Consider the following 71927-nt stretch of genomic DNA (forward strand, 5'->3'; position numbering starts at 1 on the left):
TATGGTCATAAAAAAGGAATAAATGTTTCTTAGACTTGCGAACAGATTATGGAGGAAAGCTGATATAGTTCAAAACACTGATCAATCTACAATTGAGGGGTGAGAACAGATCACACCTTGATTCCATACCTGTATGGTTCATTAGAATAAATAGTTACATAATTTTATTTTCTATCCTGCATTTAGGACAGAAAATAAAAAATTCTATGGGGCACCTGCGTGGCTCAGTCAGTTAAGTGTCTGCCTTTGGCTCAGGTCATGTTCTCAGGGTCCTGGAATTGGGTCCTGGGATTGAGCCCCGGGTCGGGCTCCCTGTTCAGCAGGGAGTCTGCTTCTCCCTCACCCTTTGCCCCACCCCCTGCTTGTGCTCTCTCTCTTTCTCTCTCTTTCAAATAAATAAATAAAATCTTTAAAAAAAAATTCTGATACCTAGAGACTTTGCTGGTGTTTTTCTTCAGATGAAAGTAGTTGATTAGATCATCTAGAGCTCTGGTGTCTAATTTCGTAACTACCAGCCACAGGTGGCTGTCTACATTAAAAGTAATTAAAATGAGTTAAAATTAAATAAAATTACAATGTCAGTTCCTCTATCACATTAGCCATATTTCAAGTGTTCAAGAACTACTCTGTGGCTAGTGGCTGCCATATTGAACAGTACAGATATGGAACATTCCCATCATTGCAGGAAGTTTTATTGAACGGTACTGCTCTAGAATGATTAAAATCACTGGCTGTAAATTTGGATGGTGCCTAGAACTTTACAAAGCACCAAGATCATTCTAAGGTGGTAGAGTTGAAGGAAGTCATTTGTCCAGCTATCAATGTAAATGCATACTTTTGTAATTCCTCTTGCAGATGTCGTGCCACAAATAATTCTGTCTGGACAGCTGAGAATAGTTTCTCATTCCAAAAACAATGCTATGTTACCAGTGTCTCTATGAAGAATAGGTTTAATTTTTTTTAATCTACATAACAGTTCTATGGGATCGGTATCATTTTCAAAATGCAGGTATGAAGCTAAGAGTGACTAATTGACTTTTCCCAAATGATTTGGCTGGTAAGGGGAAAATAAGAATTCAAGCCCTGTGCTTAGCCACTTTGGATGCTTGAGCCAGATTCTCACACTTAGTAGCTGTGTGACCTTGAGCAAACAACTTAACCTCTTTATGCCTCAGTTTCTTCATCTGTGAAGGGACAGTGAAAATAACAGTAGCCAGCTCTAGGGGCTGTGGAAATCAGGTAGGCACATATGAAGTATTTGTAACAGTGCCTGGCACGTGGTAAGCTCAATAGACGTTTGCCACTATTATCTAATGCGGTGTTTTTAAAAAAGAGATTGAGAAAAAGGTTTTAATAGTTTCAATTGCTAATTATTTATAACAAGGTTGAAAAACTCTTTTTAATGGTATCTGTTTTTCAGGTTCTCCAACAAAGAGATTGTATGGCCAGGATTTCCCTCATGTCCACCCTGAAAAGGTGGGCTGTCTTCAGCCAATATACTGAGGTATCACAAAAAAGGGAACCTTCTCCAAAAAGCCTGAGCATAATAGCAGAAAATCCTTAAAGCTCAGGAGTTTAACCAAAACCTAGACAGAGTCTATTTTCATTTAACCTTATTTTTGGAGAATGCAAGAAAGGGACACAGGATTGGGAACTTTGGGTGGAAAGAATATTGTCAGGGCACCTGGGTGGCCCAGTCAGTTAAGCATCTGCCTTCAACTCAGTTCATGATCCCAGGGTCCTGGGATCAAGCCCTGTGTCGGGCTTCCTGCTTAGCGGGGAGTCTGCTTCTCTCTATGCCTCTCCCCCCACTTGTGTTCTCTCTCTCCCTCTCTCAAAGTAATAAATAAAATCTTAAAGAAAGAAAGAAAGAAAGAAAGAAAGAAGGAAAGAAAAAAAGAAAGAAGAAAGAATATTGTCAGGTAAGGGACCATGTGAGTACTGCGGTCAAATGCAAAGCTTACTTAAGGTATTAATTTTGCAGTTTTGAATCTCAGAAGATTCTAGGAGAGCTTTTCTCATTGGCTCCTGATAGGTAGGATTCAGAATTCATAAACATAGGGAACCTGATGGGTTTTAGGGGCAATATTTTTCATAAACTGGGGCAGAAAAACAGAATGTCAGTGCTGAGCACCCCTTTACCACTCAGGACAGAAGACTGCGTTTTATGCCTGCCTAGAAGATTGAACAAACTATGGCCTCACCGTTCTAACGGCGGTGGACACACACACACACACACACACACACACACACAGAGGCAATAGCAATAGCCCAAGTCTCAGGGAAGAGGGAACAAATGAAGTTCCGATAGCAGGAAAACGACCTCTCCCAAAATCCAAAACACACCCACCAAAATAAATATCCGGGCCTCCTCCTTTTCTTTTCCTTAGAAGTACTGTAGCTGTGACCTTCTGGAGTCAATTATATGGTTCAACTCTTAGAGTAATTCTAGGGATGGGGGATGGTGGTAGATTTCAGTCAGGCTCAGCAAAATAGAATAGCCTCTTGCCATAGACTGGTGGAGGAGACAGAGAATGTCACGAGTGGAAATCTTTCGGCAAATCTAAAGCAGCATTTCATTTTCGTGTAGGGCCAGTCCTCATCATACTGTCCCTTCTGCAGACCTAGGTATTGCAGGCAAGAGGACAGGAACACAGGATCAAAAGCACTGGCCATTAGCAAAGAAACCATTTATTATTAAACAGCTTCATTTAATTTAAGTCAGAATTTAGGAACAAAATCCAAATTGTGTTTTCTCCTTATTGTCTTTCCAGTTTTCTCTAAAACTCCTATCACTTTTTAAAATTAAGATTATTTCTGCTTTTTCTCTAAATTGACCTGTGTTTTGTTTATAAAACAATGATAAGCTTCTAAATGTTTGATATGTGCACACCACTTAAGCAGGATTTCGTTTCATCTTCACAGCCCTTGAGCAGGATTGCTAGTAAGTGGTGGAACCAGGATTACAAACGCACATTTCTCCCCCCTTTAAACAGGTGCTGCATTGGTATACTATTCTGCGTTGTGTATAGTGGGTAATCCTAGCAAAGAGCACATCGGCCCCCCCACCCCTGATTACGAGCCACGCTGAGGCCCTCAACTATAAAGAATGGAAAAGTTTGCTTTTGAGGTTTTTCTTTTGAACTCTTTGTCGGCATGGGGTCACTCCCTATCATTTTCAGTTCAAACAGGACTCACACCATCTGGACACACACACACACACACACACACACACACACACTTTGATCTTGGTCTCCACCTAAAATTCCTCGATAGGGTACAGCTGCCTCTGCACAACCGGCTGCAGAAAGATGAATAGGGGGTGGGAATCACATTTTCTATTGTCTTGGCTTTATTTCTTCCCTACATTCCATTGCAGCCTGTCGAGTTTCTCAGGTTTTACTTAAAGTTGGGGTTATGACAGGAAATTATAGGAGTCAAGAGAAAATAATTTTAAACTGTATGCTAAGTAAAACTGTTCCCATAGTCTAGACCAGAGGTTGGAGAACTTTTTCCATAAATGGCCATATAGTAAATAGTTGAGGCTTTGAACAGTTTGTCTCTTTTGCAACAATTCAACCCTGCTATTGCAGGGAAAACAACCATGAATGTTATGCAAACAGACTTGGCGGTGTTCCAATAAAACTTTATTTACAAAAATAGGGTTTGGGCTAGGTTTGGCCTGGGAGCTAAAATTTGCTGATCCATGGTGTAGTGCCGTACTGCCCAAGAGAAATGCAGTGCAAACCACAACCGTGATTTTAAAGTTCTCAGTAGTGACATTTTAAAAAGCAAAAAGAAACAGGTGAAATTAATTTTAATGATACATTTTATTCAACCCAATATAGCCCAAACATGATCATTTCAACATGTAATTAACATTCAAAAATATTAATGAAGTATCTTCAATTCTTTCTTCATTGCCGTCTTTGGAATCTGATGTGTATTTTCACATTTACAGCACATCTTAATTGAGCCTAGCCGCATTCTGGTGCTCAATAGCTGCATGCAGGTAGTAGCTGCTGCATTGGATGGGGCAGCTCAAGACTCTGTAGGTATCTCTAGTTCCTCACCTGGTTTCCCTTTTCTTAGGTTTGTCTATCTACATACTCTTTCTTTATCCACACAGCCTGCCCCAGCATCCTTAATCTGTCCCCTGAGTTTGACTTCTTTATGATAGAGTAGCATTCAGGCATTGCCTCCGGGCTGCCCATAGTAACCTTTGTCACTCCAAGTCCCACAGAACTGTGTGTATGTCTGTGGGGTGGGGTCGGTGTCTGTCTTAGTCTGGCTAGGCTGCTACAACAAAAATACCATAGACCATGTGGCTTAAACAACCATTTCTTGCAGTTCTGGAGACTGAGAAGTCCAAGAGAGGGTGCCACCAGATTCGGTGTCTGATGAGAACTAGCTTGCTGGTTCATAGACGGCCATCTTATTTCTGTGTCCTCACATGGCCAAGGGGATGAGGGATCTCTCTGGAGTTTCTTTCGTAAGGGCATTAATCTCATTCATGAGAGCTCCACCCTCATGACCTAATCACCTCCCAAAGGCCCCCACATCCAAACACCATCACATTAGGGGTTAGGTTTCAACATATAAATTTCAAAGGGATGCAAACATTCAGCCTATAGTTGTGTCCCCAGAGAATCACCCAGCGACCCAAGTTCTGAAGGACAGCCAGGATATGTGTGCATGCTCTGAAGCTATTACCTTGTGAGGTTTCCCATCAGAATGAATTCTAGATCCTCCTCTTTACTTTTTTGTCCAATTATCCAGAAAGTAATTATTGGATCTGGAGTCTCTCTGTCTCTCTCTCCTCTTTCTCTGTGTATCTCTTTCTCTCTCTCTCTCTGTCTTGGTCTTACTGTGTCTCTTACTATGTCTCGTCTTGTGCAGAAGGCTAAGGAATTTAGTCTAGGAGGGCAGCCATGTACCTAGAAAGGAAAGGAGAATGAATTTTAGTGGGTAAATAATAGTCTCCACCAAGAGATATTTTCCTTCCCAGACTGACTGGCCTGTGAGTGTAGGGATCATTCTTCTAATTCCAACTTCATTATCTTATATAATGATTTCAACAGTCCTGTGGAATCAAAAATTGTTATTTCCATTTTACAGATGAGAGAATTAATGCATTAGGTTATGCAGCTTTCATAGATTATTGTTCCTTGTTGTAGTATGTTCTTCCTTTTATTATGTTTATTTGGGCTCTATCCCTAACTAGATCATAATTCCCAACATTACAAAATCCAACATCTAGACATAGCAGTTGCATAATAAAGCTTTGCTAATTGAGTAACTGAATTAATGATGAATGTATATTTATGTGCTGACATTAGAAACTAATAGAAGCAGACTTCTTGCTACACAAGTAAATTATTTTGATAAGCACTAATATTTTAAAATTCAAATACTTAAGAAAACTACTTAGGAGTATCAAGGATGGCTGCTAATTTCTTCTACAATGCTGAGTCATGGAATCATGTTTATTTAATTAGCCCATCCATCCAATATTAAAAAAAAACTACTCAAAAGGTGAATTTTTTAACGGTTCAAATGATTTATACACATAAAATTCACTTGATTAAAAAGTAAAGTGTGTTGTAGGTAAGGTCGATCTTTAGATTAGAACAAGAAAAAAGGAAGAAAACTAACACTTATCGAATGAATTATGTGATCGGCCCTTTATATAATCCTCACAAAACCCTATTAAGTAAAAAGGATATAAGCATTCATATATGTAGACAGAGAGGAAAAACTTTTGTCCAGGAGGAAAAACTTTCCCTCTACTCTCTTAGGTTCAGCATGCGGTGGCCTGTGAATTAAACTAACAAAAGACAGATTAACAGGTGAAAATGCAGACAATTTTTATTAATATTTACATGCACAGGAGTTTACAGCAAAACTCAAAGAAGAAGCTATACTTGAGAACTTTTTTTTTTTTTAAGAGTTTGGATTGCAACCAAATCTTTCTTTCTTTTTTTTTTTTTTAAAGATTTTATTTATTTATGTGACAGAGAGACAGCCAGCGAGAGAGGGAACACAGCAGGGGGAGTGGGAGAGGAAGAAGCAGGCTCCCAGCGGAGGAGCCTGATGTGGGGCTCGATCCCGGTACGCCGGGATCACGCCCTGAGCCGAAGGCAGACGCTTAACGACTGAGCCACCCAGGCGCCCCTATACTTGAGAACTTTTATACCCTTCTTAACTAAGGAAAGAGAATTTGGGCTTCAAAGGGTGATAAATTGTGGGGAAATACGTAAGGAAAATAATGGAAGATAAGGGCTATTTCAGTAAGGTCTGTTTATGCAAACCCATCTTGGTATTGGCTCTCCATCTTTGATGATAGGAGCCGTTCTTCTCTCATTGATACGGGAGGGGCACTGTCCTCAAAGGGAAATTTATATCCTGGATTTTAGGCAATGAGGAAGGGCAGAGAACTCTTCCTGCATCTGTTGGCTTTCAATTGCCTTTGGCTCAAAATAATCCTTATATCAAAGTGAAATATTTGGGGGTAGCATATTCTGATCCCCATCCAGATTCAGAAAGATTAAATTACTTGTCCAGGTTTACTCAGTTAGTGTGTGGAGGACTCTGGAATTTAAATCTACCTCTGCTTGCCTCTACAGCATCTGCTTTTCAAATGTAAACGTTCAGAAAAACAGTCTGGTTTTCCTATTCTATTTAATATTATTGAAATAATAACGTCACCCCAAGTAACTACGATATCTTTTAACATAGCATGATGCTTGTTCAAAGTATTTTTATGAGATACCTTATTTGATCCTCTAGGTTGGTAGAAAGGCAGGACTTGCTAAACTGGTTTTACAGACAAAGAATCTAAGCTTATAAAGAATGTAGTGACTTGACCATGGCCAAGCAACCTGTTGGTAACATTGTTGTAACCATATTTGAGGTCTTCTGAATCCCCACACAGTGCCTTTTTGGGGGCTATTTCATTATTGTCTCTTCCCTAGCTTCCCACCCAATGAATTTAAATGGGATCGTTCCTTTTAACCACAGACCTCTGAGGCATAGCCTCCCAGGATAAATGAAGGTCGCTGTTCTGAGATCATATGATCTGGGTCTGAGTCCAGGTTTAGTCATTTGCTAGCTGTGTGAGGATAATAGGAGACGCGTTGTAGGATGAACTTGAAAGGAGGTAAGGCAGTAGGGTGTATTAGGAGTGGTTTCCATTTCTCTGGCCTCAGGCTTCAGTGTGGAAAAACCTTCACCAGAAAAACCTGCTTTGCTCTTTCCTCTGGATTGTTTATCCCCAGGGCAGAAGGAGTTATGTATCTGACTGGGGAGTTTGGGAGAAAAACTGGGTAAGAGAAGCCCAGTCTCCTTTTGGGCTCCATTTTCTGTAGAACTTATCCATCCAGGTCTGCATTCTGCCTTGCTAAAGATATGGAAGGGCCTGTGCCTGCTGGGGAGGCCTGTGTTAGTCAGAGGTGAAGTATGAGCAGAGCCAATCTGCTGTAGATATAAAACTATGTTCTCCAGCCTACCTTCTCTGTAAGAAGGGAACTATTTTGATGTCCACTTGCTCACCTCTTCCGTCTCCCTTTCAATTGGTTCTAACTCAGGCAGGGAAAATGACTCCCTGGAAACCCAAGTAGATAGGTTCCTTTACCTTCCGTGTTCGTAGACAAAGGGGTCCCAAATTCACTGTAAGATTATGTCTGAGCAAAGTTATAAATAATATGTGATGTGTGAACCAAGTTTTAACTTGTAGGTGTGGAAAATGCTTTTATGTAATTGTTAAATCTAAATGGCTATTGGTTTCCCACAAAATCACAATTTTTGTTATGGGTGGTTCTGCTGAAATCTGGCATTTCAGAAATTTCAAAATGTCTTAAGAGCATACCAGACACAAAGAATACCCAAAGAAACAGAACTATAATTATTGCGCTAATAATATTACAGAAATTGGAAAAAGTGGAAGTAAAATACATCTGCCTTTTAAATTAGAGCCATCGAAGTGGTCAGCAGTAGGAAAGTGCTGGGATGTTCCTCTAGTGCTTTTTGATGCAAGAAAGCCATAGCCCACTTGGGCCTTAAGAAAATTTTTCTTTGAACTTAGTAATAATATTTCTTCTTACTGATGTCAGAGATACCTTCTACCCAAGGAAATCAGTACACTGACTCTTCACAAGATTAGACTGATAGATATTATCTGATTCCCCTTCCTCCTTTGGCATCTCCTCTGCCTTTCCTTCTATTACAGGTCTTTCTTGCTGACTCTTTATCTTCTGCCAACTTTCTAAATGCTGGAGTTCCTGGTCCTCTTATTTTTTTCTTACCTTTTCCATGGCCCTCCTCATCTGTACCCCTTGTGTTGAAGATTTCTAAATCCATACTTGCCTCCCACATGATTCTCCGGAACTGCCCATTCGAATTTCTACCTGCAGGAGGCCTCAGAGCCAGTTCAAACACAGCGTGTCCAGAAGTAAACTCAGTTTATGCACTCCTCCTCCCGAATTGGCAGATTTCATATGAAAGTCAGTTTCTCTGGACAAATTGGAAAATTTGATAATACCGAAGCCATGGGGCAACAACTGGCTGGAACCGAGGAGTAGCTGCCTGCTCTGCATGAGGCCTGTGGGCTCCCGTTAGCACCGTTCGCTCCGCTCCTTGCTGTCCTGCACCTGCCCGACTGCACAGAATCCATCCCTGGCCTGGCAACGGTGGATGTTCGAGTTTGTGACCACAGATCTGGTCAGACTAGACCATTTGTTATCTTAAGAAATGAATTCAAGAACCAAATAGCATCCTTCCCATCTCTATTCAGGTGGGAATTACCTGATTTTATTGAATCCTGGCTCCACCAGTTACAAAACTAATTGCAACTTTGCATTAATTTACTCAACCTCTCTATAGCTCAGTGACCTCATCTGTAAAATAGTGGTAATAAGTAGCGACCTCACAGAGCTGCTGGGAGAGGTAAATGAGCTAAAACACGAAGGCGACTGAGAACAATGACCAACACATAGGAAGCCATAGTGTTTGCTGCCTCAGCCCCGACTGTTTGTCACTCTCTCTTGGATTTTTGTGACCTCTTTTTCAAAATTGCTTTTAAAAGAGATTGTGTTCTAAGATTTTGGAAAATAGATTTAATCTGGTTCGTGACCTGTAAAGAATACAACCTTCATGGCGTGAGACTATGTAAAGGCACCTTCTTCATTACCAAGAAGTCACATTTCTGGAGTTCGATAGCGGTTCAGTTTGATAGCTGAAGTATGTAAGCGTGATAGGCCCAAACTGAATTGACAAATACTTGGTACCAACACATTACATGACTTGGCTAGAGTTTTTCTGTATATGAAATCCATGCTCAAAGGTGGAAGTCGTTGTTTGAGTGATTTGTATTCCGTACTGTATTTCTCACATGACCTTGAACAACTAGACCAAAACTTCTTCTATATGGCTGTTCTCTTGCCAGAAATACTGCCCTGCTCTTATCACACAGCAGATTCTTCCCTCCCCTTCAAGATTTGGTTTCAGATGTCACTTCTGGGACGTCTTCTCTGGTGCCTACTTCAATATTATTAGCACTTATAATTGAATTGTAGCTGCTTGGTTACATGTCTGTTTCTTTCAGAGTCAATTCCTTGAATTCTGGGACATCTTATGCATTTAACTAGAAAAGACGTGGTTACAACCTCGGACTCTTGTGCCAGGCTCTGCAGATGTAGATCCAGACCCTGCCACCTATGGGCTCTGTGGCCTAGAGACAGATCCTGGATGTCTCTGGACCTCAGTTTCCTCATCTAGAACAGAAGGCTAATTATAGTAGTATCTCATAGGGTTGTTGTGAGGATTAAATGAGCTAATATTTGTAAAACGTTGTAGAGCAGTGTCTGGCACATGGAAGGCATTTAATAAATGTTAGCGATTACTATAATTGTTACTGTTGACTTGATTTTTCTTCAATTTATTTCCATATTTTATCTCTAGTGTCCTGCAGTTGCTCAAACTTACTCTGCTACAACTGATGACAAATCTAATTTTACTGCTTTTTGCTTCTTCTAGCTTCAAGAACTAACTTTTCAAAATATGAATCACAATTTGATTCTGCAGAGATAGAATATTGAGGAATGAAAAATATTGAATGTCTAGTATGGGCAAAAGATGCATAGCCACATTCCACTTTTTTTTTTTTTTTGGTCTGTCTTTCTTTTTAAAACTTGTAACTCCTCTTAACTCCCAGATAAGACCTTTCTAGATCAATAAATTGATTCCCTGTTACTTCTATACTTCATTCTCATTCCCTTCTACCTCCCAAGCCCATTACAATGTGTTTAATATTAATCTGTTTAATACTAATTCTTGCTTCATCCTATCAGGGAGTACTTGATATTAACATGACTTCTAACAGATGATGTTAACCGTGATCATTTTAGTTAAAGTGATGTTTGTCAGATTTCTCTACTATAAAGTTAATATTTTTTCCTTTCCTTACTCTTCTTTGGAGGTGAATCATTATATCCAGTCCTCAACCAGAGGGAATTAATCTTCACTGCCTGGAGTGGGGAGTATCTACATATATTCTTTGGATTCTTCTATAAGGAGAATTTGTCCCTTCTCCACTATTTATTTGGCATTCAGTAATTTTTTTTGAGGGGAGGGAGTGGCAGAGAGGGAGGGAGAGAGAGAATCTTAAGCAGGCTCCACAACCAGCACAGAGCCCCATGTGGGGCTTGATCTCAAGACCCTGAGATCACGACCTCAGCTGAAACCAAGAGTCAGATGCTTAACCCGATAAGCCACCCAGGCACTCCCACATTCAATAATTTTATGTCATTATGAACTCATGGATATTTATTTTATTCTTTGGATTATATTCCAATACTATCATTATTTTGTTACTGAATTATTCCAGCTTTGGCCATTGGAGGCCATTGGCAGCTCTTTCAGATTGACTTCTGTGTCCTTTCAATATGCCCCCATCACTTTTATTTTATATTTATTCAAACTTATAGTAACATAAAGACGTTCTAGACTTATCTTGTATTTTCCCCAGTCCTAGAATCAGCTATCTCTCCTTCCCTTGGAAAAATGGTAATTAGAAATAAAAATCTGGGTGATGGGCAAGCTTATTGCTACTAGAATGTCACTACTTCTAGGCCCTCTCAATGGCTAGGGAATATATGTATATATACTAAACCTATATATGCCCACGTCTGTCTGTCTATCTATCTATCTATCTATCTATCTATCTATCTATCTATCATCTATGTATCTATCTATCAACATGAATTCATTCTGATATTTCTAGCCCCAATCCAGCATCACAGGGCTCATTTTAGCCTTCTCTCCTTGCTTATTTGTGATTTTTTTTCTCCAATAATGAGAGACCTGGCTCCCATTATCTACAATTATTTACTTATTTGTTGGACCCTGGTACTGCAGGTTGAATTGTGTCCTCCCAAAGTTCATATGTTGAAGTCCTAGCCCCTAGTACCTCATAATGTGACTGTATTTGGAGATAGTCTTTACAGAGGTAAGAGGAAAGCAAGATAAAATGAGGTCATTAGAATGAACCCTCATCCAATGTGACTGGTGTCCTTATAAAAAGGGGGAATTTGGACACAAATACATGCATAGAGGGAAGAGAGTATGAGGATCCTGTTAGAAGAAAGCCATCGTCAAGCCAAAGACAAAGGCCTGGAACAGATCCTCATAGCACTCAGAAGGGACCAACTCTACCAAAACCTTGATTTCAGACTTCTAGTCTCCCAAACGGTGAGACAATGAATTTCTGTTGCTTAAGCCACCCAGTTTGGTACTTTGTTTTGTCAGCCCTGGCAAATGAATACAAATACCTAGTATACAGATAGATTCATTTTAGAACTTCTAATACTTACCTCTATGAGAAACAAATTTACCAAATAGAATACACGGTTTCTGTACCGCTGTTTTTGCCTTTAGCCTGATAGTATTTAGTCAAAATACTATTTTCTAAAGTAAGTTCCTTTTTTACTTCTACCTTTAATGAGTTATATTATAGATTTGTAATGCAATTAGATTAATTTGTCAGACTGAATTCCATCCTAGGATCCCACGACATCCTGAATGACTTTTTAAAATGTGAATACAATAAATTATTTTGAGAAATGTATAAAGTCTATAAGTATTCACTACTGATATAGAACAGTTCTATTACCCTAAAAAATCCCTACAGCACCTTTGGAGTCAACTCTTCACCCCTCCTGAGCCCCCGGCAAGCACTGGTATGTTTTCTATCCCTATAATGTTGCCTCTCCCCTATGTCATATAAATGAAATTTTATAATATATAGCCTTTTGATTATGACTTCTTTCACTTGGCAAAAGTTATTTGAGATTCATCCATGTCGTTGAGTATATTAGTAGCTTGTTCCTTCTTATTTCTGAGTAGTATCCCATTGTGCACTGTTTATTCACCTGTGGACAATATCTTCATTGCTTCCTGTTTTTGGCAATTAGGAATAAAGTTGTCATAAATGTTCACCTCTACGAGTGTGTGTGTGTGAACATAAGTTTCCAGTTCACTTGGGTAAACAGCCAGGAGTGAGACTCCTGGGTCATACGGTAAGTGTATATTTAACTTTATAAGGAACTGCCAAACTATCTTCCAAGATGACTGTACCATTTTGTATTCATATTAGCAATGAATGAGAATTCTTGCTGTTCTACATCTTTACTAGCATTTTGTACCATCAGCCAGGTGTTTTGTTTTGTTTCAATTTGAGCAGTTCTAATAGGTGTGTAATAATATCTAATCGTGGTTTTATTTTGCAAGCACTGCATTTTGCAGGTCTATCCCTGTTGCCATATTACATTTGATATTCTGCTGCATAATATTCTATGATATGCATCCACCACATTTCACTATTCTCCTAATAATGGACACTGCAATTATCTCCAAATAATACCATATAACTTATTTTCTTTATTTCTTACGATCTCAGATTTCAGTATTTATTTTTACCAGCGAATTGCTTCATAGATGAGGAAAAATAATATCCAAATATCCAAACAATATCTAAACCATAGCCAAAAATCTTCTTGCACTGAGTAGATTGTCAAATTTTCTCATATAGACAAATGTAGAATTGATGCAATTGTCTTCAAAAACGGATCACTTAATAAAGTATTATGACTTCCAGTTTGTTTTCAATGACTTTTTTATGTCCTTTCTCCCTTTCTCACTTGCTTACTTTTTTGCTTCTTTCCTTTTACTTCATTCTGTCAAACAAATATTTATTGAATGCTAGCCATTATCCAAGCCAGGAGAATACAAAAACAAGGACACTGCCCTGTAGTAACTAATAATCTAGTGTAGTGTGTGTTTGGGAAGAAGGAAACATGGGAACACACATGTATACATAAAAAGTTGTTGGAAAACAGACAAGAGTATGCAACCAGATCTGCCTTGGTGACTTAGGGAAGATTCCCCAGGAAAGATAAAAACTTGGGCTTGATTTTGAAAGAAAAGTTGAAGGGGGGAGCAGAAGGTGTAAAAATACTTGGTGTGTTGAGGGTTTGGTGAGTAGTTCAAAGTCATAATGTATGGGGTTCATGACAGTGGATAGTGGGAGGTATGGCCAGAAAAACAGGATGGATTCAGATTCAGATGGACTTTGTAGGCATTATTTTGTCATGTAGACATCAAAGAGCCATTGCAGGTTTTATGACCAAGTAGATTTGATTGGACTTGTATTTATTTATTATTTTTAAAAAAGATTTTATTTATTTATTTGTCAGAGAGAGAGAGCGAGAGCACAAGCATGGGGAGCAGCCAGCAGAGCGAGAAGCGGGCTCATCGCTGAGCAAGGAACCCTATTGCGGAACTCGATTCCAGGACTCTGGGACCATGCCCCGAGCTGAAGGCAGACGCTTAACAACCCAGCCACCGAGGCGCCCCATGATAAGCCCTTTAAATAAGGGAGTGAGGTTGAAGCATCAGAAATTAGGAGCCTAAGGCCAGTTACTCAAATTGATGAGGCTTTCTGGAGCGGGATAGAAATCATCATGAAGGCTAACTTCTCAATTTGATCTCAGAAGTTCTACAACCACAAAGATTTAAAGAAAGGAGGTGAAAGTAATTTAGGTCATTTCTAGTGTGCTAATTAACTTGCATTGTGCATAGCTTTGATTAGAATAAAATAATCTTGAGGCTTCCATTGAAATTAGTGTCAAGTGTATGTACATTTTGGGCACTGGTCTACCTAGTTTATGTATTGTGGATTCTTCACGAGGAGTCATTACTGATATTATTATAATTACTTGTTAACCTCACATCATTGTCGAATACAGACAGAAGGTTAAAAAAAACAAAATCACATTTGAAGAACCAAAATGAATGGGTAAACTGAGGCATCTGTAGCATAGAGTGGAAAAGGCAACAGTTTAATGAGATTGGGGATGCCAGAAGAAAATCTATATCCTTTAAAATGGAATATAGTTGTTCAACGTGAGCATTACAATAGATGACTCCAGGCAGTTTGAAATTTAAAGGAATGAGAATTTAGAGAAGAGGTTCTCTAACTTTTTGGTCTCAGGACCCTTTTACACTCTAAAACTTAGGGACGCCAGAGAACTATCCTGTGCATTCTAGATACTGATATTTATTATATCGGAAATTAAGAAATTAAAAAAGTATTCATTATTTCATCTAAAGACAATAAATCAATTAAATATTAACATAAAAGAATCTTTTATATGAAAAGTAACTACTTTCCAAAGCAAAAAAAATTAAGTAGAGTGGCATTGTCTTATGTTTTTGCAAATGTCCTTAATGTCTGGTTTAACTGCAGATGACTGGATTTTATTATCTGTTTCCTTTTTCAGTGTTTCCGTATCACATGTCATGTAGTCTCCGGAAAACTCCACTCTACACTTGTGAGAGAATGAGAATGCAAAAGGCAAATGACGTTTTAGTATTATTATGGAAATACTTTCGACTTCCCCCTTGAAAGGGTCTGGGGACCACACTTTGAGAACCACTGTTTTAAGAGTTAACATTAGTCAATCCACCATCAGTTGAAAAATAGCCATGATGTTTCCACAGGCCTGAGGATTTAAACAAGATATATTTTTTCACCAAGATGAAACAACAGGGTCTTCATTATAAAGCATCCAGAGAATAAACAAACATTGTCTTTTCATCCATAAAAAGAACTGAAGTAGAAATGAGGGATCGCACGTTAGGTAAAAGGATGGAGGGGTAGGGATGAGGAGGCAGCCCCGGAAGCCACTGAGACCCACCGAGTTAGGAGACGCAAAATCGGCAGAAGACGCCGCCAAGGTGGTCAGGAGGAAAGAACTGTTGTTCTTTGGGGAAAATATGGGCGGCGAGGGAAAATGATTACCGGGGACCGGGGAGTTGCAGGAATTAGGCCGGGATAGGGACGAGCTGCAGCGGTCCCCCCTCCCCACCGCCCTCACGCCTCCCTACACCAGGCCGAGGAGAACAAGGTGGGCCAGGGGCGAGGCGAGCGGGTCAGGGACCCTCCCGGGAACCAAAGGGTTGTGATTTCTTTTCCCGTACTGCGGGGAGAATAGAGATGGCGCGGCGCGTAGCAGGAGGCGGAGGCGGGAACCCAAGGACCCCAAGCACCGCGCGGAGGGTGTGGAGGTCTTCGGGGAAGAAGGACAGTTCTGTTGCTAGGCAACGCGTCCTGGACCCGCCTCCTGCTCGCGTTGCTAGGGGACGGCGAGGCCTGGGGGGGCGGTGGAGCGGGCCCTACGTGCTGACGCTAATTGTATATGAGCGCGAGCGGCGGGCTCTCGGGTCTTTTTTAGCGCCATCTGCTCTCGGCGCCGCCTCCTGCTCCTCCCGCCGCCGCCCTGAGTCATTGCCTGCGCAGCTCCGACCGCCTGGCTCCCCGTGCTAGCCACCGGTAACGGATGGGGGTCTGAAAGGGAGAGGGGAACGTAACGTAGAGTCGGTCAGGCGGCCTGCGCGGAGGGAAGGGACGGGGAGATGAGGCCCGGGGCCGCTGGCCTCCGGGGCCTCCCGGGTCGTCCAGTGAGGCCGGAGCCTGAGCCGTCCGCCGAGTTTCGTCCCCGTAGGCTGAGAAGGCCTCCGGGATTGGCTGGCGCTTTACTCGGGAACGGCTGAGGAGACGCGGGGGGTCGGTGAGGCCTGCGAGGCCCGAGGGCCGTGCTGATGTGCGCCGAGGTTCCCTGAACCCCACCGGCTTCTGCGCGCGGGCCCGAGCGAGGCCACGGTCTCGCCTCCCGGTCCCCAGCCGCACGGCCGCTGGCTTCTCAGGGCGCCCGGGGTGCGGGCCGGGTTCGAGTGCGTAGCCCACCGCTTCCTCGACGCCCCCGCTTCCTCAAAAATAATCCTCGGAGGGAGGCCGCTGGGGGATGGAGAGAACGGCAGAGGCTGCGAATTCCGAGGGGAGGGAGGGGATGTGAAGGGACGAGGCCCGGAGGGGGCGGGGAGGCTGCGAGGCTCCTGGGCTCTCCGCCCACTGGAGGCGGCGACGGTGCTGGGAGGGGAAATCCCGGCGGTTTCCCTAGACACGTGGCCGCCGCCTGGGCTCGACTGGAGACCGGGGTCTGGGTTGTCCTCACTTTACTGAGAGTTGTAGGGGGTGGTGGGATGGAAATTAATAGTTAATAAGTCCAGCCTTTGGCTTTCAAACTCCTACCTGCTTCTCTCTGGTCTTAATCTTTTTATTGGTACCAGAGGAAAGTATGGATGTTAGGAGATGGGTGATGAAGCAGGGCCTCCACTGCTAGGATTGTAAAGAATTGACGCTTGTAAAGGGGTCGTGTTAGCTGTTATTAACCCATGATTTTTTTTTTTTTGTGCACTTCCGGTACAGTTAGACTTTAGATGGGTGTCTTAACCAGGATTTCATTATTTGGGGAGAATTGATCCGAATTAATATAATCCTGTAAACGGTTCTAAGATGAAAATAAACGATTTGGCCTGCAATGTCTTTAATTCTGTTAGGAGTTCTTTCACATTCTTACAAATTAGTTCCTTTATTGAAGTTCCCAGAACAGGTTACTTAACTAGTTGTTTTGTTTTTAAGATGAATGGGGGCTGAGTGGAGGAAGTATGGGTGGAAATGAGGCATAAATGTAAACTTAATGGGCCAGGTTTGTTGCCTGCTGTCTTGTTGGTGCCCCTACTAATAAAAGGAGGCAGTGAAGGGAGTCGGGGAATGTGGCCCTACTTAGGAGGGCTAGGCTTTCAGAGTACAAAAAGAATGAACCCGGCACGCAATGTCCTCAAGGAGCCCCTATTTTAGATCATCACTCTCTGATAAATGATTAGTAATTAGTTCTGTAAGGACTGCACTTTAAAATCTCATAACACTGTTTGCCTGATTTCAGAAGAGCTGTAAAACGGAATTTGCTGTTTTTGAAAATAGGTAGCATCAAAATATCTTTTAAAATTAATATTTAAGTCCTATTTTCTTGTTAACCTACATTAACACTCCTGTACTTACTTTACTTAGGAAGTAATACACATTACCTTTGGATAAGGGGAAAATCTTCTGTATAGACTAACTTATTTTAAATTGTTTGGGTAAATAAGGTTTACAGTGATCTTCTGGGACTAAGTCTCATGCTTGTCGGAAGTTGTTCAAATTAAATGAAAATTTAAAAAAATTAAGAGTTCAAATTAATGGTCCAAATCTAAAATGTGCAATTTACTTCTAAGAAGACTGGTCCTGTGGAGAATAGATGGAATTAAACATTGGTCATGAAACCTTGACTTCATAGATTATCATATCTGGTCAACGTTATGTTAATTTGATAAATGCAGCTTTAAAAGAATTCATCATACCACTTTGAAAAAATGTAAGTTTTATCTGTTGCAAAGTACCTATTTTTGATATTGGGCCTGTTGACAAAATATGAAGCTAATGCTAAATGTGGCACATGACTGTTCTTGTCCTCTAGAGACTTAAAAATCAACCAAACCCAACACTTGTACCAAAATTAATTTAATCCAAAATGCTGTTTGCTCATTTTATTATTCAGTTTGCCCACATTGTCTCCAGGTGACTGACTGGATTCTAAACCCCCCAAATTATATTAAAAACACCCCTTTTGTAGGAAAAGGGGCTAAACGAGGCAAAATCTGTTTGACTTCAAGGGATGAAGAAGATGTCAAAATCAAATACTACATCTTCGCTCATTTTTTTGATTAGTCGTAAATTTGAAATGTTAATGAAAATAAGATTAGGATGATTCCTGATCAGTTTTGAAAACTGATGATCGGTCCATTCAGATCTTCAAGTCTAATCAAACCTGTAATTATTTGTATTTTTATTTGATTCTTTGAGTAAATATTTTAGCATCAATATTTGGACATCTTAAAACATGAGCAAAGCAAGTGTATTGGTTATCTAGATACAAAATGTTAAGTTGTGGTGAATGCTATAAAGAAAAAGTGGGGGACAGAGTAGTATTTATAACATTCTTTACATGAAGGACTTGTTTAATAGTGATTTTAAGTGCCATTTCTGTACTAATTTCATCTGAATAAGAAGTTCTCCTTGTTGGGCAGAGTAGGGTTTAGAAGGTGAGCGTTGTTGCTTTCCAAAGCCCATTCTAAATTGTTTAGTACATTGGTATCAGACCAGTAGATCACATTGCTGTACTTGCCTTCCAAAGTGGCCTTTGTACTTTTGGTTACCAACTCTGCCTTTTACACTACATGGTTTGATACATTTTTGTTTGTTCAGAAATTTTGTACCTTTTATTTTTTTTTTATTTTATGTATTTTTTTTTTAAAGATTTTATTTATTTATTTGACAGAGACAGCCAGCGAGAGAGGGAACACAAGCAGGGGGAGTGGGAGAGGAAGAAGCAGGCTCTTAGGGGAGGAGCCTGATGTGGGGCTCGATTCCAGAATGCCGGGATCACGCTCTGAGCCGAAGGCAGACGCTTAATGACTGAGCCACCCAGGCGCCCCAGAAATTTTGTACCTTTTAATTTTTACTGGGAAAGGGGGCTGTAATGTTGAGGAGCCTATTAATTACATTTAATTAATTACACTTAATTATTTTCTAGGGTAAAGAGGGTACAGAAGAACACAACAGGGATAAATAATGTAAGAGCACAAATTACTGCGTATTATTAACTAATTTAATGCTCCTAGAAGTAGGTAGTATCAACATTTTAATGCGGAAACTGAAGTACAGAGCAGTTAAAGGACTTCTCCAGGGTTACATAACCGAGGAACGACGACTTAACGATGAGGCTTTTGTATTGGTTTTTAAAGGGAGTTCCCTTGATTTAAACTGTATGCTATACATCAGCTTGGAATTCAGAAGCACACTTGCTTGGGTTCCACGGTGCTCCAAGGAAAAGCAACAGTATTTATGGTCAGGGTGTCTTCCAACATGGAATTTGTTTACATACAGTTGAGTGATGGCTCCTAAGCTTTTTGTCTGCTGTGTGCGTGTGTGTGTATAATTCTCCTCCCCGCCATGTGATTAAATTGGTTTTGTTATTGCTGGGTGCATTTTCACCAGATTTTCAGTCCAACCCAGGTATGTTTCTATGCTGTTGGATAAGATGATAATCTAGATAATGAGCTCCCTTGGACAAGAAGATACGTAGTGTTCTAAAATGGGAGTCCGTTTTGCTTGCGCCTCTTAAGACAGAGGTCAGTTCCAAGTTGGCTATTGACACTGGAGAATTGAAAAAGTGATCCTAAAGAATAGGATATTCTAACTGTGAGGCTGTGTTGGAGCCAAATAAAGTATTGAGCCCCTCGGCCACTGAGAACGTTACTAATAGAACAGCGGTGTCTTAAATATAGATTTGCTTAAAGTGCATTTGGAGGGATATGTGAGGTCTCAGGTAAAGGGAAATCTTATCTTTGGGTTATTACTGGTTCCTTTGAACTCTTGCTTTAAAACATTTGTAATTCTTAATGATTGGTTGTGTCCCCATGAAGTAGTCATTTTACGTAAAGGAATATCAACTAGTGCATTACTGTATAATCTTTGTTAACAGTAGGCTGATAGAGCAGGTACTTTGGTTTTTGGAATAGTGGACTCCGCATGGGTTTTGGAAGTCAGATTTTAATTACTAGGTTCTTACCCTTCATGTGTTGCTGAGTAAGTTGCTTTTATCTGCAGATAGGAGGAAAGCGTATAATAGTCCCTTACTGTGAGGAGGCTTCATAAATGTTAGCTTTCTTTACTCCTCATTGAAAGGAGAACTCATTCAGAGTCAGGTTTTCTGGAGTGGTGAGAGATTATTTGATAACACATGTCTGGACATCTAACTACTACAGGACCACAAATTATAATCAGTTTGTGGTTTAATTCGGTGGCTTATTTCCCCCCTTCAGTGAAAGGTTTTTTTTGTGTACAAGTTCTCAGGTTAAGATTTGCCTTCAGTCACATTATTATGAACCATGCCTTTGAATTGAGATCTGCACATTCCATATATTGAGTAGTGAATTCAATCTTTTATTGTAGAGTGACCTTTTTATTTCTGGTAATGCTTTTCTTAAACTTTATTTTTTGATGTTAATACAGGGATACCAGCTTTCTTTTGGTTAGGTTTATATTTTACTTGGAAACTATATCTTTATCTTATAGATTATGTTTACCTTCACCACTGACTTAATGTTGTGGTAATTTTAATTTTTAATACACTACACAGTAGTGATACTTAAAAATGTTTATTTAGATATATGTATGCAGTTATCCTTTTTGCCCCTTCATTTCTTCTTGGAAATTAGTTCTTCGATTTGGGTTCACTTTCCTTCGGCCTGAAGAATATACTTATTATACTATACTTATTAGAGTGCTGGAGGCATTTTTTCCAGAAAATACATACCTGTTTCACATTCATTCTTTTTTTTTTAAGATTTTATTTATTCATTCGACAGAGATAGAGACAGCCAGCGAGAGAGGGAACACAAGCAGGGGGAGTGGGAGAGGAAGAAGCAGGCCCATAGCAGAGGAGCCTGATGTGGGGCTCGATCCCACAACGCCGGGATCACGCCCTGAGCCGAAGGCAGACGCTTAACCGCTGTGCCACCCAGGTGCCCCTCACATTCATTCTTAGAAGGTGTTTTAGTTGGGTATAATATTCTAAGATCCTTGGCTATTTTCAGTACACTGAGGACTCTGTTGTCTTTTGGTGTCTATTGAAGAAAAGATAGCTGTGACTTTTATGGCTTTAATCTGAGTCTTTCTCTGTGTTTTTGAGATGACGTCTTTGTCTTTAATGTTTTGCCTTTTCATTGATAAATCTAAGTGTAGGTTTCCTCTTTATTTATCCTTTTTTTTTTTTTAAGATTTTATTTATTTATTTGACAGAGAGCCAGTGAGAGAAGGAACACAAGCAGGGGGAGTGGGAGAAGAAGAAGCAGGCTCCCAGAGGAGGAGCCTGATGTGGGGCTCGATCCCACACCCTGAGCTGAAGGCAGATGCTTAATGACTGAGCCACCCAGGCGCCTCTCTTCTTTATTTATCGTGATTGGGATTCGTAGGGCTAACTTCCATCAGTTCTGGTGGGATTTGTAGGGCTATCTTCTATCAGTTCTGGAAAACTCTCAGCTTTTGGTTTTTTTCAAATATTTTCTGCATTCTTTTCTCTTAACGCTTAGAACTTGTATTAAATCTTCGTTAGACTCTATTGTATCCTCAAATATCTTTTAACATCGGTGTTTTCTATCCTTTAGTCTCTGCCATATTTTGGAAGATTTCTTCTAAGCTTGCATCCCTCAATTATCTTTCTAGCTGTGTTTAGTCTACTGGTAAACCTGCCCATTTGGTTTGATTTCCATTATTTTTATTTCTCAAAGTTCTATTTAGTTCTTTGCCAAATTTGCTGTATCACCTTTAATTGGCTGTTCTTTGCAGATACTTCTGCAGACATTGTAGTTTCAAACTCAGTAAGCATGGTTGTCATTTGTCTTTGTTTATAAGTTTATAATCCTTTTGACAATATTTAAGTCTTTGGGACAGGTTTCTGTTGTATTCCTTTCTGTTGCCCTTATTGCTCTTGAAAACTACTTGTATAAATTATTTGAGGTCTAGGATGAAGTTGCCTTTCACATTTGGATATGTAGGTGCTTAGGAACACTATCAGGCAGACCACTTTAAGCTCATGGCTTGAGGTTTTGGGACAACACTGATAAGTGATTCTAGTTTATTTGTCCAAGAGAACTGGTTTATCATCCCTGAGAGTGTTGCACTTTGGGGTTCCTGCTTAATGTGGAGGGTCGCTATAAAGATTTCCCACCTTGGATAGGTCTGGGGCTTTTGATTTTACCTCTCAGTAGTTAAAACCTTGCTTTTACGATTTTAGCAAATATTTATTCTGGACTTGAAGTTATTTTATGCAGAGTTGATCTGTATAATTTATTTAGCTTGTCACTACCAGAAATGGAAATTCTTCATATCTCTTAGAAAGCAATTTCATGTCTGATAAATAAAAAATTCTCATTGATTTTATTTAATGTTGAGTGCAGTTAAGAAAAAAAAAAACAACTAATGGAGGTATATTAACTGAAACCTGTGTTTTCTCAGTGTGATCTGATTGTCGGAGAACCACCTGCCTCAGAGGCTGGGTTTCTTGTTTAGAATGGAGATTTTTGGGTCCGCTCTCTCAGACCTCTTGGTTCAGAATCTGGGCATGGGAATTAATCTCTTTCTCTTTTAAATGAACTTATTTATAATTTTAGATTTATAGAAAAGTTGTAGAGGTATTCCTAGAGAGTTCCTATATGCCCCTTACCCAGTTTTCCTTAGTGTTAACATCTTAATGTCACCATGGCACGTTTACTGGTTAGTCTGTACATTTTAACAATCATCTCAACTAATTATTTTGAGAAATATTGATCCTGTGCTAAGATAATTTAAAATGGACAGAATTAAAAAACTTGCGTTTATCGAATGTTCAGTAGTTATCAAACACAAGTTAAGTCTTTTATGACAAGTAAATGGCATCCTGTTCTGTCTTGAATCATCTTTAATAAAAAATCAAAAGAATTTCATTTCAAGAGTTTGATCTAAATGTGACCCCCATGAAATGGACAGGGAAGGTAGCAGTATAGCCATTTTTCTGAGTACATGTTAAAATGTTATAAAAATCTGAAATTAGAAGTTTGGGGGGGGTGTTTTATGTTTTTGATAATTGCTGGACTTACCAGGCTGTATATTCAACCCAGCAAGTTCCAAAATATTAGTGAAATGTATTTGTATGTGGGAAAGCCAAATAATGCAGAATGAAATGTAAGTTCTCATTTTTTCCCAGTCTTTTCTTACAGGTGACTACTATTAGGTTTCTGGTATATGTTTACAGAAATGTTTTATTCATAAAGTATGTGCATGAGTATGCATGTTCATATATATATATATTATTACATATATGTATTATTATATATATTACATATGTAATTACATATTAAGTGTGGCATTAGCCATTTTCCTGCCTGAATATGTAATTACATATTACATATGTAATATATAGTAATATATATGTTTTCCTGTCCAGATTTTGCCACATGCCCTGTGCTCTTTCCATATCTGCTTCATTTTTGACTGCAAAGCATTTCATTGTATGCACATTCCGTGCTAATACTAAGTTTATTTTTGGTGAGGTAAGTAATTGTAGCTGCTTTCTATATAAGCTTTATGTATTACTACTCTTAAGGGTGCAATGCAGCGATTGGCAAAAGCACATATAATCCCTATAATATGAGTCCTGTGCTCTCATTACTTGAGAAAGATAGATCTTAGTCAAATAATCGCACTACTTTGTAATTACAAACTTGAGACGTCTTATGATGGAAAGAAATAGGGCTTTATAGGAGTGTGTACAACCAAGAAATCTTATTCAGCCAGAATGTACAGGTTGGAGAAGCCTCTCTGAAAAAGTAAAACTTTGAGCTAAGAGCCAGAGTTGTGTTAACTGAATTTTGGAAGAACCTTCTACGCAAACATGAAAAGCTCAGGCCTTTAATATTTTTTTCATGTTAGAGTCTCACAAGTGAATAACTAAAGCTGGAGATAGACATATTTAAGGTTTTTGATATTACTGTGGCCAAATTATTCTCCAGAAAGAAAATAGTTCATAGGAACACAAGCCATATTTAAGAATGCATGTTCACCACCATTTTCCCTGCATTTAGAGAAGAGCCTTGCTGATTTGATAGACAAACTAGAATCCCACTTGTATTTCTTTGATGACTAAGATTCAATATTTTTCTTATTTTTGAATTAATATTCATAATTGTTTGCTAAGTATTTTGTTAATGTTGGCTTATTACCCAGCATCACTAGAGAAATTTATCAATACTTTTAGAAATTATTTAAAGCAAAAAATACTTAGAGTAGGCTACATTATTAGGAAGAAATATTTTCTTCACAATTTCAAAGGATGGATGTTGGATCAGTAATAATACTCCACATACTAGCACTTGACTGCTAAAATCAGTAACTCTTCTTAACTCTTTAAGTAATAATCATATAAAACATGTTGATATGAGGTGTCACATCTTGTAGCATTCTGAGAGTTAAAAGGCTGTGGTTTTAATTACTAAAAGATGAAAAGTTGACTTTAATGTGGGATCCTAAGCTTGATTTAGATTATTTTTTTTTGGTAGTCTCTGTATTCATTAAGTGTGGCATTAGCCATTTTCCTGCCTGAATATAACCTTTAGGTTTCTTTTTACCTTCAGTTTTCTTTTTCTAAAAGCAATATTCTCTAAGTTAATACAAATCTATAGTGGGAAAGGATTTAGGGTGTTCTCCGATCAGTTCTAACAGTTTTGATGTCAGGTAACCAAGAGTTTGTTGACAATATACCAGCATATCCAGGGTAGCCTGGGGGCGTGGTCTTTATCATGATAAGACATGAGGTACATCTGAAGAGTTGGGGAAGGTTTACTTGATATAGGTTGGGACCCAGAGCTTTAAAACTGTTGTTGTTTGAAGGGCTGACATTTGATACGAGGATTATTAAACTTTTTAGAAAGATCTCTGTGGGCATAATGGTGGTAGATTTTGGCTTTTTAACATGAATTTGATAAGAATTAATACTATTAAAAATGAAGTGGATTCTGTGAGGTACAAAGTAGTCTAAAAATTTAAGCAAAAATTGACCATTTGTAGTTGTTAAAGGAGTTTGAGTAAAGACCTCTTGTATTGTTCCTTTTCTGTGATATTAGCATACATCACATTCTTTACCAGCAGTGCTATTACGAAAATGTCCTTACATGGTAGATTCTAAAAGCCTAGTAATAACTAGCTTATTTTTAGCAGTATCCTCTTCATAAATACTTGGGGGGGCTAGTATGAAAGTCCATATATATGTGCTGTGATTTTTCTTCTTCACATTGTTGTGTTTTTAATGGCAGTATACATTCCTCCTCAGGATAGTTCTCAGTGTGGTACTGACTGAAAGGGTTTGGGCATCAAATGTTTTTAATGGTTTTAAATACATTATATAGATATATATATTTTTTGTTAACATTGACATTTCTCTCCATAGATAATTTGGAGTTCTTACAACATGGCAGACATTGACAAGTAAGTGCCAGATAGTTGGTTTTTTTGTTTTTTTTTTTTCTTTTCCCAGAGATTTGGCTTTACTTTGTACTGTGATGTAATTAATAGCAGTAATAATAACATATTATAAAAATGTATGGTGAAGACTGATGCTTAGTACCTGCTGTTATAATAGTTGGGTACAGTGTATCCAAGACAAAATATAGTATATATAATCATAGTCTTAAATACAATAAACCGTTTGCTAGTGTTTATTCTTAGGAATGTGCTGAGCACAGTAATGAATTAGAAATATTTTCAAAATTCATTTTTATCGTACATGTATTTCCCAAAGACTTGACTTTTTCCATTTTAGCGCATTATACATACAAGATAAAAAGCGTGTGAAATGTATATGTAGAGTTTAAAGAGCAATAGGATAAGTAAAAATTACTATTAGAAGCCCAGTATCCCTCTTCTCAATTGCACCCTCCACCTTTCCTCTCCAGATGTGTAAGCACTGTCTTGGCACTTGTCTAAATCATTTCTTTCTTTTTCTTTTCATTTCTTCTTCTTTTTTTTTTTTTTTTTTTTTTTTTTTTAGTTTTAACCTACACATTGTTAATCGATGTTTAATTTTGAAAATCTGAATAGCAGTCACAAACTTAGCTGTGTTTAAAAAGAAAAGCAATATTACCACTATCAGTTGAAGTCTCCAAGGGAGGAAAATGAAAAACAGAATGAGATTATCTGGGTCATAGTCCAGCTTCAACTTTCCTGAAGAATTCATTGGGCAAGGTCATGCACTCTAGAAACATCAGTTTAATGAAGTTGGCTTCTGGCAGAGTTCTAGTGTGGATGGATGTCTTGCAGAAATATGGTAAGGGAGAATGAGTGAGCTGCACTATTTGTTGCTTGTGATGTCACACAACCTAGGAGTAGGATAAAACAACACTTGGACACGGATGGGGATGTGATATGACTATCCAGAAGTTGACAGGCTGCAGAGCATGGAGGTGGGAAAATTTAGCACAAGGGCATCACATTCAAGTACATATAAGAATCTGGCCAATCCTTCCATGCTTAAAAAGAATGGCAGCAGGTACTTTAGTGATAATGGCTTTCAAAGTGATTGCCCTCCTGTATTCTACTGCTCCAATCTGGATTGCTTAACCTTGGTGATCTAGCCATCATTGTGGATCTATTCTATTATCTTCCTGGGGTTTCCTTCTGTTTCTTCTCTTGGGTTTGCTCTTTGCTGTATCCCATGTTGTTTTCTTTTTTGCTTCTTTAATACTTTATTGGAAGAGTACAGGGAAATAAATTATTTTGAGATAAATGACTGAAAATGATGATTCTATCCTTAAGTTTGATAGTTTGAGTGTAGAATTCTCATTTGGGAATCCTCTTTCTTCAGAATTTTGAAGGCATTGCTCCATTATCACTTGGCTTCCAATATTGCTGTGTTGAAGTTCAAAGTCATTATAATTCTTGATCATTCATTGTGACATTTTATTTTAAACATATATATTTCTGGAAGCACTCTGGCTTCAGAGTTCTGAAATTTTCACATTGGTATATGTATTTTTTAAATTTCTTGTGTGAGGCATTCAGTGGTGGGCCTTTCAATCTGCAACTTGATGGCTTTCAGTTCTGGAGAATATTCTTGACTTACTTTGTTGATTGTCTTATTTCCGTTTTCTCTTTCTGGACCTCCTATTATGTTATATGTTGAACTTGTTCTTCTAATTATCTTTTGTCTTATTTTCCATCTTTATCTCTTCGTTCTTCTTTCTGGGCAAAGCTGAAGAAATTTTATCTTTCAGCTCTTGTATTGAGTTTCTAAATTTCTGTTGTGTAGTTTTCAGGAGTGTCTTTATTCTCTGTTCCTGTTTTTTATAGCATCTTGTTCCTATTTCATTGATTGTAATATCTTTTCTCTGGATTGTAATATCTTTTCTCTGGATGTTTTTTCCCTGTATAGTATGTTTGCTCTTAAATTTTTCTTTCCCCTATTTGTTTTCATCTCCGTGTAAAAGCATTTTCTCAAATAGGAGGTAATACTTGGTTGTCTGCTCACTAAGATCGGGGTGGGGGTGCAGTTGAGAGATGTTTTTTAAAAAAGTTGGCTAGAAATTTTGAGTGTTGTGGGGTGGAGGGAGGCTTTTAATTTAGATTGTAATGTAAGTCATCAGGGTGGTTGTTTATTGTGAGAATCCCTATTGTCAGAATGATGTTTTTTTCCTGGGCTGGTCAGATACCCCCAAGGAAGATTATCTGGGTAAAGATCTGGGTTTCGGTGTTGTGTGGAATCCAAATTGGGAAAAGGTGGCAAATTGGGAAAAGGTGGCTAGGGAAGGGTCTCTACATTGAACATTCTAGTGTGATACAGTCCTGTATCTGAGAGACTCTTAGCTCTATCTGTGGTCTTACAGTCTGAGCTCTAAGTTTAACCCTTTCCAAAGAAGAAACTGCTGTGCTTCTGCTAGGTTGAGGGAGAGAATCTGGGAATTTAACTGCTTTATCAGTTTTTGTTTAGTCCTCCCTATTTTCTCCAATTTCATTCCCCCAGCCCTAGTTCCAGAAACATCCTTTTTGATTCTGTGTTTGGTCTAGTTTTCAGCTTTTCCCACTGTTAAGTTAGATTTCAGTTCTCTGTAAAGTTGCTGTTGCTGCTCTCGTCTTCCTGTCCTTCAATGTTTGTCTGTTTAAAAAACCCTTTTATCATAATTTTGGTAGAGATTTTGGAAGGATTAAGATCAGAGGAGTATGTGCAATCTGCTATCTTAACCTTGCAACCTCATTTTGTTTTAAAATTTAAAGAAAAAGAATAAATTGGTTGTGACAGCCTGATTCCTCACCATCCTCTTATTTAATTTTAGATGGCTGTGAGCCCTAGGAGGGTGGAAGGGAGGATTCTTGTTCTTTAAAGCAGGAGCCAGCAAATGTTTTGTATAAATGACCTAATTATAAATATTTTGGGCATTTTGGGCCATATGGTCTCTGTTGCATTACTCACCTCTGCTGTTGTAGTGTGAACGCAGCCATAGACAGTACGTAAACAAACTTCAGTGGCTGTGTTCTAGTAAAGTTTTATTTACAAAAATAGTGGGCTGTATTTGACCTTGTGACATAGTCTCTGGACCCGTTTTAAAGCCATAAGATGTAGATGTTCAATAAATGATTAAAATCATACTGGAGGAATAACTGTGCTATGTGATCTTTAGTTAATGGCCCTTAAATCTAAGTATGTTTAAGTTTATACTAAATCAAACATAATTTCAGAAATCTATTGTTTCTGATGGGATGGCTGACTTTTTTCTCAGTTTGAAGGGACATACATTTTGCTGTCAGAACACAGTTGACCTTTTCTGTATTTGTTTTTATATGAAAATTAGATCGTATTTGTCTCTGTATGAAAGTTAATATTTCAAATGCTGTTTCTAAACATGAATGTGACTAAATCTGTAAACCAAATATTAAAATGTAAAATCACAGAAGGAATTATAGGAAGACCTACATGTTGACTTAGATAACCTTATTTCCCTTTTTAATTCTCATTGTAATTTCATGTTCAAAAACTAGATTTTTAAGATGAAGTGGGGAGAATGTTATTACTTTTTTCCTTTTCTTTCAATGGTGCCATCTTCCTGGCTTTGCTCTAAGTATGAAGTAGACTCAGGTCTTCTTAACTTTTTGCCCATCTCCACTATGAAGGAAAGAAAAAGGAGGAAAGTCCAAAGATACAGTACAGGCCAATGTGATTGCCCCATAGCCATCAGGGATCCAGGATCCTTGTTTTTTCAAACTCCTTCATTCTGTTGACTTTCATTCTCTAGGATGCCTTATGGTCTAGCAGGGCTGTTGGAATTCTAGTCAGCACATCCCTGTTCTATGAAGGGAGCAAGATCAAAAAGGCCTCCCAGCTGTCTACTGTCCTATAAAGGAGGCTTACTCAAAATTCTATACATTTTGTTTTTTTAACTCATTGCCCGGAGTTACATAACCACACCTAAATAAAAGGTAGGCTGGGAAATATAGATTTTTAAAAACTTGGTGTATTGCTATCTCATATAAAATCAGGGTGCTGTTACTAAGAAGAGTGAAATCAGTGGATATTGGGTAAAGAACACATACTTCCTGACCTCACGTTCCTGGAACCAACCCTATCAAACCACATTTTTAAAGCTTGGAGTAGAGGGGCCCCTGCTGGCTCAGTCGGTGGAGCATGCAACTCTTGATCTCTGGGTTGTTAGTTCGAGCCCCACATTGTGTGTAGAGATTACTTAAAAATAAAATCTTGGGGGGGGAAGAAAAAGCTTAAACTATAAATTTTATATTCGATCATGTGCTTTTAAATGAAATTTTATGTACTTCCAGTTTGTGCTTGTTTATATATGAAGTTAGAAAGAAAACTGAATTACCTTCTGAATTTCCTATTTCATATTTTTGAAAGAGGCATATTAACCTAGAAAATGAAATGAAGTTTTCTATAATTTTTTTATTTATTTTTGGTAATTGGTACATTTGAACCTTGGTGTGATACTATGATATTGTAGCAAAGAACAGTCTGAACTTGATCAAGATTTGGATGATGTTGAAGAAGTAGAAGAGGAAGAAACTGGTGAAGAAACAAAAATCAAAGGTATTATTTTAAATTACTTCAGGAGCCAGTGATTGCTGGCACACGTCTTCTAGAGGGTAGTAACAAATACTGTTCACTTTTGGATCCTTGTCTGCTTTACCCATTGGCCCATACCTCTAGTTGAGTAACAGTTCGTGTGTATGTTCCCGGTGGGGGGAAGAACGGAGGGGAAGAGGGAGATGGAGATAGAGTGGTAATAAGGGAGGAAGGTATGAATATAGTTAGTGACCCATCAGAAGTTACTCTGTGTGCCCTCTGCTGCTGGAGTGACACGGCATCGTTGTGTCAAACAGCTGCCCGTGAGGTTTTTTTTTGAATTCAGAAATGTTACATGTGTTGGTGGGAGTTGTTTTTGGTGGTAGTTCTAAACAACACTAGCTTAGAGTTACTGGAAATGTTCAGTTATTTCATATGTAGAAAACATAAAGTTGTATATTTCAACCTTTTTTTTAATCCTTTCCAGCCAAACGACGAAAAAGACATTTATTAAATGTAAACAAAAATCACACAGTTTTCTTTAGCAAATATTATAAAGGGAGGAGATAGTGATGGTAGTGGGGAATTGTACTGCTTTAGGTTATGCCCTATAGGTATGGGCCAAGAATATTAAAGTACTAGGTGACTCAACTTTTCATTGTTGAGCCAGATGGAGGTTAATTGTGAAAAGACTACTGAACTTCAGCTTCAGCTTTCATCCTGCAGCATTGTCTTAAAAGATACGTAGATCGGTATCCTTAGTGGCCAATATTGACATTTCTAAAGGCATGTTGGTTATCATAACTGTACATCATCCAATAATCAAATTAATATTAGGAATTGACCTTTAAAAACATAACTGGGAAAATGCATGTCAATTTTGTGTAATGTCTGTTGACGAAAAGATGGTAATAGAATAATTCGTTGTGCCTAAATCTAGTTTATTTTTGGATTGATACTATTTTTAGACACCATTAACAACCACAGTTTGTTTGGTTTTAGTTACAACCTTGATTATCCCAACTGTTAACTTTCTCTATTGATACACAGAAGCACACTATACTATAAGCATCAAACAAACATTTAGGTTACTCACCCCACAGTCTTTCCTCCCAGGGTCGAAAGTGTCACTATACTTGGAGTTTTCCGATAATGTGTTGTCTGCCTTCAAAGCGTTATCTAGAGTCATAGTTAGGCATGTGGATGAAGCTTTGAGCTTCTTAAAAATGTAAGGTGAATGAAACACAAGGTGGTATGAAGAGAAAGGATATTTATTATTAATAGTAGTTGTGGCAGTGGCCTTGAGAAATGGCGTTGTTAGATCATTCAGAATCTGAACTTTTCCTAACGTCAGGTTTTTCTAGAGTGGATTTTCCTCAGCTTGCTGCCCATCTCTACTCAGGCCAATGAAATATGGGCTAGTCAGGAAAACTTCATGATTGGATTGTCCTATTAAAATAGCATTAATACATTTTCATAAAATCCTTTTTTCGATGCCTTTTTTTTTAAAGCGCGTCAGCTGACTGTTCAGATGATGCAAAATCCTCAGATTCTTGCAGCCCTTCAAGAAAGACTTGATGGTCTGGTAGAAACACCAACAGGATACATTGAAAGGTACAAGTTCTTCTTTTCCGTAGTCCTTTTCTATCCGTCTATAATCAGCATTGCAGGTGTATCTTTTTAAGACCATCTAGTACTTAGATATGTAATAGTGGAAAGCTAATGTCCGTTAGTTTCTAGTATAGGATTTTGGGGAGTTTAAAATTTTGTTGAATACCACCAATTTAGAGTTGGTCTTTTAAAGTTTGACTCCTCTCCACAGGAAGTACACTGTTCTTAACCATTTCTGAGATTTGTTCAGAGGTTTGCTAGAAATGCACAGAATTAGGAGAAATACAGATTTCTTATTTATTTCACTGGTTCTGTAAATCATTAACAATAGCCCATATATCTTATTCTGCTTATAATTGTTTTTTTACTTGGCTTTATGATTTTAAGATCCATCCATGTTGCTATATCTGTATGTAACCTCTCGTCAGTAGTTCCTAGCTTCTGAATGTTGTTACTTACCGTGATTTGTGTCCACTATGTTTGATTACATGCTTTTTTAAATAAGCTTTTTCTTTGATGGATATCTTGATTGCTTCTAAGCTCCATCAACACAAATTCCATTGTAATGGTCCTCTTTTGGCATGCCCTTTTAAAGAATTGTGTAAGAATTTTGGGGGCATATGTACTTACCAGTGGAATTGTTAGTTATAGGGTATGCAAGCTTTAAGTCCTTCCCAGCTTGTTTTCTAGAATGACTGTATATCCAGTGCATGAAGGCAACCTTCATCGTTGTGTTTCTGCCAGCAGTTGGCATCATTCAGCTTTATGGGTTTTTTTTTTTTTTTTTTTTTTTTACCATCTAAGCGGTGCAGGCTTATTTTGTTTCATTTGTACTTTTTGTTGTCTAATGAGTTTTGAGCTTTTCTTCATGATTGTGAGCCTTTTAGGTTGCTTTCGTTGTCCATTTTCCTATTGGGGTTTACTATCTTGTTTTGCAGGGGTTTTTGTATATTCGAGGTGTTAATTTCTTATCAGTTTTAGACTTCGTAAATAATCTGTTGTCATTTGTATTAACTTTATCCATAGCATTCTCCATTAAACAGAAATCCTTAATTTTTATGTTTTAAGTTTTTCGACCTGTGGCTTTTGCTTTTCAAGTTAAGAAGTCCTTCCTAGTTTCTTCTGCATTTCCTGTTGACTAGTTTTACCTTCCATCTTTAGGTCTTTAATAAACCCTCTGAGGGCCACCTTTGTATTTAGCTATGCATCAGGGTTTTTGTTTTTTGTTTTTGTTTTTTTTCTTTTCTTTTCTGTTTTTTTTCCTAGTGAGCTTGTTTCTGTAACACTTCACTAAACAGTTCATTATTTACTCATTTATTTGTGATACCACCTTTATTTCATATCAGTTTCTTATAATCACCTGTGTTTCTTTGAGCAGCACTCTTTTAATTAATATGGCCTTTTAGTATGTCTTAATAATATCTAGCAGGGTGATAATTTAATCTTTCTATTAATTTGTTTCTCCCTTTAGTATCTTGCTTACTTCTACCCTCCGCCCCCCATCCCCTATGGAATACACTCTTTAAGATTGGCCTTGGTTGATAGGAAGTTTAGAGGGGTTTTCACAAAACAGTCCCCCCACTAAAATTTTGATAGGAGTTATAGTGATGGTAGGGGATTATTCTTCTAATGTACAATTGTCTCATCCATATCCTTGTATTTATTGAAATCATACTCTTTTATTACAAAGTTTTTCTCATAGTCTGTTCTTGATTAATTCCTATATACTTTAGTTGTGTTGTTATTGTGGATAATATCTTATTTTTTATTGTATTTCCATGTTGGCTGCTGCTGTTGTAGAGAAGAGTGCTATTGATTTATTTTTATTTTTTATTTCCTTTGCTGTTGATCTTGTATCCAGAAATCTTGCTACACTTACTATAGTAATTTGTTCTTTTTTTTTTCTCCCATAGGCAAAAGATCTTGTCTGCAAATAATGGCAGTTTTAGCTCTCATCTTTCACATTACCTCACACCAAGTTTATTTTTTGTTTCATTGTAACATTGGCTAGGACTTTCAGTACTGTTTTAAACAATTAGCATTAAACATGAGCATCTTTATCTTATTTCTAGTTTTAACCAGGAATGGATATAAAATCTCTCCATTAAACTTGGTGTCTACTTAGATTTTTTTTTGTGACCTTTTTCCCTGTATGTATTCAGATGGTCTTTTGACTTTTTCTTTGAATCTATGAGGTACATATTAAATACATTTTTGGAAACCTGTATTTCAGATGCTAAACTAGCCTTGCATTCCTGGAATAAATTTAATCATGTATTATTATTATTACACTGTTGAGTCAGGTAGTTAATATTTTATTCAGGGTCCTTATTCATTAGTGAAATATACTTGAGTGTGTGTGTGTATTTATATGCATGTGTGCATGTATGTATATATGTATGTACAATACAGAAACTTTCATGGGATGGTAATTCCATGCCCTGGTTTTAGAGTCAAGATTTCAGCTGTTTAGTGACATAAACAGGGTTTATGTTTTTACTTTTCCCCCTGTTTTCAAAACAACTTGTATAAAATGGGAATTAACTGTTCTTTGAACAGTTGGTAGAACTCTTCTAAAAATGGACTTTGGCCTTTGGAGTTTGAGAACCCTTCTTTCTTGGATTTGCTCCATTCCCCTTTCAAGGTTCTTGAATTGAGGGCTTCGTTCATTTGATTTTTTTTTTTTAATTATCTTTTATGGCCTTAATATTTGTTTTTGTAAATGTTCTATGAAAGTTAAGTGTGAAGATCTATATGCTGAAATTAGTAGCTCAGATTTATTGTGGTGTTCACATTCTCTTATTTCTGCTTATTGATTGATGGCTTGATCTAATAGTTTCTGGAAAGAATGTGTTAGAAATTTCCACTTAATCTGTTTCTTCCTAGAATTTTATTGGTTATAGATTGGATTAATATATTTTGAAGCTGTATTATTAGTTATATGTTTGTGATGTTTGTCCTTTTGTTATATGTTTGTGATCTTGTCCTTTTGTTCCAGTTTACCAGTATAAAATGTCCTCTTTTGTATTTGGTGGTGGTGGTGGTGGTGTTATAAATTGTTTTGTCTGATATTAAGGTACTATTTTACCTTTCTTTTGGTTTTTATTTACCTGGCATGTGTTTTTCCATCCTTGTATCTTATCTCTAGTAGGGAAGTTTGCTTCTTTATTAGTAATTTTAAACTCTTTGCCTTTCTTGAAAGCAGTATTGTTTTTGGACTTAATTGCTATTATTTTATAATTTATTCTACTTTGTTTCTTTTCTCTTTTTTTGCTTTCCATTGAATAAATCAAGTTGTCTTCTGCTGGTATCAAAGTTCCTGCATTCTTTTTTGTTATTAAGGTAAAGGGGCTCATATCCTAATACCTAAGTTTATTTACCCCTATTGATTTCTTAAATTTACTAATGTCTGTATTACTTATAAATATACATTCTCTAGTCCTCTTTTTTTTCATCAAGGCAAAGTAAAATTTGCCAGGATATTTGGCCACCTATACTTATATAATTTTTAAATTTTTTTAACTTCCTCAGAAATTATTTTTAATGAATGTAATGAGTATCTCTGGCCTATTTCCTGAAGCCTGATATGCCTCATACAATTTTTATTTCGTCTTCATATTTGAATAATAGTCTGGCTTATAAAATTGTAAGTTCAAAGTTCTTAAATAAAAGTTCATTTCTTCCTGTATATGGTGTTTTCGTTTGAAGCCTGATGTCGGATTCCTTTTCCTGTGTAGGTTATTTGTTTTTTCATTGAACACATTCAGAATTTTCTTTAGTCTTTGATATTCATGAATCTCATTAACCTGTCTAGGGGTTAGAGTAAGGATTTGCATATTTAACTCTGAGAAATTTATTATTCATTTCTTTAGATATCCTCCCATTTTTTCAGATATCCACCTCCCTTCTGTCTCAGTTGTTGCGACTTTTGTTGTCCAAATCATAAATTTTCTTTCTGTCTTTCCTGCTGCCTTTCTGGAGAGCTTTTCAACTTTAATGGACTTCCTTAAGTTGAACCTATCCTGTTTACCCTATTGTTGGTTATTTGTTTTAGCTACTGTATTTTTCACTTTTAATATTTCTACTTTGTTTTAGATTTCTTGGTCGGGTTTCTTCCCTCATCTTTTTAAATATATTTACATTGTTTTGTCTAATAATACGGCTTCAGATGATAAATATTTCATTCTTTCATTAAAAATTATATTCCTTGAGGGTTTAGTTTTTTGGCTATAGAGCTCAGGCTCACTGGTTGATAACAGTTATTTCCCAATAATGATTATTGAGGGAGGAATAAAGATCAGGCTCTGGTTTGTGCCAGTCCCATGGAATTTAAGAAAAGCAATTGAAGTGAACCCAAGGAGAGTTCCAGTTACTTCAGACTCAAAGTTTGCTGTCAATTCCAGGCAGTTGTGTTTTTTTTTTGTTTTTTTTTTTTTTAAGATTTTATTATTATTTATTTATGTGACGGAGAGACAGCCAGCAAGAGAGGGAGCACAGCAGGGGAGTAGGAGAGGAAGAAGCAGGCTCCCAGCAGAGGAGCCCGATGTGGGGCTCCATCCCGGAACGCCGGGATCACGCCCTGAGCCGAAGGCAGACGCTTAACGACTGCGCTACCCAGGCGCCCCTCCAGGCAGTTGTTTTTGACTGCTTGGGGAAGAGGCAGTCTCCTTTGGTTGTAATCCATTGTACCTGGATTGGAGGGGTGGAGGAATGAGTGCTTGTAGGCTCTCAGCCAGTCCAGCTTTCATCAACTACTGAAAATGCTGGCACTGGTCTCTGGGGGCGGTGAAGGAGTCAGACACTGACTGTTGTAAGGCAAGTGGAGAATTGCAAAAGCTTTCTTCGAGCCTGCCCATTTCCTCCCTTTTCCAGGTTGCAGTTCACCCTGTACAGTTGTTAAGTTAGTCTTACTCAGAGGTTGCTCGTAGTATGTGTATGCTTGTGAGTGTGTGTGGGTCCCTGAAATAGTTGTTTTCTTCTTGGTTCTGAAGTTTCTAGGGTTGAATTCTTTCTGTTTTTCTGAGATAACAGTTTTGGGGATGGGCAGCACCTCGTGCTATTTCATCACCTTGACAAAACATTAAACTTTTCACTTTTAATTGTAAGAAATAAAAAATTGGTATCTGTAGATAATTTTTTACTTCTGATTATCTTAACTAAAGTAGTGGTTAAGTAAGAGAATTATTTGATTTATAGCAATCTGCTTAGGGCAGGAAATTCTAACCTGGATTCTGGATCTCTTGTACAGAGTCCCTGAAGTTAGATAAATTTTGAGCGAACATGTTTTGGGTGGTAGGGGGATTCATAAATTTAATCATACTTCAAGGGGCTTATACCCCATAGTAAATTGTATGATTTATGAATTATATCTCAAAGCTGTTATTAACAGTCCCTTCATAACATACAATATTCTTTTTTAAATGAAAGTTTAAATTCTAAATAGAGACTAAAATACGAAATAATGTAGGATACCATCCTTTTTTCTAATATAATATCCTTTTCCCTAAAAATAGCTGGACTGGATTAGATATGCATACTTTTTTTAAAATCAAGGTTATTGTCCTTATTCTCCGTTAGGATGGTCAGTACATGACTTTTTAACTCCCTAAGATAGACTGTTTTACAGCTTAGATGCCAGCACTGACAAGTCTAATGCTGAACTTGATTATAATGAAAGATTTAGGGTTGATATGATTTACATTTTCTTATCACAGCTTACTGTATCTGTTTACATGTTCATTTTTGAAGTATTTTATAGTCAAGACCATGTATTTATGTTTCTTGAATTTTAATTAATTTGAATGAGTATACCTTTTGCTTCAAATTGGAAACCTCTCATTCACTAATTTTTATGCTTTACTTTTCAATATGTTAGAAGTGTGACTTGTGTTTTACTGTGATGCTGCTTAACTGGTGCGTTCCAACCTTTCAGCTTGCCTAGGGTAGTTAAAAGACGAGTGAATGCTCTCAAAAATCTTCAAGTTAAATGTGCACAGATAGAAGCCAAATTCTATGAGGAAGTTCATGATCTTGAAAGAAAGTATGCTGTTCTCTATCAGCCTCTATTTGATAAGGTAATGCTTTCACTACTTCATTTTCTTTATCTGAAATTTGAGATTATAGTAAAGCTCTGGAAATATGAACAAACTTGCAGGTGGTTTAGTCTTTAGATCTCGAAGCAAAATGGTTATTAGAGGTATTCGGGAAAACTATCAATAATAGCAATTTGGGTTGTGGTATGCATTCATTAAATCTGTACACCTCTTTAATGAGAAACAGTTTCTGGCTTGGATGTCATTGTTTTTATGCAAGTTTTTCTTTTTTTTTTTTAAATCATTTTAGCGATTTGAGATCATTAATGCAATTTATGAACCTACAGAAGAAGAATGTGAATGGAAACCAGATGAGGAGGATGAAATTTCGGTTGGTACCAACTTTAGTGTGTTTTTATACTTTGGAAATATTTTATTATAAGATTGATGGTGAGTTAACGACAATCAGAACAGATGAGCCACTGTTAACGCTGGTACCATCTGTACCCAAATTCATTTTTCCCTTACATTTTTTAGTATTTAAATTTTATAGATTATGTAAACTTTTCCTTTGAACATGATGACATGCAAAGGATTGTTCTTGGTTTTTCCACATGGTGAAATGGAGGCTTCTAAGTGACTTGCCTACAATTAATAAATAGCAGGGTTGTCACACAAACACAGTGTTCTGTTACATGACTCTGTTTCCCCAGCATTGCTATTTTAATGTTGGTTGATAAGGAGAACGTAATGTTTTGATCAAGAACACCAAGGAGTGAGGAATTGGGCAAAGTTTATATTTATTTTTTTCCTGAAGCTTTAAAATGGTTTTCTCTAAAACTGTTTTCCTATAGTTCATAGGTTCTCCCTTAGTGGTTCTCACTTTCGGGAGGGGTATGGTAGTAATATTTATAGAAGTAAAGTTTGTTATGGGTAACAGCAATGATAACACAATTGGGCTAGAACTTATTTGATTGAAAATTGCAATTGGTGATTGAGGATTTGTTGGTTTCTGTACTTCGCTGGATGTAAGTTAAGGGGATGGTTAAGATTTTATCAAGTGGTCTGGTTTAGGAATTCAGTAACTTAATGCTATCATTTATCCAGGAGGAGCTGAAAGAAAAAGCCAAGATCGAAGATGAGAAAAAGGATGAAGAAAAAGAAGACCCCAAGGGAATTCCTGAATTCTGGTTGACTGTTTTTAAGAATGTTGACTTGCTCAGTGATATGGTTCAGGTAATTTTACTCATAAAAACATCAGTTTACCTCAAAGGGTAAAAACCTTTGAAATTTAAATGGCTGTGATGACTAATCTCTCCTCTATAGAATGATCGCTGTCTCTTGAAACCTGTTACCTGTAGTAGGAAAATTGTATCTTTGATTAATGTAGTAAATAAATTGTAATTCATTTTCAGAAATTAGATAATGAAATGGTCCCTTCGACAGTTTCTTATCCATTGAGCAATGTTTTGCATAGTCTTGTGTCTTCAGTGTTTAAGTGTTTTTGGTATTAGTGATTGAAGGAAGAAAACTTAAAATTTCACTTATGTTACCCCAAAAGACTTTTTCAGTCTGAAACAAATATGCTGAGGGACATTTACATTTTAAAAGAATAACATAAAGATCTTTAACTCTTACAGTTGTCACTTTTTCTGGGAATCCAACACAGATACCACCTTCTCTGGGAAACTTCCTGTCCTCATCAGAAGCATTTCTTGAGCCACTACTATGTGCATTATAGTACTTGTTGCCTTATAGTGTGATTTTTGAAAGTTAAAGTCAAGAAAAAGAAATCTCAAAACAGGGACTGCTTATTGCATTTCTACTTTGGCAAAGTAGAAAAGGACCTAGCAGAATGAAAGGAACAAGAAGAGCTGGAAAAGGAAATGTTTTTAAAGCAAACATGCCTGAGTTAGACTTGGTTTTATATTCTTCAGTCCATTCAGTCTGATGATAATGTAATTCTCTGTTAAGTCACTTTTTTTCTACCTTTGCCAGTAGAAATAAGTAGAGTTTATAAGTAAACTGCTTTAGTATAAGCCATAATATACATAAGAGTAGGTCTTGTGGCTCATAATTGTTACATAAAGCCTCACTATAAATGTCTCAGTCAGCTAAATGTTTATTGTCCAGTAATAGCACACTAATCCTGAAATGCCATGTTAGATACTCATTTTAATATTTTCTTAATTTGCAGGAACATGATGAACCTATTTTGAAGCACTTGAAAGATATTAAAGTGAAGTTCTCAGATGCTGGCCAGCCCATGGTAAAAGAACTTTGAAATATTTTCAGTTTTGTAGTATTAGATGTTTATAGGTGGATATATGGAACTTTCTAAAAAGAGGTGATATTCTAAGCCTAGAGATGGGTGAGAAAAGTTAAAACTCATACCTGGTACTCTTGTTGGTAGCAAATAAATGTTTGGATGTTGGTAATTGTGATGCAGAATTTATTCCTTTTCCTCCCTCTGAACATAAAACTATTTTTGAAATATAGTAAGTCCTTGATCCTAGAATAAATACAGATTAAAAAATAGCACCCTAAATACTTACTCTGTCTTAAAAGGCATGTGTCTGGGAATTACATAAAACAGAAGATGTTAGAGGGTCCCCACTTTCCCATGATGAAAGATCAGCTACTAGTTTCTCCCAAAAACCATCAGTATTATGTGAAGTATGGGCAAAGCTACCATAGACTGTAGATTCTTCTTTCGTGTGTAGTAAAGTTGGGCTGTTCCTCTGTCAAATTCGGGTTAGAAGATGATTTAAAGTCCTCTTTGTGAGGATGGAAGGAGGGAGGAGTACTAGGTCAGTTTATCCAGTTGTTCTAACTTATTTTATAAACATGTTACTAAATAGAAATTGTAAGCTGAGCTGAGTTTTATTCAGTTTTATTTTGTGTCTTGTTTTGCTTTTTTAACATAATTTGGGGTTTATCTGACCCTGTCCCAGAATAGGAAAGGCATTATCACCTAGAAGTTTATGTATTTATAAAAATCAGCAGATTGAATTTTCTTACTTAAAGCACTTAACATTTGTGTTGCAGGAATTTCAATAGTATTTTTTTGTTTTTTTAAGAGTTTTGTCTTAGAATTTCACTTTGAACCCAATGAATATTTCACAAATGAAGTGTTGACAAAGACATACAGGATGAGGTCAGAACCAGATGATTCTGATCCCTTTTCTTTTGATGGACCAGAAATTATGGGTTGTACGGGGTGAGTTTAATTTTACTGCTTTCACAGAATATTCTGTCTCTTTTTGTTTTACTTGTTATTTGTGATATTTGGTATTTCCTAGTGTGTACTTGATACATAATTTATATCTAAACATTTCAGAAAAGTGTTTTCTTAGATTAGCACACCTATTTTCCTAGAATTCTCCTTGGCTTACAGTATTAGAACGTTTCTTCAAAGGAAAACACACTTAAATTCATTATACTGTGAGTTTGTGCTAAGTCAATATATTTATTGAAAAGTGTTTAGAAATAAAATTTTTCTCTTTATATTGCTGTCGAAAGCATTTGAGCCAATTTTTCCCCCTGAAATTTGTAATTAAAAATAATATTTGGGGCACGTGGGTGGCTCAGTCAGTTAAGCTTCCAACTCTTGGTTTCGGCTCAGGTCATGATCTCAGGGTTGTGAGATCGAGCCCCTGGTGCCAGCCTGGCGTCTGCTTGAGATTTTTTTCCCCTTCTGCTCCTCCCCCTGTTCACGTGCATGTGCTCTCGCTCTTGTTCTCCCTCTCCCTTGTTCTCTATAAAATAATAAAGAAAATATTTTTAAAAAATAAATTTAATTAGATAAATCTTAGCTCTTCCAGCAATTAAGCATAGTATGTTAATTGTGATAGATTCTTGCCCTTTGTTTTGCAAGGTGCCAGATAGATTGGAAAAAAGGAAAGAATGTCACTTTGAAAACCATTAAGAAGAAGCAGAAACATAAGGGACGTGGGACAGTTCGTACTGTGACCAAAACAGTTTCCAATGACTCTTTCTTTAATTTTTTTGCCCCTCCTGAAGGTAAATAGTGTTTTAGTTTGGGTATTAATGGTTGTTTTATTATTAAGGTTTCTTTAGTTTCTTACTCATTTGAACTTCTTTTCTCAATTTTGCAGTTCCTGAGAGTGGAGATCTGGTAAGTTAAATTGGTCTTTATTTGTTGAATTGTTCACTATGAAATTAAAGAACTGGTTCTCAAAAGTGGGGAGTTGCATAGTTGCTACTTGAATTTTGTTCTGAGGCTTGCAGTGCATGGAGAAGACCTTTATGCATCTGAAATTATTTCAGAATGCCTGTTGTTGCTTCCATTGAGAAATGCTGAAAGGCTAAAGTTTTCTTTTGAGGCTTGGAAGTATTGTGGGGGATTCAAGTTCTTAAGATGATAGTTTTCTTATTGAAACTAGGATGTATTAGGGGAGCCTGGGTGGCTCAGTCTTTAAGCGTCTGCCTTTGGCTTAGGTCATGATCCCAGGGTCCTGGGATCGAGCCCCACATCGGGCTCCCAGCTCAGCGGGAAGCCTGCTCCTCCCTCTCCCTTTACCGCTGCTTTGTGTTCCCTCCCTCACTGCCTCTCTCTGTCAAATAAATAAACAAAATCTTTAAAAAAAGAAAGAAAGAAAGAAACTAGGATGTATTAAATAAATCATTTGTACTATTTATTTACTGAAACTCCTAACCACATTCTGGTTAGAACTCTTTCTGTATTTGTTATTTCAGTGGAAACACGGTTTCATGTTGTGGCCATGTTTTATGTGACCATGTAGCCAAGAGCTATGATAGTGCCTGTGTATAGCCTGGAATGAGGAACAGCCTAAGAGAGGTCTGTGCAGACAGGGTGTAAGCTACATATGTTTTGAATTTGCTCGTCTGTTGGCCAGATTTTTAAACTTTAACTCAGTTTCGTAATTATATACGTACAGAATTAGAAAGTATGTTTATTTTGAATACTTTTGAGTTGGAATAGTTTCGGCTAAGGCTAAGACCAGATCTGTAAAAGGCAAGTATTTCTGCCTGTAAAGAGTGGTAAGTGACTTGGTTCAAAATGTCTTCCATGGGACAAAAAAGGGGACTATAAAACAGCACCTGAATTTTAGGTAGAACTACTTACGAACATTGAGAGTTTCATGCTATTTGCATGTCCGTGAGTGGGTTGGGAGTTTGTGTTGAAGTGATTTTTTAAATTCTGTTGTCAAATGTTTATGGTAACAAAATAGTCTTGAGTAGTTAAAGCTAGAACACCTGCACCTGTGATTAGAAGTCTTTCCCTCAAAAGTCCACTGCCAACTTTTGTGTTTTTTGGCGTTTATTATAGTGGATTATGTTGATGAATCAAACATTCATGGAACGTTTACTTGTTTGGTATCATGGAACTTAAATGGGATTATTTGAATTTTGAATAATGTCAGCACCATTTCTGTGTTGTGCTTTGTCATTAAGTAGAAATCCTAGATTGACTTAGGATTTATTAAGTAGGATTCTAACTCCTCATTTGGCATTATACATAAACTGCTTCTGTACTATCTTTAAGGAATCAGGAGTAATCCTCCATGTTCTTTCACTATGTGCCATATACCTAATGTTATTTAAATCCTGAGATTCTTTCTTAGTATTATTCCATTTGGTGTTTTCAATAGTGAATATTTATAAGGAAAATTATAGTTACATAGAACGTTGCTTTTATATTTTAAGTCAAAAAACTGAGCAATAACCAGTTCTAGTTTTTATTTTCCCAAATTTCTGAGTATGTACACTGACTTGGTAACTTTCTTTTTATTAAAACCCAATGAACTTAAGGTACATACAGATGACTGTTTAATCACACACATAAGCTAATTTTAAAATGACAAAGTTAAAAGTGAAGTTGAATGTTGTTTCATAGAATTTAAACCCAAGAGTCTTGCATGTGCCTAATTAAATAACAGTTATTAAATTTTTGTGCCCTTTTTTTTTCTTTAAAAAAAAAAACAACCAGGATGATGATGCTGAAGCTATCCTCGCTGCAGACTTTGAAATTGGTCACTTTTTACGTGAGCGTATAATCCCAAGATCAGTGTTATACTTTACTGGAGAAGCTATTGAAGATGATGATGATGATGTGAGTGAATCTGAATCCTGCAGTGAAATCATTTGGTGAGGGTATGATGGTCACAATTGGTGAGCAGTTAAATGAATAGATGTAATTTTTTAAAAAACAGAATAATTCAAAGGCTAATTACTGATGTCCTATAGATAACTTTCCTGAATTGTTTTAAATATGTCCTCTTAGGATCTTTGGTAGCTTTTGTTTTCCTGCTAATAGGAAGACTACTCTGAATTAGTGCAACTTTACCCTGTTTGCTCAGTGTTGTAGATGTGTTATGCTCTTCTCTTTGACCAAACAAAACATGCCTAAGATATTTTTTATTACTTAAAAATACTAGGAAGCATAGAATTTTTATCCAAAGGAATATTAAGCAACAATTAAGGTGAAATTAGGCTGCCCTCAAATATTTTGGCTATCTTTATTTCTAAATGTCAGTCATTCAAATAGATTTAGGGCCTTTTTGTGCTGTGTGTTCACATAAGTACAGGCAAGTAATATTTATAGTAATAGTTGTCTGATCACACTTATGCACAATTGTACTGTGTTCTTTAACTCTTAAATTGTCAGATTGAGTGATTCCTGCAGCTGTTTAATTTATAATTAATTGCCTTAGGGAAAGTATATTTTCCTTTTTTTAGTTGTTAGTGGATACAAAATGGCTGTAACTAATGCAGTTTTCAAATGTTTGTTAGCTTCATTCAAACTTCATCCTTTTTTCCCTTTTTAGTATGATGAAGAAGGTGAAGAAGCAGATGAGGTAATGTTTACCAAATGAGCAAATAATTCTCTGTTTAACACATTGAGAAGCAAATTGAGTGACTTATGTATTCCTTTGCTATAATCATTATTCTGTGATATGGGATATAAACCTTTTGGAAAAAAATATGGTTTTAGAATTCTACAGCCAAACAATGTATGTATGAGGTTTCAATAAATAAATTGCAAAACTCAGAACATTTTTTTTATTTCAAATAATTCTGTTCTGCTGCAGGGTTATCAGCTCTTTGAAGAAGTCAAAAGCTGCAGTAAACTTTTTCAACGTTGGCTGCAGTAAATCTTTTCAATAAAAGCTCTCTGGATGTCTCAAGTTGTGTTGGGAAATTTTTCATATTAGAAGCTTTCAATTAAATTGCATTGTCACCATACTCTGTAATCATGAAAATCTTTTGACTTATAGAGTAACTTGTATTAAAATTTCTCCGTACATTATGAGCCATTTCTTCCTACTGTGTACCTACTTCATGGATGCATTTTGAACTTTAATATAGGAAGGGGAAGAAGAAGGAGATGAGGAAAATGATCCAGACTATGACTCAAAGGTGAGCAAAATTAGTGCTGCTTTCTATTAAGTTTAAGGCAGGTTAAGTAAGAGTTGATGTTTCTTAATACGAAGTTTATTTTTGTCCATTAAACTCTTTAGTAAATCCTATTGACTGGAAATAATGTATAGTCCACTTTAATCACCACTGGCATTTCAACAGTACATGAAATTTCAATGCACGTTTCCTAAGAAATTTTAGTTTTGGTTCTGACTTTGTATTTTTCTTAGTCTCAGGCTAAATAAACCCTATGATTCTATTTTAATGTACATTATTTTGGGCTTTTTTATTTTTTTTAAGATTTTATTTATTTGAGAGAGACTGCACACGAGATGGGAGTGGGGGAGAGGAAGAGGGAGAAGCACCTTCCCCACTGAGCAGAGAGTCAGATACCTGGCTCTACCCCGGACCCTAGGATCATGACCTGAGCTGAAGGCAGACACTTAACTGACTGAGTCACCCAGGTGTCCTGGGCTTTTTTTTTTTTTTTTTTTTTTTTGGTTTTTTAATAAAGAAGCATTTTATTTTTATTTTTTAAAGATTTATTTAGTTATTTTAGAGAGAGAGGACAAGTGGGGTGGGGGTGGGCCAGAGGGAAAGGGGAAGGAGAGAGGGAATGCGAGCCAGCGAGAATCCTCAAGCAGATTCCCTGCCTGAGAGCAAAGAGCCTGACTCGGGGACGTGGGGCTTGATCCCAGGACCCTGAGATCATGACCTGAGCCAGAAACAAGAGTCAGAGTTGAGCTGAGTCACCCAGGTGCCCCTAGGAGCATTTGAAATTTTTATTGCTTGTGTTCTTAGGTTTTCCCTCTAAAGGATAGCTTTATAAATAAAGGTCAGTTTTTAAATAATCCGATTGCAGGAGTGCCTGCGAATAGGGAAGCAGTACTGTTTGTTAGGTTCTCCCAACCACCTCTCTTCTCTATCTTTGAGACTCCCGATCTGTTGTTCTTGGGTATTTGTCATATCAGGGTTAGTAAAGCCCTTTGTCTCCCCCAAAATATGTAGTATATTATCAGGATTCATTTGAAACTTTTGGTTTTTGTTAAATGCATTCATTCATGTGCTAAATACTGTAAAATATCCAGAAGATATTTTAAAATCTAGTGAGCAGGTAAGAGGGGGTAGTTAAAAATCAAATTAAATTTTCTAAAGGGTATGAATTAGTATGTTTGAATAATTGATCCATAAAAAGGCAAAAGTAATTGGTAATATGACTAACATAAATGCTTTGTTATTTTATTTTTTAAGGTTATGATTTGGTGTGTTATTCTATGGAGTTCATTCCGCAGTGTAAAATTTGGGTCTCGTTTTAGCGTTTTTGTGACTTGGTAGTATTTGAATAAATAGTTTACCATCCTTGCTATACCATTTCTTTAATTTGGCAAAAATTTTGATGGAACAATGAGATAATTAATTACAATAATTACTGTTGAAAAGTAACTGAAGCAGGTAGAAAAAGATAGATTGACTTGTTGTTTTCCTTTAACAGAAGGATCAAAACCCAGCAGAGTGCAAGCAGCAGTGAAGCAGGATGTATGTGGCCTTGAGGATAACCTGCACTGTAATAGCCTAAACACAACTATTATTTACTTACAGCCTTATGTTTTTGTATTTTCTTGGTAGACTCAGTAATTTTTTTTAAAGGAAAGGAACTAATAATTTTAAAGACCAATTTGTTCTACTTAGCATTTTAACTCTAGTTTTTCTGCCACATCTGTTGATTGCACAAATTCTTTCATGCATGTTCATTCATCACTACATGGTTTGGTTCTTCCGGAGTAATTTTTATCATGTAACAAAGATTTAAGATTACAGCTATGAAAGCGAACAGAACTGTTAAACTTTTTTTTTTTTTTTTGGCTTTGCTATTTTTTTCCTGAAGAACCAAAGTATTTTTTTCAGCTGGTAGTTGAATTGGGTTTACATTTGCTTGCACTAGCTGTGCCTTTCATTACTTTGTTACAGAAATGCAACAACTTACACTAAGATAATTCCTCATTTAAAAAACAAAAACAAAACTTGTTGAGACAAATATATGGTTAAGAATTTCCAGTAAGACCACAACTGATAACTTAGATTATTAATGGATTTTTTGTATTTTAAGTGACATAGTTAGAAACCTAATAAGGAAACCGTAGTTAAGAAACCTAACTGATAGTGTGGTTATTGGTTACTGTAGGGAGGTGAATAAAACCTTTTCAGAAGTTAAGCCTCATTATTTTAGCTGTACTTTTAAATTTAACTTCCATTAACTAAGCATCTTTTCTTTATGGTAGGGTCTACCTTCTGCTTCCCTGGAAAGGATGAATTTACATCATTTGACAAGCCTATTTCAAGTTTTTTTGTTGTTACTGTTTGTTTGCTTGTTTTTGTTTTTGCAGCCTAAAATAAAAATGTCAAATATAATTTTAGTTCTCACAAGATAATGTCTTAATTTTGTACTAATTCAGGTAGAAGCAGAGGCCTAGCTTGAATTAAGCATTGTACCCAGTTTACCATATTACGGAAGAGAAGTGTGTCAACTTTGGGAGAGGTACTACATCTGTTAATGAAGAAAGTATAGAAAAGAAAGGCAAATCTTGATGTAATTTTTTTTAAAAGAAAGATTAAAAGGTTGAAATTTTATTTCCTTTGATTAGAGCTAGAGAGAAGGCCCCAAGCCTCTATGGTTAATTCTGATTCTTACTGCTTTTAAAATATGAGTATGTCATTTACCCATGCTTCTGTTTACTATGTATTAAAATGGGTAGTACTGTTTACCTAACTACCTCACAGATATGTTAAGGCATATTAAGTTAAATTTTATGAAATGTTTCTCGATCTCATTAAAAGCTCAAAAATTTGGACGTATTTGTACAAGTATGATATTTAGCATTTTATTCATACCAGGGTTTGATAATTCAACTGGAAAACAAAGGTTTAAGTACCTCCATTCAGGATCTGGTCAGGCAACACTCTTGCAGATCTTTGTGTGGCTCCTATCTTAATAGAAGCTGATAGATGAGCAACTCTTCGGAAAGGTCCAAGGATTGTTTTTATATGACCATATTGTAGTAAAATACTACAGAGATCATGGGACTAAAGTAGGAAGATCATTTTTAGTGGGGGGAAACGCCATTAAATTTGAGACTGTAGAGCCACATTTAAAATACCTCAGGCTAATTACTGTTAATTTTTTGTGATGAGCTTAAAAGCTTTGACAGTGAGGGTGGACTAAATGGATTATAATTAGAGGACGCCTAGATTTCCTGCTCTTAATAAAATTACATTGTTTTTAGAGGTGATAGTTTCCTTTCTGAAAATTTAGTGTTAAGATCTTGGACTGTGAACACATCTTATTTGTATAATACTATTCATTCCTCTCCTGAGATTTTAATTAACTACTGGAAATCCTTAACCAGTTGCGTTAGTTTGTAGGGGAAAAAATGCCATGAAACACCTTATGTTTTTCCTCTTTATTTTCAAAGTGCTTTTGGTTGCTTTGATTACACATTCTTTGCTGATTTTTGTTTTTCTACCCATAGCTCATTTGATCACAGCCTTTATGAACTTAAAAAATTTTAATCTGAAGATAGAATCCCATTTTTAATGAACTTAAGTAGCAGAACCACTATTTTTTTTTTTCATTCCTTTAGGTAATAGCTATTGCCAAAGTGAAGGGGCAGATACTGTTTCATCTTGTTACATAAAGGGGATGTGGTTTGCAGAGGAATTGTTTTCTTAATAAATTTGGCATCGTAAGGGATATCAGTGTTCATCTTTGCCATCTCTCCAGTTCCAAAATGGTTCTATTCCATTTTAGAAATTTGAAATATGTAATTTGAAATCCTTAATAAAATTTGCATTTAATTTTATAAAATGTACTGGTGATATTTTGGGTGTTTTTTTAAAAATATGAATATATATATATATATACACACTTTTTTTTTGAAGAGCAGAGAGTAGAGATGTTAGAGTAGGCTCTTCTGCGCTTAGGCCAGAATGGCCTGTAAATCTGTATAATTTTAAAAGCAACCTCCCAAGCTCTGCTAAGTGGAGCTTGTTATTGGAAGACTAGAAAGGTTTTTACTGAGTTAACTATAGACGTTTTTGAGACACTTTGAATTTTGTCTTTACATTTGCAGTTTATAGTTTCCCCTCACTCAGGCACAGATTACCAAGAAGTTCTATTTTTTCTCTCTAGAAATGGCAGAATCTCATATAATCACCTATATGAGCTAATACTTTGAAAAATTTTTTCTGTCATTTTATGGTCATTCAAATATGGTAAGTAAACAGAACAATAGTTTCATAAATCACTTAGTTTTTTAGTTTAAGACGGGTGTCTGAAAGTTTATGTAATTTTCAGAATTCTTTACTGAAGTAGTATTAATATTTCTGTGACATAAAAATATCTTAATTGTGTGGAACTGGCTTACAGAGTAATCTTAAGAAAAATGGGATTCTACCTCTGTTTCCTTTTTAGCTCATGTAATAAAAACAAACCTGAAAGGCGGACATTAGCTTTGATAGAAATATTTTCATTATAATGTGAATAGGCTAATGATACTGATTAGTGTATTATAAGGCCCTAAGATAACTGAATTAACTGTTCATATTACTGCTGTTTGTAAGACAGTATGAATTTGTGGGTTTATCTGAGTTGTAGGCCATTACCATTATTAAAAGTAAAACTTTAAATTATTGTTTGTGAAAACCTTATACAATACAGAAATATTAAACTAATAATCAGATATTCTTTGAATGCTTGGTTTCAGGGCTTGGTTTAGAATTATAGTCCATTTTTATGGGTTAGTCTTATAAAAATTTTAGCCTTTATATTTTTTGACTATTTAAGTCAAGCCAAATGTTATTTTAAATGTACAGAATAAATGGGTAGTTTAGAAGAAGTATATGTTCTTAATAGGAACCTTAGGAAAGAGAAATCCTATGCTACTTTAGTTTTTGTTTGTTTTTTTAATCTTCTGCACTGTATATATACCTGGTAATTGTGAACTGGATTTTATTTTTAAAAATATGTGTTCATAATTTAGGTAATTTGCTACTTAAAGCACTAAGTCTAATAGCTGAAAAGTAAATGTAAATGATAATGGTGGAATTAACTAACTTATAGATGTATAGTGGTGATTTTGTATACTGGTTTAAAAACCCAGGTATCAATATAACTTGGATTAAAAAACCAAGTTCTTGGACTAATTAGGGATCACTTATGTGACTTCTGAGAAATGGAAACATCTTTGTTGGAGTGTGAAATTACTTAAAGGATGAGTGTTTATCCATGAGAAATTTTTAATTGATGTATTAATTATATTTTCAAAAAATACAATATACTTTGTATCTTGTGTTTCTTCCATTTGATATCACTAATGTACTTTTAGGTTTTTAAGTTAAAAAAATTAAGGCATTGACTATCTTAAGTGTAAAATAGATGAGAAATGGAGCATAACAATTTAGAAATAATAAATTGCCAGTGGGAAGTAAGTCATTAATCCAGTTACTTGATTTTCATGTTGGAAATTGAGAGTTTGAACCTTTTGTAGATCTCTTAATTACTTGTCTTGAGTTTTATTATTTTGAAACTCAGGAGAAAATGTTGCTTAGGATAACAGTAGTTTTTAGTTCCTTGTGTGGTTTAAACTTAAAAAACCAAGAAGGAACTTGAGGATGAGTGATGAAAAGTGCCAGAAGTTGACAGACCTCCTCTCAAGAGTTAATGCTATTGACAGTCTCATAACAGTTGTGGCTCCGATAAATTCTTCATGGAGCAGTGAAGTAGTTTCTACCAGAAAACTCAAAACTTAACGTGACAGCTTTTAGCTGGGATTTCAAGGATGAGTAGGAGTTTGTGTAGTGAAAGATGGATCCTTTGAGCAGAGAGCAGGTGAAGGTACTGGAGGAAACAGACTGTGAAAAGTCCTGAAGTAGGACAATCTGAGGCATATGCAAGGTGTTGAAAGAATGGATGGAGATACAAGGGGCCAAGCCATGGAAGACTTAGTCATAGAAGTCCTTTTAAAGGATTTAAAACACTAAAAACCACCTGATGAGTATTTAAAGTGAGGATGACCCTTCCATGAAGGCAATTTTTAAACTAAGACATGATAGATAGTGTAACTCTAACTCTGAAAATATAGTTGAAAGAATTCTTGTGTATTCTTACATCACCATTTATTGATTTTGCTACATAGTCCTATATTCTTATGCATACATACACACTTTTCCTAAACTATTCAATAAAGTTGCAGGCATCCTACCTTTTTACCCTCATGCTGCTTTTTTTCTCATTATGAAGATATTCTTACAGAATCACAGTACAGGTAATGTTAAATGTGCAATCAAATTTATTTTGACCAGTAAAAATAAAAACTGAATACACACTGAACGCTTTGAAGTTAATCCAACACAGTAGGATTTTTTTCCTAGCCTTCCTCCAGTCCATATTTGTAACTACCTTCATCAAGTAGGTGGACTCAGGAATGAGAATTGTGGATGAGGTTGCTCTGTAGGAATAAAAAAACATGAATAAAAATGGGAAAGATCTTAACATTTACCTGGAGCTCTTCATTGTGACGGGTAACCTAGAGGTGGACAATGAGATAGGGGTCTGTTCTGAAATAAGATGTTACTGGATTAGGCTAGTTGATGTAAGTTTCAAAACTAGAAGCTGGATCTGATCTCTGCTGTTCAGTTGACTTGATGAATGGGCCTACAACCTTTAGAGCAACTTCGGTATCAGCAACCCCGCCTAACCCGCGTTTGCATTGTTTCAGCTTTGCTTGGCTGCCTTTTCTTTCACCTTTTTCCTGCCACTAGTCGTCTGTGCATGTCTTATTCAACATAGAATCTTTTTTTCTTTGATTTAATACCTACTCTGGTCCTTCAGTTCTAAACCAGTTCAAGAGGTAGTTTAGGGTTGCATACTCAGTGTTGAATTTCCTAACTTTGGCCCTGGAAGATGGTACGTGTACAGCAAACTTTTGTACGTGTAGATCAATTAGGATTTATCTGGACCGTTGTACCAAACCATTCTTATGGGGTCTTGTTGCAAGATAGATGATGGATTCTCATTAGTTCAATCTCAGTCAACCAAGATAGTCTAAGGTCCTTTGTAGTAGTCAAATCTTACGTACTTGTTGGCTTATATTGAGAAAAATGGTACAACAGTGCTGGGTTGTGTATATTGTTCTGTAAATCCAGTGATTCTATGAGACCATGGAAAGTATCAATAGTTGCAGTTACCTAGTACTGGATAAGAAAACCACTCTAAAACTTAAAATATCGACAAAATTTATTTTGTTGAGTCTGCTTGGTTATAGTTCATTTCTGCTGTACTGAGAGCATCATTAGGGGCAGCTTTTGAAGGACAGGGACTGGAATCATCTGAAGGGTTTTCATGCAGGTGGTTGATGTTGGATGAGACCTCAGCTGGGATGTAGCCACATCTCTACCTAGACACTGCCTTAGAGTAGCGTGCATCCTGTTTATGATGACCTAATCTGGTCATAGTCAGTCACACACCCACCCTGGTTTAATTACAGAAGGGGACTACATCTTCCTGGAGGAATGATAAGATTTTGGATGAGAGGAACTGAAGTCTTAAAATGGCCACAATTTTTTTATTTTTATGAAAACAAGTTGGCTACAACAGTTTTTCAAAATGACCAGAAACATAGAAAGTTTAAATAAAATATTGTATGCCTGTTAATGGAGAAAGAATGTTTTACCCCATCATATTAGAAACTTTAGTCATTTGACTATTCTGGACAATTGAGATTCCTAAACGTACACATAATTAGCTCATTCTTAATCCTAAAAATGTCCAGATTGATTAGTAAAGGAACCTTAAATGGTAAGTATAAGATGACCATTAAGTATAGATTCAGTTTTAAAGGGTTGGCATAACATTGTGAGCAGTTCAGAGAAAACCATTGCCATACTGTTTCCATTTTAAACTAGGTGGAACTTTGCTTTTATAGCAATATAGATCTTAATCATTTTTGAAAGATCCAAATGTATACCCATTTAAGATAATAGAAATAATGCTTTATTTAATCTTTATACTTGAGGATGGTAATTACTCCCTCTTTTTACATAAAGATAGAAGTTGAATAACTTGAATGCGTCCTCACCATTGGTCTGTGTTGGAGCCAGTGTGATGTCCTCTGCCTATGCTCCTATCTACTCATGAGAGAAGTCTTCACTGGCTTCTTGCAGATATTCCTGTGTGCACTAGTGGTTAAATAGGCACTTCCATTAAGCTAGGGGTTTCAGGAAATCAAATATTTTAGAGCAGATAAGAGTTTATCTGAATCAATTTTAGGTAATTGATTCAGATATGCTGCCCCCTCCCCTGCACCTGGTGTGCATACACGTGTTGGCTGAACAAACCAAATGCAATGTGGGTTAGAAGGAGTTTTCTTCTAGGTGTAAATTAAACTTGGGATTGTTTGGGAGTGTCATAGTTCTCAAGCAGGCTTTTGCTTTGCTGTCTATGGCATATGGCTTTCATCTTTTTCTCTTTTTTTTTTTTTTTAACTGCTTCATTGGCTGAAATGGCTGCTGCCCCTCTTACCCATTTACCCATCACGTACAGGTTTTTAGGCAGCAGTGGTACTGAAGGAGGTAAAAGACTTGGCATCCAGTCCTCTTGAAAGAAGAGCCTGTGATTCCTGGTTACAGCAACAAAGGGAGACTGGTAAATAGGGTAGACCTAGACATCTAAAGCTGAAGCTGAGTTTGGTAGGAGTTGGGAGGACAGAGGTTAAGGTGAAGACCACATTGGTCACATATACTGAAGATCTTCAGGTTTAGAAAAAGATTGTTTCATCAAGGATATCCTGGAACATAAAGGCAAATAACTACATTTCAGAAATAGGTAAACAGGCTCCAGTAAGGTTTAGGAATATAGCCCAAAGGATTGCGTTCTGAGCAGAGTCCTGTCCTTCATCTGAGGCTTTTCACTTGATCGTGCATGATGCTTTCCTTGGAAGCTGGGTACACAGATGAGGTCGAGACAATGAAATGAAAAGTGTAAATGGGATCTCAGTAGGAACGACAACTGCTCAGTGTTCTAGTTTCTGATCTGTTAAGAGATGGTCATTGTTACTCAATTGATTTACCTAAATCAGGTGGTTTGTAGTTAGGAGTTGTGTGGCAAATTTGTTCCCTTTAATGTGAGATTTGATTTTCCTAATAGGTTTACTGGCAATGTGGAAGCTTGCCATAAGGTTCTGTCTTTGGTAAAAGCATCTCTCTACCTTTTTGGGCTTGGCTACCCCACAGAGTTCGTTTCATCCCTTTTGCTCTTTTATCCTGTCAGTCCTGTCCTCTGTGGCACAACCTCTGCCCTCCAGTTCTTGCCCTGCAGCCTGAATTCCTCTCCTAAAGTAACGTTGCCATCTACAGCACTCAAGCAAGTTTATCCTACCATTTTCCTTCATCCTTGTATTTTTGGAAAGCATTATCTACACTGCTTCTACTTTCCTCTAATGCCTAACAAAGGCCTTTGCTCATTTGCTGAATTTTTTAAAAACGAATAATAACGATCAAATCGAATAGTCTATCCTTTCAGACTATGTGCTGTGTTGTAATAGAAGACTGCAAAAGAGGGAGTCATCTTGCAGTCTGGTCCCTTGAAGAGATCTGCCCAAGTGGCTATCGGATACTTGAGTTGTGAACAACAGGAGCATTTACCTAGTTTGAGTAGAAGTGGGCTTAGGAAAGGATATTAGGGCTCATGGGCTCTTGATGGGGGCGGGGGGCGGTGGAGGATGCAGAGCAGTGCTCAAATTTAAAACAGGTTCACTAGTGCTCCCACGGTCAGTCACTGGAGTACCTGATGCTTCTCTGCTACCACCCCAAAGGCTTCTAGAGTATCAGTACTTCAGAGTAGTAGCAGTTTTGTGGGACTATTTACAGCACCCAAGCAAGTTTATCATACCCTCTTAACCTACCTTCATTGGGCTACTTTCCTCTGCTCAAACGTATCTCCTACATTCTGAATTTAGGATAGAAAGAAGAGAGCTGGACCCCAGCTCCATTTCATCCATTCATATTTTCATTTGTCACTTCAAAGCTAATAATTACCTTAATGTATTACCTTAATTCTCCTGAACTCAGTTACTTATTCGACATCTTCAGTAAGGTGTCTCTAACCTGCCTTTTCTATTTTGAATATATTTTCAACCAGAACTAACATTTAGACTCCTTCGGTTTAAGTGCTGTCAGCACCATCACCAAGCTCTAGCATGATCCACCATCCTACCAGGTACAATGATAAAAACATTCATCTAAGATATTAACTACTGATCAGATTAGAAGTAGTGGGCTATGATTAGGAAGGAATCTGCTCAGCCAAAAGAAAGCTAAGCCATGGTATTTGAATAGGACTTTGGAGAACAAAAGTTTTGATAAGGTAGGAAAAGATTTGGTAAAGAAAAGTGTACAAAAAAGTGACGAGCTAATACAGGGTCGAGTGCAAGGAGAGTAAATTGTAAAGGCAAGTGGTGCTTATTCTGAGGAGGGCTTTCCATGCCAGGATAAGGAGTTGGAATGTTCTATACTGTGAGAGGTAATTAAGTTTTATATCGTCCTAGGAATAGAACTGGCAGCAGTGTAATGTATGGAATAGTATAGATTCAAGTGGATAGCCTATTAGAGTACATAAGAGAAAAAACCTGAATTAGGCTATTGGCAGAAAGAACAGAGATAGCTGATTGGCAGTGTTTGAACCACAGTTGGGTCGTAATACTTTTAACCCATGAATAGAGCGCAGCAAACAGCCTATGTACTATTCTGACTTGTTTTAAGCTGTGTTATACAAATTGATCACTAGGAGGCATCACTTCATCAGCTAGTGAGGTGAAAAAGTCGGCTAGGCAGATGAACCTAAGAAGTCTGGATAGTTCTGTATCTAATTGAGTTAGTGTTTAACCTTTTCAACTGGGCATTTTGGAGATTAGAATCTTCTTAAAGTATTTCTGCTGAATAGTATTTTAAAACGAACAGAATGGCTAAAAAGTCTAAATTGCAGACTGATTGTGGACCTTTGTGTGCTGGTGAGAGTGACCAAACATTTTCATAGATGACTGGGGTTTTAGCTATTTTTTGAAATACATTTGAACCTTGCTATATCCCGATCTTTAATAATACATTGCTGTGAGAGTCTACTGTGTACTGTGAATTAGGAAGTTCATAGATTTTATAATCTTGTAATCAAGTTGTAAACAAAAGTAAACAGTTCTTAATAAATTACCAACTTCTGTTAAGTCAAATGTCTTTAAGCCAGTATTGATTAGTGGACTTTTTAAACAAGTATTTGGCTATTTGCCAAGTAGGAGAAACTGCTGTCAACTCTGTTCCGTTACTGTTTCTCTATTCTTTTGATTAGAAACCAAAAGAATGATAGTTTGTATAAATTCCTCTCATAATATTAAATTGTGTGTTGCTCAGAAAAGTTCATAGGACTTAGATAGCATCTGTAGGACATAACATTTAAGATCTAGAGAGAGGCCTAACATGTAGTATTCATTTTAAAAGATTATACCAAATACATACTGGTATGGCAAGTTTGGGGAGTTTTTTCATAGTCTTATATTTTGAAAGGATGCATTATGAAAAATCTGTCTAAAGCCTTTGAACACATTGATTTTCTTTTTATGACAGATATGAGTTTCTGATTCAGTTTAAGTTTCTACATATATTGAGCTCCCGTGTGCCAAGAATTGTACAAGGTGATTGGAACACATCAAAACAATGGTTCTTGCCCTCCCTCTTGAAGAGGAACTGAAATTACAGGCATAATAAATTATTCAGTAGATGCTAGAAGATAATACGTACAATGGGGAAATTAAGGGGAATGGGGTGGTTGCAATTTTAGAGTGATTAGATAGGCCTCATTGAGATGACATTTGAGCAGACTTGGAGAAAGTGGGATGACCCTGACGTTGAAAATAGATTATAAGACAAGGGTAGAATTGGGGAGGCAAGTTAGGAAGGAGTCCATTGCAATAATTCATGGGAGAGATGATGGTGATTTGGATCAGGGTGGTAATGAAAGAATTGGAGAGCAATAGAATATATAGTTTGAAGACCTAACTGATTGAATTTCCTGACTCAATTTGTGGATCGGGTATCAAGAGAAATAAGTAAAGGAGAGCAGGTATGCTTATAAGTATTTGCAGTACTGGGGCAGGAGTGCAGTGGAGACACAAATGGTTAAATATTTAAAAGCTTTGTTGAAATATGTTCAGTACACCTGTCTTGACAAATAATATCTTCATAAACACCTGAAAAGCCAGATTTAAAGTCCAGTGCAAGAACATTGCACAGGAGGAGAGCTGACCCTCAGCCCGCCCTTCTCTTCCTATCCCTGTCTGAATTGTATGGCAAGGCGGGCCTCCTGCCCATCTATATGGATATGCTAGCTTGCATGTTCAAAGTCTGTCCACCCCCTTTATACACCAGTGCACACATCGATGATGTAATGCATTCCTTAAACAGTTGAGCCCATTTAGGCAGGGTAATTGGAATCCTGAGTACCTAGAGTCAGTTTAGAATGAGTATGAACTCTAGGTAGGCATGTCATTTTTACTCTCAAATAAAGCTCAGGGCTCTGGATAAGGGCCTCTTGGGTTTTTGTTTTTTTTTTTTAAGATTTTATTTATTTATTTGACAGAGACAGCCAGCGAGAGAGGGAACACAAGCAGGGGGAGTGGGAGAGGAAGAAGCAGGCTCCCAGCAGAGGATCCTGATGTGGGGCTCGATTCCAGGAGTCTGGGATCACGCCCTGAGCCGAAGACAGACACTTAACGACTGAGCCACCCAGGTGCCCCAAGGGCCTCTTGTTTTAAGGGCAATACTGCTCCAAGGTTTTTGGCCTGAGCAATTGTACAGGTGGAATTGCCATCAACTCAGAAGGGAGCTGCAGGCAGAGCAGATCAGGGTGAACAGCTATGTTTGGGAGCATATAATACTTGAATTCTGTATTAGATATCCAAATAGTACTGTAGAGAAGAGTAAATTTTCAACTTACAGTAACCCGGGCCTGAACATAACAATTGGAGGCTGTTAAAACGAAAAAACTTTATTAAAAAACAAAAAACCAAAACATTAAAAACATGGCTTTATCTCCAGATCGTTATTGAACCAGTTCAATACAGAAATTTGTTTTAACCAATCATATATAAACTTGTGGTGGACTCCATGCTATCCAGAGCAATATTTTTCAATTTTTTATTAGCAAAAGCTCTAGGAACCCTGTTTTCCACAGCCTAAAATCCCCTTAGACTCTTCCCTTTAGTGAACTACTCCGTATGTGTTCTCTTGCCTGGCATGTTAATATTATTAAATGTGGTAGCCTTTGTTTTATTCTTCGGCAACAAGCAGTTGGATATAAATTGAGGAGTCTCTGGCATGTCCCTGAAAATGAGAGTGGATGAGACCAACAAGTGAGTATAGATAAAGAGGAGAACCGAGGACTGCGCTCTGGGGCATACTAATACTAAAAGATGGGGGGAGAGGAGGAACCTGTACAGGATCCTGAGAGTGATTGGGGAGGTAGAAGGAAAATGAAGAGCTATGTCCCTGAAGCCCAAGTGAAGAACTGTACTCGAGAGGGGAAGCTAATCACCTGTCAGGTGCTGCTGGTACACTAAGTGACGTAGACCGCTATAATACGGAATTTGAATCCGCCTTCTCAAACTGGTTTACCAAGCAGTGATTTCACTAGTTTGTTTTTGAGGCTTTGTTAACTTGTGACATTTTGTACGGTTTCATTGTATCTACAACTAAAGTTGTGGTATTTTGGGCAGAACAGTTATTTCCTGTAATTCATTTTTGTGTGTGTGAATTTCATTGTCTTTTTAAAAAACGGCTAACAGGACCATTTTTGTGAATTGGTTGTGACTTGAAATAAGAGCAAAGTTGTCAGTGAACTACAGGATTCCTACACACCTGAGATCTCTAATATTATCGATGCACTGTGGTCAGGGAAGGCACCTTATAGACTGACTTCGGAGCTGCTCGCAAAGTTACTTAATCATTATGAAATATCCAGCTGGAAATCGAGTGGTTAAGTATCTATAATAAATGCTTTTGAAAATCGTGCTGGTTTTCAGACATTTTGAAGTCATTTAGAATGTGCCTTCTGCATCTTGATTAACTGCAGAAGGCTAGATAACACTGGACATATTTTCTCTTAAGAAAATGTCTTGCGCTTCAAGATTACATCTTAGTTTTTTCCCCAGTCAAGTTTATATTGTATCATTTTTCCACGTGAAATGTCTTTCTCAACTACACCTGCCCTCAGCGACTCTGAGTTGCACACTATCCTTTGCACGTGAGCTGAAGAATGGCATTCTGTTAAAAAGATGAACAGCTGGTCATGTAGAAATTCTCTGGAATGCTCACTTGTCCCACGAAGGCAGGGAAAGAACAGAGATGTTAGGTGCAATGTTTGTCACTGGTATACAGAATTGCTCAACTTAAAAAACTTAATCTTACCAGAAATCTTTATATGATTTTAATAATTGCCTTTCTCCATAAAAGACTTATAATCCATTAATAATTTGAAGGCTCTGAGATCCTGCCAAGTGCGATTCAGTTGGGACTCAGGACTGTGCTGGAATTGTCCCATTTGCTAAGACATTGTCTCTTAAGATTCAGGACCCTTCTGTGTTTAAAAGTTCTCCTGTGTTTCCAATTACCTTAGAGTTCAGTTCGAATTTTTGAGTATGACACAAAGGATTTGACTGTTCCTCCCCAAGCTCATTGCTCATTTCCTTGCTTGTTGAATTCTGTGTTTCAGCCATAGGAAACTAGCAGGCGAGCTAAGTCCACCCTTCTTTCTTGGGCACGAGAAGCAGTCTTTTCTTTGGCCAACTCTGGTTTATATCTTCGTGTGTTTCTTCTTTGTATCCTCAGGGTCGGTACACAGTCGGGACTCTCTGTTTACTTGATGAATTTCCCCACCAACAGGTTTGGTTTTGGTTTGTGCTCTCTATTCTGCCTTGTTTCCCCGCATATCTATAGAATTTTTTTTTAAGATGCGAGAGTAGTAGGAGGGAGCAAGGGGCGAGTACAGCATTACCTTATCCAGGTCACAGATAAATGAGATTACAAAACATCTGGCCTGTTAGGCGTTTACAAAGAGAGACCCGCGGAGGCCAGTCGGCTGTCTGGAGGGCTAAGCTGTGCCTAAAGTGTGAGGTCTCACTGGACATTCCCGGGATCTGTAACTGCTGTTGATTTACTGTGGTGAGATGTTGCAGGCTGTGTGGATGGGTCCAGAAGGAGGCTAGAGAGCTTGTGTCCTGGGTAAAGGTAAGCTAGTGCTAGAGCTCCGGGGTCGAGAAAAGGAAGGCGAGAAGTCCTCTGAAGTGGGTCACCCTTCTCTACCCCTTACAAACGGGACAGACGGTAGCGCTATTGCCTTGATTTAACAATCGCCCTCTCTGCTCCAAGAAGAGCTCATGACTGGAAGCAAACATGAGTGTAAAGGCACTGTGTCCTCTAGGCCTTTGTGCTTTGAGATGTTTACATAGGGTCCGGGAGAGGCCATAGGGTCTCGGAGCTCATCGCGAATCCCCGGGGCTGCTTCCCGAGGGCACGGAGACAGCTTGGCATTCCAGGCACTGCACGGTAGCCGTACCCACCCTCGCAGCCCCGTCCTCATTTTTTGAGGCTGTTAAGCGGAGAGTCCCGCGGGCCGGGGATAGGCGGCACAGTAGGATGGCCTCTCGGCGCCCTCTGGGCGTCGGCATTTGTCGCCGGGCAGCTGGGGCGCCCTCGGCTGTCGCCGCGGGCGGAGGAGAGGAGTTTCCGGGGCTCGGGTCCCTGCAGCCACCGCCGAGAAGGAGCGCGGAAGCGAGTGGGCGGCGAGAGGCGGAGCAAGGGATGTGGGGGGCGTGGACGCGGCCAGCTTTGGAAAGGCCCCAAGTTAATGAGGCGTGCGCCGGCAGCGGAGCGCCTTTCCGAGCTGGGCTTTCCCCCGCGGTGCGGGCGCCAGGAGCCGCCTTTTCCGCTGGGTGTCACTTGGGGGTGGGGGGGATGGCCCATTCAAAAGCGCCGCGAGGGGGCCCGGCCAGTGCCCTTCAGTGAGCGCTCGCAAGAGGACGGCAGAGGCCCGGAGGCTCGCAGCTCCGGGATCTTGTGGCGCATCAGGACGCGGCTGCCCGCTTGCCCGGACCCCGAGCCGCCGCCGCCGCTCTGCTTCCTGCGTGTTAGCCTCCTCTGCGCGCTCCGGGCGGGCGGCCGCGGGAGCCGCTGGGGCGAGGACGGCGCGCGGCTGCTGCTGCTGCCCCCGGCCCGGGCGGCTGGAAGTGGAGAGGCCGAACCGAGCGGCGCCCCTCCTTATGCCGGGAGGATGTTGGAGAGCAGTGGCTGCAAAGCGCTGAAGGAGGGTGTGTTGGAGAAGCGCAGCGACGGGTTGCTGCAGCTCTGGAAGAAAAAGTGCTGCATCCTTACTGAGGAGGGGCTGCTGCTTATCCCGCCCAAGCAGCTGCAACACCAGCAGCAGCAGCAGCAGCAGCAGCAGCAACAGCCTGGGCAGGGGCCGGCCGAACCGTCCCAACCGGGAGGGCCAGCCGTGGCCAGCCTCGAGCCGCCGGTCAAGCTCAAGGAATTGCACTTTTCCAACATGAAGACTGTGGACTGCGTGGAGCGCAAGGGCAAGTATATGTACTTCACTGTGGTGATGGCCGAGGGCAAGGAGATCGACTTTCGGTGCCCGCAGGACCAGGGCTGGAACGCCGAGATCACGCTGCAGATGGTGCAGTACAAGAATCGTCAGGCTATCCTGGCGGTCAAGTCCACGCGGCAGAAGCAGCAGCACCTGGTCCAGCAGCAGCCCCCGCAGCCGCAGCTTCAACCCCAAGCCCAGCCTCAACCCCAGCCTCAGCCTCAGCTTCAGCCCCAGTCACAGTCTCAGCCGCAGCCCCATCCCAAGCCCCAGCCCCAGCCTCAGCAGCTCCACCCGTATCCACATCCGCACCAGCACCCGCACCCGCACCCACACCAACTACCGCACTCGCACCAACAGCCGCTCTCCCAGCCGCACGGCCACCGGCTTCTCCGCAGCACCTCCAACTCTGCCTGAAGGGGGCAGCACCCGGGCCAGACAAGGTAAGGTCCCGGGAACTCAGGCTACCGAGGGCCTTTCTGAGGAGTAGGTCTCGGGAGGCTGTTGGGAGGAGTAGGAAGCCTAATTTACGGGTGTGATGCTTGGAGGGAAAACGAGCAGTTGTTACAAGTTTCTGGAGGTGTAGAAAGAAGGGAAGCAAGCTGGAGCTAGGAGAGGCCGGGCAGACAGGGGAGGTTGGGGGAACTCGGGTTAGGCTGGGAGGCCTCGCGGACCGCCTCCCTCCCACTCTGGCCCGCGCGGGTCCGGTGGTGCGCTTCCCAGCAACGCCGCTGGCTCTGTCGGTGTCATCAGCGCCGCTCGACTGTGTCTGGACACTCGAGGGAGCGACCCCGGTGTCTTTCTGAGCACGCTTTGTCCGCCGGACTGGCCCGAAGAGAGCTGGGTTTTGGAGGCTTCTGAGCCAATGACTTAATTGTCTGTCGTTTCTTTCCAGGTTTTGAGGACTAGAGGAAGTGGGACGAGCACCTTTCTATTGTCTTCACTTGAATCGAAAACAAAAGTCTCCCCACCCCGCACCAGATCGAGTAGTATGGACATCACCCTACTGATAACTTGAGATTCCTCTTAGTTTTCTGCATACTCTTCATCACAATGCAGGAAACGGTTTCAGTCCAGAAGGCTTTATTTATGAACCTTTGAAAGGATCTTCCAGTATGGTGGACCTTCTAGGAGCAATGATGTACTGTAATTTTATTTTAATGTATTTTGATTTATGATTATTTATTAGTTTTTTTTAATGCTTATTTTAAGACATTTCTGAATGTAGGCCATTTTCCAAAAAACTTTATTTTCAAAAACCTATTCCCTAGTAAATTCTAATCTTGGAAAAGAAGAAAAAAAAGTAGAAGGGCGGTGAAGGGGAAAGCATTAAGAATTCATTATTCCTAGGGTATTTTCAGAAGGTCTGACACTTTCATTGTTATGCCAGGTGGTTGAAATTAAACTCTGTGATATTACTTACTTTTTTTGAGATTTTTTTTCCTTAGAGACATATCTTCTGTAGAATAGAAGTTTAAAAAAAGCTAAATGTTCAGAGTTGTATAACTATGAAAATCTAATTGCTTTTCTAAAAGGAAATTTATAGTAATGATATCTAATTCCAAATATTTAATAATAACCCAACTGATGGCAGGACGAGCATAGCATGAACGTATGGTAGGGCTGGGGTAGTGCAGGAAAACCTCGCTTACACCATCCGTTTGAAGGGACTAATAAGGAGATGTCTGTGATTTCTGAGTATGAATGCATTAGGCATTTCAAAAAACACAGTGGGGGGGAAAGAGAACCATTCAGCTTGTTTGAGAGAACATTTGTGCTCTTATCCACACTAGAGATTACCCTTCTCCAGGAGCTTTGCACACTCTACTTGAACCACATTTTCTGACCCTTTACTGTATTCTAGAAATATACTCTAGAATCTCATAGTTTAAAATACAGTTTGTAAATATTTCGAAGGACTAGGAGTCGCATAGCTTTTTTTGTATTCATATGAAAATAATGTTGGTCAGAGAAACTGTTTTGCTTTTTATTGCTCTGTGAGAAATTTGAGGGTTCTATGTTTTGTAGTTAGGTTAGCTAAACTCAGAAATTGAAAAAGGAAGGACTGGATAAACACTGGATTTTCAGTAAGAAAACAACCCAGTCTTGTCTTAGCAGCTACTTGTTCAGGCCTCTGAGGGGCGGGGGGGAGGGGAAGGATGTGCTTTTAAAGGTGGAACAAACCCTCTTCTGTGTCAAATCAAAAGGATGGTCAAAGTCCACAAGGGCAGATGCTACTTAAGCTTAAAAAGAACCATAGTTGATACCAAATCCTCTTGGGGCTGAAAATCACTTCCTATCTGCATGGCTTTACTCATGATCTCTGTTTTCCATTATCTGTTTCACAAAGTCCTGATCAGTATTTTTCCAGCATCCAAATTGGAATGGTTGGTATTAGGCTATTGCTAAATTAGGTAGTCAAGAAACTGGAATTTCATGCGAGAGATGTCTTTATTCTCCTTCGACCTAGAAAGGAGTTTAGATCAAATTACTTTTTAGTGCAATATTTAAATGATGAAATTTTGAGATCACAACTCTAATCTGAAAAGTTGTGGGGGACAACTAAAACTCAGACAAATGGCAAGCAAAACTTAAGGGACTCCCACTTCCAGTGGCTAAGTCACAGTTATGAAAATATGCTGCAAAGGTTAGAAACACACACACACACACACACACACACACACACACACACACACGGATGGGCACACACACATGATGGGCAGTTCCGACAGCAAATCTGAAGAGTTCTTAAGTCGAGTGTGGTTTGGCTTCTCTGGAACAATTGCTGTGCTTTTTAGATAATGTCTTCTTGTGTTATTGTTTTAATATATGCAGATCATATAACCCCTGATTAAACCATAGTTTTTTCTTTCAAGTTTTTGTGCTATTAAAAAAAGTAAAATCCATACCAAATATTTTTAAAATTAGCATTTTGTGGGCTTTTAAAAGGCATTTGTATGTTGTAAGCTGATATATAGGCTAGGTAGTATTGTTGAAAAAAATATGCCCAGGCTCCCTCCTGGCTGCTGGAATTTTTTTTCTGCCCTCCCCCCCCCCCCCCCAATGGCTGTGGTTGTTGCTGGGGCCACCAGAATCATGGTTCCTTATCATGTCTTTCCACAGCCTTTATTCCTTGGTCTGTTGTGATATTTACATTGAGTTGACCCTCTTAGGGGCGCTCTAATCTGAACCCTTCTTAGTATTTACCTGTGAAATCTCAGAAATTGGAAAGGAGAGGAATAAGTGTTTTTGTTGTTTGACCCTTTGAAATGATTATGGCTGAGTCATTTTTTTCAGAACAAACAAAACATGCTTACCAAAACTCAACAAAACAAAATATAAATGCAAATCACTTAATGTGTCAGTGGCCGAATTCTACCATATTCTGTAAGAAAATGATACAAACCACCTAAGGTATTTTGAGGCCTGACAAATCACCTTCATGGAAAAAGGTAAAAATGATAATTTCAATCCAGAAAAGGAAAAAGGAAAGGGCAGGTCCAATAGAAAATGCACCCCCTAAATAAACACAATGTAAAGAGTTGGAAAAGGAATGGACAAGGACATGAAAAGAAATGTCCCCATCTGGAAACTGAACTTTTGTCCTTGAACTTGTGTTGACACCAGGCCTCGGACACTGTTCGTTGGGACAAATGAATGAAAGAAGGAAAAAAAATATGTAACTCCCAGTATCCAGGAGGTGGCTTCTCTTGCGTCACACAGTGCTTCCTTCCCTTGCTTTCATGTTGTTCCTGAGAACAAGTACCACTGGGCAAGCTAAGCCTCAAGATGAAGCTCCTTAGACAGACTTTCTTTGCAGAAATGCACATAGATCTGCGTGTGCCCTACAGGGAGTGCTGAGGTCAGAGAGTAAATGGCTATAAAGGGCCCTTTCAAAGTGAGCATTTCCGTCATAGAGGAAGCTGGGATTCTCTCATCATGTAGAAATCAACCCGACTTTATAATTTCACTTCACGTGTTTTTTCCGATGGAGGTTAAAAACAAAAACGAAAAGCAACTCATTGCTTCAGGGAGCTCCCTTCCCCTGTAAACACCATGAGGAAGTCTGGCTTAAGCTGAAAGGCCTGCTTTAACTCTTTCCTGCTCTCATACACCAACGCTTTCTCTTAAAGGCCCCACACTTTAAATCTGACACTACATGAGTTTGTTGCCAGTGTGTGAGTTCAAGCACATTGCTTGTTTTCTGTCCCCAGGGAAAGGGACCGATTTCGCTGTCCCAGCTGGTTTTCGCTGGGCTCCAGTGTTTGCAGTGTCCTGTGCAGTGGCAGGCTGAGAAGAGGATTTGAGACTTGAGTGAGACTGGAACAATCCCATGGAGCTCAGAGCTTTGTAGGTGAAAATGGGCCCTGGAGCATTCCTTCTTCTCTTTTGTAAATGTCAAGCTAATTTGCTTTTGCTTTACCAATAAACTGCCCTCAGCCGCAGCCTGAAATTTAAACTTGGGAATTATAGAGCTCGATATTGAGTATATCAGCCATTCTTTCAAGAGAAATACACATGTTGACCTAAAGCAATCTAAGATGTATTAATTGTGGAATTCTTTCGAAGGGGTTGTAAAGATCTGTTTTCTCAATGCTTGACACAGTTCGAAGGGTGACTTTTTGATCTGCAGTGTTGAACTGCCAATCTGGATTTACGGAAGACTGGATGGCAAAAGGGTCTATGACTTTGTTGGCAGGACATTTGCCAAATGGAGGATAGAATCCAACAGGGTTTTCCTGGGAGGGCACGACTGTCCAGTGAAGGCAGCAGAAGGACTCTGGAAGCATCTGCATAAAAGCATAAAAGCTGGTGAGACCTACCAAAACCTGCTCTAAAGTGACCTGTCGGTGATCAGTTAGGCCTTGGGGAAGGTTGATAATAGGTGGTCCTTCTGGATCACTGTATTTATTTTGAGAAGAAATATAAAACTATTGTCCGTTACATTCCACCATCAGTCTTCTGCTTAAAGTTTTAGAATAAGCAAATCTCGGCTTCTAAAAACCAAGCATCACCAGGTACCAAATGCTTTAGAAAATGTCACATTTGTGAACTTAATAGTGTGGTCGTAATTTGTGTAAATATGTCTCAAATGATTTTGGAGAGATGTGATTTATTTTTCATATTTTCAAAATGCATTCCATTTCAAATAAAGTATCCATTGTGATGACCAACCTGTGCCCCTTTTGGAGGCCTTGTTCACATGGCATGTACCATATGCATTCCAGTGGGAGACAGGTTCTAAGGGCTTGGCTGTCATAAAGGCCATGGCCATTCTGGGAAGAAAAGGACCATTTTTGAGGTTGGGAATTTTTTTTAAAGGCTTATTTATTTATTTATTTGGGGGGAGGCCTTGCGGGGGTGGGGCAGAGGGAGAGACAGAATCTCAAGCAGAAACCGAGCTGAACATGGAACCCCATGTGGGGCTCGATCTCACAGCCCTAAGATCACAACCTGAGCCGAAATCAAGAGTCGGGTGCTTAACCGACTGAGCCATCCAGGCGCCCCTACCTGGGAATTTTTTATTTTTTTTAAAAGATTTTATTTACTTATTTGACAGAGAGAGACAGTGAGAGAGGGAACACAAGCAAGGGGAGTGCCAGAGGGAGAAGCAGCCTTTCTGCTGAGCAGGTAGCTGGATGTGGGGCTTGATCCCGGGCCCTGGGATCATGACCTGAGCCGAGGCAGATGCTTAATGGCTGAGCCACCCAGGCACCCCCCTACCTGGGAATTTTTAATAAGAATGTAGAAATTCACCAAGATCTTTTGGTGAAATAATCAGCTTTCAGAATGCTAATGAATTTGAGTTGAATTTTCCATAACACCCCAGAGAATGAGAAATGGTCCCTAGTGATTAGCTTGAAGGCAGTTCCCTCTGAGTTCCTGACAGATTTGAGTCCTCGGTCTCTTGAGACCCTGAAGCCTTGACTCTGAGAGAATCATTCTTCAAACAGGTTATCTATAAAGCTTCCTGTTTTGTGTTGAGAGCAGAAGAGAGACTTGATTCTTCAAAGGAAAATACTATAACTTTACTGTTACAATCTCCACTGGCGTCTAAAAGACATTCCATCTCAAAAGACTTTCAAATGGGGAATTTGAAGGCAATTTTTTTTTATCCTTTAGCAGAGTCTTACAGTGATAGCTCTCTTACTCTGTCGTCTCTTTGTTTTTTAAAGAAGAAATGAAAAATGAGAAGACAAGTTACTGCCGCTGCAAGGGGGGGGTACCGTGTGAACAGGTGGTAAAGCCGGGTTGGAAGGGCCTCAGAGTCTTAGTACATGGGTTCAAGTCTGCGTTCTGTCACTTACCAGATATGTACATCTTGCATGTCTTAACCTTTTGGAAACTCAATTTCCTTCTCTGTTAAATGGTTAATAAACATTTCTACCTTAGGGTTATTGAGAAGATTTAGTAAGTGAGCACACATCGAAGTGCTTAGAAGCTACCTGCATACAGCAGATAAACTGGCTCAAGAATCATTACAGAGGCACCTGGGTGGCGCAGTCATTAAGCATCTGCCTTCGGCTCAGGGCGTGATCCCGGCGTTATGGGATAGAGCCCCACATCAGGCTTCTCTGCTGGGAGCCTGCTTCTTCCTCTCCCACTCCCCCTGCTTGTGTTCCCTCTCTCGCTGGCTCTCTCTGTCAAATAAATAAAATCTTAAAAAAAAAAAAAAAGAATCATTACAGCCGTATGAATGTATAATAGATGGCATTTTAAAGCTATGAATTGTATTTTCCGAGATCTCAGCACTTCTTTTAAAGGGTAAGACCAGTTTGATGGCAATATCCTTGTATTGAACTTTGAAAAAGAGAAACAATCATCATTCATAGTGCTCCTATTTTCATTTGCTTATTACTTTCCAATCTTGGTCCACATGCTTATGTATTTTAAGCGAGTTACCGTTAAACAATAAAAAGACTCTTCTATGTATCCGTAGAGGCAATCACCCAGATTGCCACTTCAGGACAGGGAGGAGATTTGGATCCCCATGTATGGGAGTGTTGGTGGCTCTTGTCCTCTCAGAGAGTCCTTTCCCTGAAATTGTCCTTAGCCTTGTCTCAGGGAGAGCCACCTTGCTCTAGGATGCACCCCTCCTTGGGGATAGCCCACGGCCAGTAACTGGTCTGTGGAGAGTGGATAAAGACCAGGCCCTCTTGTGTCAATCACGACAGGTGTAAGGGACATCCCAGCTCCCAGAGCTCCCCAGAGAACTGTCTCAACAGCAAATTTGCACTGCAGTTCAGCTCCCTCTCTGACCAATCTTATTTCCCTTGTTCCCTCACAGGAAAGGTTCCCAGGAACCCTGACCCTCCTCCCCCCTTCCCACGCAAACCTCCTGCAACCAAATCAGAGTCTCAGACCTCTTTCTCAAGGAATCCTGTCTATGACTACGTCTGTGTATGAATACCTATCTAGAGAGAATGTATGAATATACATACTTATACCTCTGTATGTACACACATCTAATATTTATAAATATTTGTTTCTACCACCATGCTCTGTAGGAAGGCTGGCGGTATTGGACACAGCATATAGTATAACGGTTAAGCCTATGCTTTAGAGTAGAAGCTCTCAACCTGGAGCAGTTTTGTTCCCCAGGAGATATTTGACAATGTTTGGAGACACTTCCGGTTTTCACAGGGGGTGGGAGAGGTCAGGGATCAATATCCTACTATGCTCAGGACAGACAGACCTTCACATTATTTAGTCCAAATGGCAATAGTGCCAAAGTTGAGAAACCATGCTTTAGAGCCAGATAATCTTGTTCTTGTTAGCCGAGTTTCCTTGGGCAAGTGATGTATTTTAACTTCAGTTTTCATGTATAAAGTGCAGACAATGCTAGCACCTGTCTCATGGAATTGTGAACCCAAAACTAGGTAGTTCCATAAAGGCCTGGCGCTGTTCCCGTCACAAAGCATGCATTCAATATATGATAGCTATCATCCTAACTATTACTATTTAAAGTCTTATGGCAACATCATATCCCATTGTTTTGGGATATTCTTTCATTGATTCTCCTATTATTATCCAGTGAGTTTCTGTTTTTATGCTATTGTCAATACTGCTTCAGTAAATATCTTCACGTATGCCTCCTATTGAAAAGAGCTGGGACTTGGATTCTAGTTCTGACTCTGCTTAGTTTTGTGACATTAGGCAGTTCGTTTAATCTCTCTGAGCCTTAGTCTCCTCATTTGTAAGTGGGAATACTAGCCCGGCTCTCGAGGAGATAGTATGGACACCCCATGAAGCAGTGGTGAAATCTCCATGAGTTCAAGTCCCAGAGCTACCACTTAACTACTTACGGCAAAACACCATGCAAGTGAAAACATTGTTACTATCTGGATACTATTTTAAGAGGGATTAGATATTATATCTATATATCTATTATACCTGTAGATATCATATGTGTATATAAGACACATATGTATATTCCAATCCAAAAAAGTCAGATTTAAGAAATAGTAGGTTTTTGCAACTAAAAAAATAGCATCAAGTAATTCTGGTCTTTTTTTAAAATAGAATTTAAGCCAAATTTATATTTATATTAAAGAGGAAAGAATCATGTGAGTATAACATTACAACTGTTCGGAATTACCGACAGAGGAACACCCGAGTAATGAGCTCACTGGCCATATGAATCTATTGAACAAGGTGTTCTTCTTACTTGCTTTGCTTCTTTTTCAAAGACCTTGTTGGAAACTCTCAGCACACAGAAAGGCAAGTAAGTATCACGGTGTGAGTGTTCTAGAGCCCAGGCCTTGATCGCCTACGGAGTGAATCTGGTTATCAAAGATGGCACAGGTGGGGGCCAGAGGACTTTGGAGATTTAGACGATGTGGGTGCATTGCGGATGCGGGCAGGTCTCCGTGGTCTGAGGGTTGTTTGGCATCTGACTGTAATTTGAAGAGATTGTTAGCACCTGAGGATAGAGACTTCCACTTTGTTACCTGATGGTCACCATGAACTGCTCTGAGGTGGGGTCGATGTCAGCGTGGCTTGTTCCCTGCCAGGGCATTCTCCTGGAGCATTTGCGGTTTAGGTAGACTCCGGAAATGCAGACGGGAAAAAAGAGTCCATGCGGTTATGTTGCATTCTCTCAAACCCTGCCAGAGTCGCTTCTAATGGAGTGAGCAAACACGCACCGCCGTCCTGTAAGACCAGACATCCTGATGAATGAGTATTGACTGTTGGACAGAAAGAAACAGGAAATGACTCTTGAAGAGTCTCCACGGTTTAATTATGTCATTGTCCTCTGCCGGCTCTCTCCCGACGCCGATCGTTCACACAGGTCAGTTATTTTGCAATTATTCTGAGCTCTGCTGGAGCAAATTCTACCAAGTACTGCAGCTAACCCCGTCAGGGCTGACTCATCACCTCAAAAGCGCAGGGCGGCTTTGTGACTAATCATGGTCAAAGAAGCCAAACTTGTAATAATTTTAGGCATATTCGCTTTCTGGTTTTTCGCTGTCGAAGTAATAACCATTTCTACAAAACTTGGCTGCAGTTTGTAAACATGCACTTGAATGATCCTTCTAAGTAACACCCAATACGTATTCGTGTGTGTGTTCACTTCTCTTGCTAGTAACTTTCATGGCTAATGAAGACGGGTCGGTCAGTTTTTTGTTGCAGAACGTGACCTCCGAAGGGTTTGAAAAGGCATTGGGCAGAGCTGGCTTCCTCGGAGCCCTGAGCGTCCTGCTTGGAGGGTTAGTCCCACCCTGCCCAGACTCCTATTACAAAGCCGCGGTCTGTGGTGGTGCCAGGGCCCTCTGCAATTTCCTGTTGTCATGTTTCAGCACCACCACTGGAGGGAATGGCTACATCTCAGTGGGAGAATAATTCAGTAACTTTATCCTTAGTCCCTGACAACAAAGGAGACTCTTAAGGTAGATGTCAGAATATGAGTTGTGTTTGCAGGTGTGAAAGTGAATCTGATCCTTCCACAATGCACAGGCTCACTATTCAATAATTGTAATTATTGCCAGAAGTTCTAATTAAGTCCCCGATGCCTATAAAAAGTGCCAGGTAGCTACTGGGAGACCTGAGCTGCGAGATCGTCTCAACAGCTAGTGGACCCTTCTTTGTAGTTGCCTTCTATAA

The 71927-nt window shown here is 38.6% G+C and overlaps 2 protein-coding genes across 7 annotated transcripts; both read left to right on the top strand.

Moving 5' to 3' along the window:
* The first annotated feature begins 15771 nt into the window (after positions 1–15771).
* NAP1L1 (nucleosome assembly protein 1 like 1) lies at positions 15772–50471 on the top strand. 6 transcript variants are annotated; one of them, XM_026500001.4, is made up of 16 exons: positions 15773–15886; positions 25479–25516; positions 30034–30119; positions 31607–31709; positions 37639–37780; positions 38049–38129; positions 38846–38974; positions 39936–40007; positions 40819–40958; positions 41616–41761; positions 41857–41876; positions 43713–43835; positions 44551–44580; positions 45092–45142; positions 46635–46706; positions 47422–50471. In XM_026500001.4, exons 2-15 carry the CDS (start codon positions 25500–25502, stop codon positions 46668–46670), a joined length of 1176 nt encoding a protein of 391 aa, XP_026355786.1. In that variant the 5' UTR covers positions 15773–15886; positions 25479–25499; the 3' UTR covers positions 46671–46706; positions 47422–50471. The 6 variants fall into 6 exon arrangements, with proteins under 6 accessions (XP_026355787.1, XP_026355786.1, XP_048073848.1 ...); XM_048217891.2 differs by lacking the exon at positions 15773–15886 and adding an exon at positions 23486–23586; XM_026499999.4 differs by lacking the exon at positions 15773–15886 and having other exon boundaries at positions 46635–46678.
* A 10599-nt stretch (positions 50472–61070) lies between these two features.
* On the top strand, positions 61071–66993 carry PHLDA1 (pleckstrin homology like domain family A member 1). The gene is made up of 2 exons (XM_026500003.4): positions 61071–62266; positions 62719–66993. The coding sequence occupies exon 1, from the start codon at positions 61086–61088 to the stop codon at positions 62238–62240; it is 1155 nt and encodes a 384-aa protein (XP_026355788.2). The 5' UTR covers positions 61071–61085; the 3' UTR covers positions 62241–62266; positions 62719–66993.
* The last annotated feature ends 4934 nt before the right edge of the window (positions 66994–71927 follow it).

Source organism: Ursus arctos, unplaced genomic scaffold (assembly GCF_023065955.2).
Source record: "Ursus arctos isolate Adak ecotype North America unplaced genomic scaffold, UrsArc2.0 scaffold_21, whole genome shotgun sequence".
Classification (NCBI taxonomy): domain Eukaryota; kingdom Metazoa; phylum Chordata; class Mammalia; order Carnivora; family Ursidae; genus Ursus; species Ursus arctos.

Coding starts and splice junctions, on each gene's coding strand:
- PHLDA1 (XM_026500003.4), top strand. CDS start 61,086: ATGAGGCGTGCGCCGGCAGCGGAGCGCCTTTCCGAGCTGGGCTTTCCC.
- NAP1L1 (XM_048217891.2), top strand. CDS start 23,491: ATGCCCTGTGCTCTTTCCATATCTGCTTCATTTTTGACTGCAAAGCAT. Junction 30,120..31,606: donor TGAAGAAACAAAAATCAAAG/GTATTATTTTAA, acceptor TTTTTTTTAAAG/CGCGTCAGCTGACTGTTCAG. Junction 40,008..40,818: donor CAGATGCTGGCCAGCCCATG/GTAAAAGAACTT, acceptor TGTTTTTTTAAG/AGTTTTGTCTTAGAATTTCA.